Source organism: Bubalus bubalis, chromosome 11 (assembly GCF_019923935.1).
Source record: "Bubalus bubalis isolate 160015118507 breed Murrah chromosome 11, NDDB_SH_1, whole genome shotgun sequence".
Classification (NCBI taxonomy): Eukaryota; Metazoa; Chordata; class Mammalia; order Artiodactyla; family Bovidae; genus Bubalus; species Bubalus bubalis.
In genome coordinates, this window is record NC_059167.1 from 75,720,393 (window position 1) to 75,792,481 (window position 72,089).

The following is a 72,089-nucleotide window of genomic DNA, read 5'->3' on the forward strand; positions in this document are numbered from 1 at the left end:
TAATAGCAAATGAAGCAACTGACAAACAACTAATCTCGAGAATTGTATGTCTTTTAAAGTCAATTATATTCTCACTAGTAGTGTTTTAACTTACTGGCATAAAGATTGATATGTCACGATTAAGTTGATAGTTATTGGTATAGGGATCTGACTGAAGAAATCAACTTTTTTCTTCAGTTCACAGGAATAAAGTAACAATGAATATACTGTAAAGATTTGTTAATATAATTTTATTAGCAAGTGACACATAACAACTAGGGCTATGAAGCATGCACTATTACACAGGCAGATTCATTTAAAAAGTCTATAAGATGCAGACATAACTAGCATACCTCAACTTACAGTAACACCAAACTGCATTCATTTTCCTGCCAGATATATTTTACTCTCTGAGTATGATACATGTGTCTAAGAACATATATATTTTGGGGGAAGTTATTAAGTGAAACCTTCCCTAGAAGGCTTCTTCCCTAGAAGGCCTTTTCCCTAGAATAACAGATATTGGTTAAGTATACAGCCCAGAACCACATGGATTTTTTGAAAGCTGCAGTGAATGAATGAGCAATTGTATTCTGGGTGTGTGTGTGTGTGTGTGTGTGTGTGTGTGTTTGTAGAAGGCCCAAGAGAAAGCCTTTTGTTTATTGTTTCCTTAACTTTGCATTATACAATATTTTAATTGTAACAACCCAAATAAATATGTCATGAAGAACAGTGCACAAATGAAGATGGTATAATGGTAAATAGAATGTTACCAATCAACATTCAAGTTGTCTGATCTTCTTCTGGAGTCCGTCCATCTCCTGGCTGGAGCATTGTCTCTGCTCTTCTCAACTTGTGGCATCCATTACTGACTACAAGGTATCTTTGCCAGGTGTTTTGTGTCATTAGAACAGGGAAAGGAATCCTGAGCTGATGTCTTTATGGTTTGAAAGATGCACAAATCACTTCTCACATCTTATTGCCAGAACTTGGTCATTCAGATACAACTGTCTATGCTGCTACTGCTGCTAAGTCACTTCAGTTGTGTCCGACTCTGTGCGACCCTGTAGACGGCAGCCCATCAGGCTCCCCTGTCCCTGGTATTCTCCAGGCAAGAACACTGGAGTGGGTTGCCATTTCCTTCTTCAATGCATGAAAGTGAAAAGTGAAAGTGAAGTCGCTCAGTCGTGTCCGACTCTTAACGACCCCATGGACTGCAGCCTACCAGGCTCCTCCGCCCATGGGATTTTCCAGGCAAGAGTACTGGAGTGGGGTGCCGTTGTCTTCTCCGACAACTGTCTATAGGGATTAGGAAATCTACTGTATAGCTGGGGAGTCCTGTATCCAGCTAAAATTTGAGAGATTTACTATTAGTAAGAATAGGCACTTGGCCACAGGGAACAATTAGCATACGATTATTGAGATGTAGTTTATACACATGTTCAGCTTTACAATATGAATTATTATTCAGAGTACTTAAATCAATTTACACCCACTCACAAGGCATAGCATTTCTTTGAATACACATTCTGAACAATAATTGTTTTTGTTTGGTGTCTTTTCTAATAAACCCATTTCACAGATGTATAATACCATTTTATCATCATCTTAAATTGCATTTCCCTGATTAATTATGAAATAGTCTTCAGTGAAATAAATACCTGTACATGTTTTGCCCATTATCTCCCCTGTTGAGATGTTTATCTTTTTCATTCATGTGTAGGAGGTATTATGATTCCTGTATAATGTTGTTTCTTTGTTCCCTTTTACTTTCCTCTCATTACTAAATTTCTTTTGTTTTGAAGCAACATATCCTTATTATTTCCTGAATGTAAGTAAAAAAATAATGTTTCAAGCAGTTTCAAATCCTTCTGCTTGTGTGTTTAAGAAAAAAAATTTCAAGGAAACTGTACCTTTAAATCAATAGTTAAGACTTGAAACCTTGAATTACAGAGATTATACTGTTAAGTACCAGTATTGTAGTTTGATGCATTTAGATTTTGTTTTTCAAGTAGAAGCAGAGCAGGGAAATATATCCCTTAAGGTCTCTAGCTAATTTGGAGTTATGATAGATAAATCATGTATTTCTAGAAGTGAGATTAATGATATTTAACTCAAAATGATTTATTAGGTAATACATAGATTAGGTAAAATACTCAGCATGAGATTTGGAATATAGGTAGTATTTATTAAATTAGGCATGCTTCAGTCATGTCCAAATCTTTGTGACCCTATGGACTGTAGGGAGAATCCCCATGGGATTCTCCAGGAAAGAACACTGGAGTGGGTTGACATGCCCTCCAGGGAATCTTCCTGACCCAGGGATTGAACCCTCACCTCTTGTCTCCTGCATTGGCAGGCAAGTTCTTAGCATTAGCACCACCCATATAAATAAATTGTTATTTTATAATTAAAGCAGAGACATTACTTTTCCAACAAGGGTCCATCTAGTCAAGGCTGTGGTTTTTCCAGTGGTCATGTATGGATGTGAGAGTTGGACTGTGAAGAAAGCTGAGCGCCAAAGAATTGATGCTTTTGAACTGTGGTGTTGGAGAAGACTCTTGAGAGTCCTTTGGACTGCAAGGAGATCCAACCAGTCCATTCTGAAGGAGATCAGCCCTGGGATTTCTTTGGAAGGACTGATGCTAAAGCTGAAACTCAGTACTTTGGTCACCTCATGCGAAGAGTTGACTCATTGGAAAAGACCCTGATGCTGGGAGGGATTGGGGGCAGGAGGAGAAGGGGACGACAGAGGATGAGATGGCTGTATGGCATCACTGACTCGATGGACGTGAGTCTTAGTGAACTCCGGGAGTTGGTGATGGACAGGGAGGCCTGGCGTGCTGCGATTCATGGGGTCGCAAAGAGTCAGACACGACTGAGTGACTGAACTGAACTGAATTCTTATTATAATCACCAGGCATTTTTTTTTTTTTACAATACACAAGAATACTTAGACAAATTTTTATTTTCTCCAAGTGGTAAGAATACATGTATTAGCTTTTTGAACATATTTTCTTAATGGAATAAACACAAATAATATATCTGAGATTACTGATAAATTACAGATATGAACATTTATAGTTTAGTTAGCATGTCAAACTATGTCCAAATTAGGGAGCAAACAGTAGAATTACTGAATACATGAAAGCTTTAAAAATTGCACTTTGTATTCTTACGCTGACTTATCAGTCGCTTTATTGCATTTTTAATTTCTTTATTTCTCAGTGTGTAAATGGCTGGATTCAAAAGAGGCGTGATTACTGTATAAAACACAGAAAGTACCTTGTCCACCCAAGTGATGCTAAGTGGCCAGAAATAGATGAAAATGCAGGGTCCAAAGAACAGCACCACCACTGTGATGTGGGAAGTGCAGGTAGAGAGTGCCTTTGATGATCCATCCTTGGAATGAAGGCGAATAGTCACCAGGATGTAGGTGTAAGAGATCAGCAAGAGAATGAAGCAAGTTACAGCCAAGACACCACTGTCAACATTTATCAATATTCTCAGAGTGTGAGTGTCCGTGCAAGCTAGTTTGATCACTTCGGGAATATCACAGAAAAAGCTGTCCACTATTCTGGGTCCACAGAAAGAAAGATCTAAAATCATAGCTAGTTGACTTATGGCATGTACAAAGCCAATGATCCATGATATCAGAGCTAGCCAGATGCACTTTTGTCTGTCCATAATTCTGGAGTAATGGAGTGGCTTGCAGATGGCTACACAACGGTCATAGGCCATTGTCACGAGCAGTACCATCTCATCCCCTGCAAGAAAATGTATAAAGAGGATCTGACTCATGCAGCCCCCAAAGGAGATGGTTTTATTATCCTTTAGGAAGTCTGTGGTCAGTTTAGGAGTGGTCACTGAGGAAAGGCAGAAGTCAACAAATGAGAGATTGGCTAAGAGGAAGTACATTGGGGAATGGAGATGGGAGTCAGTGATGATTAAGAGCACAACAAGAAGGTTGCCCAGGACGGTCATCAGGTAGAGTGCAGAAAATGGCAGTAAGAGGAATTTCTGGAGATCCTTTGAATCACAGAGTCCACGAAAAACGAACTCAGATGCCACGGACTGGTTTGCTTCTTCCATTTAGTACATTTCTAATGTGACCAGAAGAGGTGAACTAAGAAGTTCTAGAATGGAAAGAAGAACTAAATGTTTGGGTGCTTGAGAGCAGACAAACACTTCTCCTGTGCAAAATTTAAATCCTAGGAAATGTGCTAAATTCCAAACTGAAAATAAAGATTTATTGAATCAATCTCAGCTCTCAGGAGCTAATAATGTGTAGAAAGGAAGTTTAAAAACGTCACCCAACAGAGAGAGTGCTTTGCTTATGCAAAATGAATATTCTCATAAAAATAACAATATTAATGTATTTTATAAACAATTTCTCCACTGCTTGAATCTTCCTTTTTGGCATTAAAAGTGCATAGGTCTATAATATATTTGGAGGTTCTTTATTTTTAACTCTTATCTAGGGCAACAATCTAATGCTACATTTCTCACACAAAACTTGACTCTTAGAAACTAATTTATCGCTAAAGTTGATATGTGTGAGCAAACTGAATTGAATCAAATTCTTTTACAAACTGTGAGAAAACTTTGTTTATCAAATGACTTGAGGAAAGCCCATCTTCATCCAAAGGAGCCCCCAGATGCTGATGGCACGTTTCTAATGCTGAATATTTTTACTAATTTTGAATCTCTGTATAAAATTATATATTTCATAGGCAGAGTAACTCCACTTATTAACATTATAGACCAGTTCTATTCCCTCACTTGTAACAGATTTCTTTTTTGAGAGTAGTTTAAATGATAAAGAAATGAAAACTACATTTATTCCTGACTGTTCTCAGAAAAGAATGTATAAAATTTACCTTCATTTGTCCTTAAACTGTTCACATATACTATATAAATTGAGCTCTGCAAAAATATATATATTTTCTATATTTTGTAAACCAAACAGCAAGTTCTTTTTTCCTTATTTCTTTTCTTCCATTTGCCCTCATTTTTGATTTATATTTTTTCTTTAGTTTCCCTTCTTGTCTGTATTTGTTTATTATCCTAGTCTTTTAGAAAATATAGTTTAGATTATCAAGTACAATAACTGGCACTTATGACCTACCAAGTCCTTGATAAGCATTTTTAAAACGTACATTTTGTTAGGTTTTCCCACTGTAGGACTCAAAGCATTTTGCATTTCCAACTACAATGTACAAATCCCCTTTCTTAAAAATATAGCCTTGTCAATACAATGTGTTGTCTTTATGATGATGAGAGATGAGAGATGGTACTGGGATGTAATTTTTTAATTACAAAATTAATTATTTTTTCCATTTATTAGTATTATTTGCCTTTTTTTCTTTGAATATCTGCTCCCTTTTTGTTGTACTTTTTTTCCTACTGAGTTTTGCTCTTCATTCTGTTCAGCAAACATAAGACTTTTTAAAAGGAATATCAGCATCATTTATGTCTTGTGACTATTTTCTTACTACTGAATTTTAATTTCATTATCCTTAAATTTTTGTAAAAATACTCCATGAGATCTAATCATGTGTATATATATATATATATATACATATACATATTACCTATTTGAAGAATCACAGTTCTTGCAGTTTTGCAGAAGAGAATTTGATTTTTCCCAAGTCTTAAGTTCAAAAATACTAGAACAACAAAATACATGGAAATTTGTCTGACTTTAAAACTTCCAGACTAGCTTCCCTACTAAAAATGACTTCTAAGCACCTTGATTTTGAGATGTCTTTAAAAGTAAAAAAAAAAGAAAATTCTGAAATAAGACATTTTGTTCTGTAAAGAGGTGACAGATGCAAACTATGTAAATAGCTAAAGCAATAGTAAAGAGGTACAGGTTTATATTAAAATCTATTCAGTTTCATTGTTTGTCTTTAAAGTGTATGGTACTTTTTCGTATTAATATGTGACTGAGGCTTTTTTCCATTTACTTACTTTTGTCAGTGAGAGAACTGACTAAGAGTTACCGTATGATCTTGCAATTCCACTTCTGGGTCTATATTTGGAGAAAACTCTAATTTGAAAACATACATGCACCCTAATGTTCACAGTGGCACTTTCTACAATAGCCAAGACATGGAAGCAGCCTACGTGTCCATTAATGGAATGGATAAAGAAGATGTGGTGTATATGTATATATATATATATATATATATATATATATATATGGAATACTATTACTTAGCCATAAAGGAAGAATAAAATAATGTCATTTTCAGCATCATGAATGTACCTAAAGATTATCATAGTAAGTGAAGTTAGTCAACAGAGAAAGACAAATATCATACAATATCACTTATATGTGGAAAATTAAAAAAATGGTGATATAAATGAGCTTATTTACAGAGCAGAAACAAACTAGCAGATACAAAGAGCAATCTTATAGTTACGAAATGGGGTGGAGGGGAGGGAAATAAATTATTAGTTTGGAATTAACATATCGACACTACTACATATAATAGATAAACAACAAAAAACTACTTTGTAGCACAGAGAGCTATATTCAGTGTCTGATAATAACCCATAATGAAAAAGAATATATATAATTATATATATGTGTAAGTATATATAAGACCAAATCACTTGCTGTATATCTAATGTACACAACATTGTAAATTAACCTATATTTCAATTAAAAATGAAATTTGAGCCATGTTTTATGACTATTACTGTCACTACAAGCGTTCAGCACAAGTATTATAAACAGTGGGGGAAAACACAGAGGGAAACGGAGCCAGTCCGCCTTACAAGGGAGAGGTCACCTTCCTTCCCCAAGTCACCATATCGCTCTCAGATTGAACAGATTTCAAACAGATCGTTTTCTGGCCAGTGGCTGAGGCAGAGAGTGCCCCTCTCAAAACCTGGTTTTCTTCCCAAACGGTGTCCAAACAGGATTCTGAGATTCCTTTTTTAGGTACTGCCTCACTTAACAAATGGGGGGATTAAAGTTGAAAAAGAAAAAAAAAACAACAAAAAAACAGCATGACAATTTGCCAAGATAACTTTGGTCCAGTTTAGCTTTGCATTAACCCACAGTCATTGTGCTGCTATCTTAAAATTCCCATGATTTTTTAAAGGTTAAGGAAGGTGAACAAGAGAATTAGAGGTATCAGTATAGAAAGAAATATTTTATGATAATAGTGTTATTTTAGAGAAGAGGGTAAATGATCATTTCTTCTTTTTCTATGTTCTAGAATTGTATCAGCAAAGCACAGAATCCCCTAGGACATTAAAGCAGTTATCAAAGCTATATAATTAAGGCTCTTCATATTTGTCACTTTAATATAATATTATTTTAAAATACATAAATTGCAAGTTTAAAAATGTCTCAAAAGCCTGAACAGTTACATTAAAAAGTTCCTTTGAATATCCATAAATACCATGTTTTCTTCCCCCAGAATTTGGCATGTATCCTTCCTAAATTTTATTGATAATTCATATTTATAAACATATTCTTAAAAAATATTAATTTTTTTTCTGTAAGTTTGAACCTATGTGTTTTGCCATTTTATTTCATATCTATAAATATGATTTGATAATGTCTCTATTAGTATGTGTGTGTGTGTGTTAGTTGCTCAGTTGTGTCTGACTCTTTGCAACCCCATGGACTGTAGTCCAACAGGCTCCTCTGTCCATGGCATTCTCCAGGCAAGGATAGTAGAGTGGGTTGCCATTCCCTTCTCCAGGGGATCTTCCTGACTGAGTGATCAAACCCAGGCCTCTTACACTGCAGACAGGTTCTTTACCAACTGAGCCACCAGGGAAGCCCCTATTATATATAGATCAATGTAATTTCTTTAAACTATGTAATATTCAAAATATGAATAAAACACAATTTATTAACCCTCCTAAAAATGGTAGAACAAATAAAATCCAAAAGGAATTGGAGATATCAGGATAAATGAGAGGGTCTGTGAGAACTGATCTCACCCAACGTGGGCAGCTGAAAACTTCTTAGATTGTGGAAAGGCAGTGTTGGTGAACACATCCAGTAACCTAGAGAGGGGTACACCCTGATACCTGATACACCCTGACTCCAGAGGCACGGAAGCTGCTGTACTTGAGACCATCTCAGTACTTGCCTGTGTATTTCTTCATCTGGATATTTATGTGGCTCCTTTATCATATTTTTAATTAAACAAGTAAATGTAGGTAAATATTTCCTAAGATCTGTGAACCACTCTAACAAATTAATAGAAGCTGAGGAGGAGAGCCTGGGAACCTCTGATTTGTAGCCAAATCGGACAAAAATTGTGTATACTCTGGGGACCTATTACTGAGATGGGCAACTTAAATAACAGAAAGAGTCTAGTGGGACTGAGCCCTTAACCCATGAGCTCTAACACTAGCTTCAAATGCATAGTGTTGTAAGGATTAAGTTAGATTGTGGGCTACCCAGCTGGTGGTGCTAGTGGTAAGGAACTTGCCTGCCAATGCAGGAGATGCAAGTTTGATCCCTGGGTAGGAAAGATCCCCTGGAGGAGGGCATGGTAACCCACTCCAGTACTGTTGCCTGGAGAGTCCCATAGACAGAGGCGCATGGTGGTTACAGTCCATAGGTTTGCAAAGAATTGAATATGACTGAAGCAACTTAGGACCTAGGACACCCAGCATTGAGTTAAGTTGTTGTAGATAATGGCTTGGTATGCGGAGAAACCTCTACATCTGGTGATCAGACGTGTCAGAGGTGGAGTGTTTTATGTGAATAAAAAAGGACACTTATAGGAAAGAAACACACATGAGGTACACTGAACTGAGTTTCCCCTTTCCAATGTTATATGATTTTTTTTCTAAACCAGTTAGTATAATCTCATTTTCCTTAGTTATGGAGTGTTGTAAGGGAGGCATATAGTCCAGAATTATTCAATGAGATATAAACCAAAGTCAGTTTCTGAGGTCTGCCTTTCTCAAACCAAAGGACACGTCTTCACGTGCAGATGGACTTTCCTGATCCTTTTTCCATGCATTTGATGCTAACATCATGCCAAAGTTAAAAACGTTTCAAGTCTATATACAATGAGAGCAAAAGGTTAGAAAGAACCTAGGATCCAAACCATTTGTTGAATACTTAATCAGCACCCACAGTGGTCTCCCTTCTTGTGCCTTCTAGTACAGCACGGTCACATCCTTGTCTGTAGCTTTATCACCGGTCTTCAGAGAAATCTATCCAGAGTTGTAGATGGCATACACAAATGAAAGTCTCACCTCCACCTTCAAGATAACACGTCAAAACTGAATTTAGAATATGATAATCCACCCGCCCTGATAAGTATCATTACCATTCCCCCAGACACCAAAAATAGATACCTATGTGGTTGTCTTGTCCATATTTTCACCTGCTATCTCTAGTTGTCCAGTTTTTAGTCTCAAACATGTCTCAATTCACTTCCCTCCTCTTTACTTCTGTTGTCATTATTCTTTGCTTCTAGGCTATATATTTTTCCATATTGGCAGTTTAAAAGGCTATTTTTATTGAAGAAGTTTTAAAAGACTATTAATGGATTTCTCTGCTCCATTCTTCCCCAATTCCAACTCATTCTCTAGTCTGATTCCAGCTATGTGTATAGAAAGTCAAATATGATCTACATGGTCTCCTAGCTAAATTTTTAATGTGTCTGTGAAGAGAAAATTTCTGAAATCCCACAGAATATCACATAATACTAAGAGAAATAATGAACAATATTTGGATTTAGACAAAGTTACATAAACATTTTAGAAAATGAACTTTAGAACTTTACCAGAAAGTTACTGAGTAAATTTCAAAATTGACTCTTCATTAAAAAAAACTCTTGGGAAAATAGGAAGTATTAAAAAAATAAATAAATAGGCTTCCCTGGTAGCTCAGACAGTAAAGAATCTGCCTATAATGTAGGAGATCCAGGTTCAATCCCTGGTTCGGAAAGATCCCCTGGAGAAGAGAATGGCAACCTACTCCAGTATTCTTGCCTGGAGAATTCTGTGGACAGAAGAGCCTGATGGGCTACAGTCTATGGGGTTGCAAAGAGTCTCAAATAGCTGGACTGAGTGACTAATACTTTCACTTTCAAATAAATAAGTAAACATGCATAATTAGTGAAAATCAGCTGATATAGAATGTTATATTATTGTGAGGTATACAACTTAGTTATCTGACAATCAGATACATTATGCAAGAATCACCCTTGAAATACAAATTCCCATTATCATTCAATACCATACAAAGGTGTTACAATATTATATAATATTGTATATTTTATTATATATATAATTATTATATATATTATATATATAATATACATATATTCTCTATGTATACGTTGTTGTTATTGTTGTTCAGTCATTCAGTCATGTCTGACTCTTTGTAACCCTGTGGGCTCATCAAATCCCATGAATTATTCCTTTCATAGCTGGAAGTTTGTTCCTCTAATCCCCTTTACTGATTTCATTCATCCCTCAGCACCCACCCTATCTGGCAACCACCAGTTTGTCCTAAGAGTCTGCTTTTATTTGTTTATTTTGCTTTTTAGATTCCATGTATAAATAAAATAATATGGTATTTGCCTTTCTGTGTCTGACATGTCACTTAGCATGATAGTGTCAAGTTCTTGCAATGGCAAACTTTCTTTTTTTATGGAAGGATGGTGTTCCTACATATATAATCACATCTTTTTTAATTCATTTTATCAATGGACACTTAGGCTGCTTCCGTAACTTGGCTATTGTAAATAGTCCTGCAATGTACATAAAGGTGCATGTATCTTTTCAAATTAGTGCTTTCAATTTTTTTTTTTTTTCAGATAAATTCTAGGTTTTTATTTCACTTGTGGAACTTGAAATTGCTAGGTCACGTGGTAGTCTTTTTTTTTTTGGAAGATCGAGTGTTTTCCACAGTGGTTTCACCAGTTACATCTTACTAATATTGCATGAAATTTCCCTTTTCTCTAATCTACACTGATGCTTGTTATTTGCTGTCTTTTTGATAGTAGTCATTCGACAGGTCTAAGGTGGATTTTGGTTTGCATTTCCCTGATGATTAGTGATGTTGAACATATTTTTGTGTTGTCCATCTGTATGTCTTCATTGGAAAAATGTCTATTCAGATTTGACCTTTTTTAACCCAATTGGTTTTTTTTTTTTTTTGCTATTGTGTTGTAGAGTGCTTTATTTGTTTTGAATTATAAGCCCTTATCAGATAGATTTACAAACATATTTGCCCATTCAGCAGGTTGTCTAAAACACTACTAAATCTATATTCATCTTTACTTTCCAACAATCCTATGCTCATCAAGCTTGCCATCTATTGAGGTAAACAAATGAAGCAGGGGATTTTTCAGGCAAGAATACTGGAGTGGGTTGCCATTTCCTTCTCCAGGAGATCTTCCCGACCCAGGGATTGAACCTGCGTCTCCCACATTGTAGGCAGACGCTTTACTGTCCGAGCCACCAGGGAAGTCATATTATGTGTTAAGCTATTATACTTAAATAGACTGCCATAGAGGGAAACTATAGAAATATATGTAATTTTTAAACAAAAATATTGTCTGTGATGAATAATAATTTATTTATATCTTTTTCTTCATTTTATTTAGTTTTATTCTCTTATAAATTCTCTTATAAAACCACACAATTGCACTCATCTCACACGCTAGTAAAGTAATGCTCAAAATTCTCCAAGCCAGGCTGCAGCAATATGTGAACTGTGAACTTCCTGATGTTCAAGCTCGTTTGAGAAAAGGCAGAGGAACCCGAGATCAAATTGCCAACATCCGCTGGATCATAGAAAAAGCAAGAGAGTTCCAGAAAAACATCTATTTCTGCTTTATTGACTATGCCAAAGCCTTTGATTGTGTGGATCACAATCAACTGTGGAAAATTCTGAAAGAGATGGGAATACCAGACCACCTGATCTGCCTCTTGAGAAATTTGTATGCAGGTCAGGAAGCAACAGTTAGAACTGTACTTGGAACAACAGACTGGTTCCAAATAGGAAAAGGAGTTCATCAAGGCTGTATATTGTCACCCTGTTTATTTAACTTCTATGCAGCATACATCATGAGAAACGCTGGACTGGAAGAAACACAAGCTGGAATCAAGATTGCTGGGAGAAATATCAATAACCTCAGATATGCAGATGACACCACCCTTATGGCAGAAAGTGAAGAGGAACTCAAAAGCCTCTTGATGAAAGTGAAAGTGGAGAGTGAAAAAGTTGCCTTAAAGCTCAACATTTAGAAAACGAAGATCATGGCATCCGGTCCCACCACTTCATGGGAAATAGATGGGGAAACAGTGGAAACAGTGTCAGACTTGATTTTTCTGGGCTCCAAAATCACTACAGATGGTGACTGCAGCCATGAAATTAAAAGATGCTTACTCCTTGGAAGGAAAGTTATGACCAACCTAGATAGCATATTCAAAAGCAGAGACATTACTTTGCCAACAAAGGTTCGTCTAGTCAAGGCTATGGTTTTTCCTGTGGTCATGTATGGATGTGAGAGTTGGACTGTGAAGAAAGTTGAGTGCTGAAGAAATGATGCTTTTGAACTGTGGTGTTGGAGAAGACTCGTGAGAGTCCCTTGGACTGCAAGGAGATCCAACCAGTCCATTCTGAAGGAGATCAGCCCTGGGATTTCTTTGGAAGGAATGATGCTAAAGCTGAAACTCCAGTACTTTGGCCACCTCATGTGAAGAGTTGACTCATTGGAAAAGACTCTGATGCTGGGAGGGATTGGGGGCAAGAGGAGAAGGGGATGACAGAAGATGAGATGGCTGGATGGCATCACTGACTCGATGGACGTGAGTCTGAGTGAACTCCGGGAGTTGGTGATGGACAGGGAGGCCTGGCGTGCTGTGACTCATGGGGTCACAAAGAGTTGGACACGACTGAGCAACTGATCTGATCTGATTCTCTTATTCAGCTGGACAAGAGTTCCAATAAAACACCAAACATTAGTGTTGACAAGAAGCAATTTTTGTCATTTCCAACCTTAGGGACATGGTAGAGGGATTTCCAATATTTCAGCATCAATTATATGCTATGCTGGAGCTGTTTTGCATTAACCACTTATCAGAACGAGTAATTTTATTTCTAAATCTACAGCTAGGAGTTTTATTATGAAAGTGTATTTGATTTATTGAAATGCTCTTTCCTTATTTATGGAGATATTTGTACGATTATTCCTTTTTAGGCCTGGTGATGATTTCCAATTGTTAAATCAAACCTTGCACTTCAGGTATAAAATTAATTTGTTGCCATATATTATTCATGTCAAATTTATATCTGACATAGATGAATTGGGAAATTCATCTATGAATTCATCTAACCCCTGGTCTGAAACCCTTACTCTGTACTTTGGGAACCTCTTGGAAGAAGAGAAAATACAGAAAGAAGTATAGAAATGACCTGATAAGTCATGAAAGCATGAAAGCATGCTAATTGGACCCCTTGATGATATTTTTATTGAAAAGATAATGAGGTGCTTCACCTATGGAATCTTTTTAGGCAAGATACACTTGACCTGTCTAGGTTGCTAGTGACAAATCAGCCTATAAATTTATTAGCTAGAATTGAGCTGGAAAATACCAATGAGCTATGCAATTATCAAATTAAAAGTTGAAGGTGCTTCAGGACCAAAATAAGCTCCCTTTGGAAATCATGTTATATATGTGTTATTGTTTGATTCTTCGTTTGTTATCTCTGTTTCAAGGTGTAACTTACAGTAGTATGAAAAACCCTGGGGACTTCTGGTCTCAGAATTCTCCATGCATGACCTTTGACTACAGCTGCCAGCATCCTTTGAATTATTACTAACTTGACAGTATTTTGACAGAATCAAAATTAATAATTTTGATAGCATTTCAGACAATCCAATTCTGTTATTTTATGGGGAAATAAGTGTTCCTTCTCTTTCTCATCTCCGGAGAAGTTTATGTAAAAAAAGTTTCCTTTTTCATACTTGCAGTGTTCATCAGGAAAGTCACTTAGGCTGCACATTTCTGTGTGGAAAGCTGTTTCAATCAGGGATCAGTTGGCAAAGAGGAAACACATTACTTGAACATAATTTAATATAAAAAGTAAGCAGGTATAATATTGCCAACTAGATGTCTGAGAGAGTTCAAAGAAAACTTTATTACCATGAAGAAAACAATTGTAGGCAGCAGCTACTGCTCACGGGGTGGGGAACAAAGTTTAAAAATTAAAATGATAGAAATGTAGTGATGTAGGAAAGGATTCCTATGGTGTGAAACTCCCTCTTTGGAGGGAGTGTACTTGCCTCCTACTTTTTCTCTGAACTCAGAAGTGTGGCATGATAGATTCTGAGACTCTGAAGATAGGGTGCCAGCTTGCTGGTGCTCTTACCTCTGATGGAACAGAATGAGACTAGTTCTGAACCTGTAGGAAAATCTGCACCCTGGGTTCAGCTCATGCTATAGGAAGGAACTATTGCTATAGCGACTATGGTAATGCTCACAAGCAGAGGGAAAGTCCAAAAGAGCAGACAGGAAGGAGTCCTTTTCTCCTTCTCTAACTTTGCTGTCTTTCTCTCCCATGCTCTGTCTTCAGAGGGTAAAATGGAGCCAGATGTGAAAATAGATGTGTCGTATGCAGAATCCCAGGAGCAGAAAGCAGAGTATAGAAGTAGAAAGCAGAGTTGGGAGGCAATAACAATGATCTTAACTTGCATTTCTCAGCTAACTAAAGAGGCTGAATGTGTAGTCAGTGAAATAAATACTTGTTCAAATTGTTTGCCTATTCTCTAAGCCCCATTGGCTTGTTTATCTTTTTTATTCATGGGTAAGAGGTTTTCATAGTTTTGTATAAATTTATTTTTTGGGCATTTTTCTCATCTTACATAATCTTTGCTTTGAAGCAAGGAATTATTAGTTCTTTAATGTAAGGAAAAACAATAGTCATAAAAGTCATTTATTAACATAAGAAATAATGTTTTGTGAATACTTTTCCATGTGTACTTTAAGAGGAAAATTTTGAGGGAAACTTCTACCTTTAAACCAAGAGTTAATACTTGAAGATTGAAACTTTAAGGATTATGCTATGGAATGCAAGTGCAATGTATTTTCTTTTTTTTTAGTCATTATTTTTTTTTAATTTTATTTTATTTTTAAACTTTACATAATTGTATTAGTTTTGCCAAATATCAAAATGAATCCGCCACAGGTAAACATGTGTTCCCCATCCTGAACCCGCCTCCCTCCTCCCTCCCCATACCATACCTCTGGGTCGTCCCAGTGCACCAGCCCCAAGCATCCAGTATTGTGCATCGAACCTGGACTGGCAACTCGTTTCATACATGATATTTTACATGTTTCAATGCCATTCTCCCAAATCTTCCCACCCTCTCCCTCTCCCACAGAGTCCATAAGACTGCTCTATACATCAGTGTCTCTTTTGCTGTCTCGTACACAGGGTTATTGTTACCATCTTTCTAAATTCCATATATATGTGTTAGTATACTGTATTGGTGTTTTTCTTTCTGGCTTACTTCACTCTGTATAATAGGCTCCAGTTTCATCCACCTCATTAGAACTGATTCAAATGTATTCTTTTTAATGGCTGAGTAATACTCCATTGTGTATATGTACCATAGCTTTCTTATCCATTCATCTGCTGATGGACATCTAGGTTGCTTCCATGTCCTGGCTATTATAAACAGTGCTGTGCAATGTATTATGTTTTGAATCATTTATTTATTTTTTTAACTGGAAGCAGACCACTCAAATATCTTTAGTATATTCTCTAGCCAAGTAAGAGAGGATAAATCATGTGTTTTTAGAAAAGAGAATGATAAACTACTGAAAGTGGTTTAGTAATATACAAAGTGCTTAGAATGGCTTGGGGAACATAGGTAATGTTTAGTAAATTCTGAAAATTATTATTATTTTAACACTGTCATTATTGTTATCACTGGGTAAGTTTTTATCCTATACAAAGAATTATTTATGAAAAATTTTATTTCCTCCAAATGTTAAGAATTTTAGTGTTGCATTTTAACATATTTTCTTAGTGGATTAAATCACAGCATACATTTGGGAATATTTACAGCTTATGGATACAACATATTTCCAGTTCATAGGTCAGAATATATCCAAATTGGGAAGCACACGGTGGAATTGCTGATTACATGAAAGATCTAAAAATTACACCTGGAATCCATATGCTAACTTATCAGTCTCTTTATGGCATTCTTAATCTCTTTATTTCTCAGTGTATAAATGGCTGGATTCAAGAGAGGTGTGATTACTGTGTAAAATACAGCAAGGAACTTATCCACCCAAGTGATGCTAGGTGGCCACAGATAGGTGAAGATGCAGGGTCCAAAGAACAGCACCACCACTGTGATGTGGGAAGTACAGGTAGAGAGTGCCTTTGATGCCCCATCCTTGGAACGAAGATGGACAGTCACCAGGATGTAGGTGTAAGAGATTAGCAAGAAAATGAAGCACGTTGTAGCCAAGACACCACTGTCAGCATTTATCAATATTCTCAGAGTGTGAGTATCCGTGCAGGCTAGTTTGATCACTTCGGGAATATCACAGAAAAAACTGCCCACTATTCTGGGTCCACAGAAGGGAAGATCTAAAATCATAGCAAGCTGACTTGCGGCATGCACAAAGCCAATGATCCATGATGTCAATACTAGCCAGATGCATTTCTGTCTGTTCATGATGCTGGAGTAATGGAGTGGCTTGCAGATGGCTACATAACGGTCATAGGCCATTCTCACGAGCAGTACCATCTCACCCCCTCCAAAGAAATGTACACAGAGGATTTGACTCATGCAACCCCCAAAGGAGATGGCTTTACTATCCTTTAGGAAGTCTGTGATCAGTTTAGGAGTGGTCACTGAGGAAAAGCAGAAGTCAACAAATGAGAGATTGGCTAAGAGGAAGTACATTGGGGAATGGAGATGAGAGTCAATGATGATTAAGAATGCAACGAAAAGGTTGCCCAGGATGGTCATCAGGTAGAGTGCAGAAAATGGCAGTAAGAGGAATTTCAGGAGCTCCCTTGAATCACAGAGTCCACGAAAAATGAACTCAGATACCATGGACTGGTTTGCTTCTTCCATTTAGTAAATTTCTAAAGTGTCCAGAAGAGATGAATTTAGAACTTCTAGAAAGAAGAACTTAAGGTTTAGGTGTCAGAGAGCAGATAAATTCTTCTCAGGTGCAGTGTTGAAATCTTAGCATTATACTGAGCTCAAAATTGAAAATAACATTTTATGAATTTATGGATGGGCATAATCCTCTGACTAAACAAAGAAGCTAATTAAATGTAGAAGGACAGGTCAAAAACTTTATCCATCAGAAGTACAGTTCTTAAGGGTTATTAAAAACAAATATTCTGATTAAAAAGTTTAGTAGTAATGTGTTTTATGAACAATTTCTCCAGGGCTTGAATATACCTTTTCTGCAGGGAGAATGCATCATTCTAAAATCTATTTAGAGGCTTTTCATTTTTCAGACTCTATCTAGGGCAATAATTAGTTATAGTATATACTTTTTAGTAACAAATCAATTTCTAAGTTGATATATATAGCAGATTGAATTAAACCAAGGTCTTCTACATACTCAGGGAGAAACTGTTCATCAAATGACTTCAGAAAAAAATGTTTGTGTTCCGAAAGAAACCCTAGATGCTGACTACACATTTATAGTGCAAAATATTTTCATGTATTTTGATCTCTCTATGAGAAGATATATCCATAATATTATCTACTCCTTAGCCTAATTCCACTTATTAATGCACATTGACTGGTCCTTTGCCTTCACTGGAAACAAAAATTTCTTATTTCAGAGTAGCCTAAAGGGCAGGCCAATTTAAACTACTTTTACTCCTGACTGCCCCTGTGGGAGAAAATATATTAATAAATTCTAACTTCATTTGTACTTACACTATTCCTTTGCATTATTTAAATTGACCTCTGTGAACTGTGGACACATATATTTTCTATTTTCTACAAGCCAGAAAGCAAAGCCTTTGTTTCCTTTCTTCTCTCCCTCTCTCTATCCATCTGTCCCTCCCCACTTCCTTCCTTCCCTCCTTCTTTATTTCTACTTTTCCCTCTTTAATGTCTCTATTTCTCTCTATATATTGTCCTGCTGTTATCTTCAGTCTAGCTACTAATGTTAAGTTGACTCACTAGCACTTACTATTTACCAAGTGAGCACTTTAAAAACCTATTTTGTTAGTTATTCCTTCTATAAGACTTCAAACATTTTATATTTCAACTAGCTGTGTACAAAATTGCCTGTTTTCACTCCTTACCAATAGAATGTTTTCTCAATGGTAACGAGAAATGACATCTAAATGTAGATTTCATTTCTTACTATGAGATTAAGCATCTCCCTCTCCCCATCAACACACACCATTTTAAAGGACTATTTGCCTTTCTTTTTGTTTGAACTGCCTGCTACTCTTCTGGGCACGTTTTTACTTTGGATTTTGCTTTTATTTTCTTTCCTCAAGTGTTTTCTTCTTTCCTCAGAAAAAGTATGACTATTTTTTTTTAAATGAAAATCAGCATATGGATTATGGACTGTCACCATCTCAGTATTGAGTTTAAAATTATTTTACTTTGTTATTTTGGTAAGAGCACAACATAAGATCTATGTTATTTTGGTGGGAACACAACATGAGGTCTAATAAACTCTGTATGTACATGCGTGCTCAGTTGCCCACTCATGTCGGATTCTTTGTGATCCCATGGACTGTAGCTACTAAGCTCCTCTGTCCAGAGGATTTTCCAGGCAAAAATACTGGAGTGGGTTGCCATTTCCTACTCCAAGGAATCTTCTGGACCTAGACATTGAAACCAGGTCTCTTGCATTTCCTGCATTGGCAGGCAGATTTTATACCACTGAGCCACCTGGGAAGCCCCAATAAACTATATACACACACATTATTTTAGCAATCGTGTTTCTTGTCCTTTTGTAGATGTGAAATTTGATTTTCCCACCTTAAGTTCGAAAGTTCTAAAACTGGAAAATAGAGAGGTTTGTCTGACTCCAAAGCTTCCAGGATAGCTTCCCTACCAAAAATGGTTTCTATAGGAATCTTGAATTTGAGAAGAACAAGTAAAAAAGATTTCTGGAATAAGATATTTAGTTTTTCAAAGAAGTGACTGAGACACCAGTAAATGTACATAGCCAATAACAATAGGAAAAGAAGTAAAGGTTTACATTAATATAAATTCAGTTCTGTTTGTCCTTAAATTGTAGAGTACTTTGCCCTATTGATATTTGACTGAGGCTTTTTTCCATTTACTACTTTGATCAATGGTAGAGCAAGTAAAATATAAAAGGAATTAGAAAATGTTAATATAAGTTGGGGGCTTCCCTGGTAGCTCAGATATTAAAGAACCTGCCTGTGATGCGGGAGACCTGGGTTCAATCCCTGGGTTGGGAAGTTGGAGAATCTGTGAGAACTGATCTTACTAACTTGGGCCTCTAGGAACTTTTAAGATTGTAGAAAGGCAGTGTTTTTTGTTAGTTTGTCAAAGAGTTGTTAGGAATCCCAAAGTCCCAGGGACTGACTGAGAGAGAAAGCCCATAGTCTTTCCAATAAGCACATTAACTAAATAACAGCTTTAGAACAGTAAGCTTCACAGATAGGTATGAAAAAATGCTAAAGGGGTGGGGGACATCAAATCAAAAGAGAGGAGAAACATTGAACGTGAAAGTTAAAAAATCAGATAGATTGGGATATACTTACCTTATACAGATCACCTCTGAAACCAGATCCTTTTCCTAACTGAGAAGGCTTACTCTAGATTTTCCTTTTAGTCTGAAATGAAATCCAAGTAATTTTCTGCCATTTCCCACAGTGTTGGTGAGAGTGCGTCCTCAATGTGGCAAATGTACACTCTAAAGAGTAGCCTCTGGGTTTGGAAACTTTCCATATCTGTGTTTTAATAAAGCCAAACATTTGAAAAGTCTCTCCCTGTCATGCTCCTTGGGGCTCCTTAGTCTTCAACTTTCCCTGAGGAAAAGTTGGGTTTTGCATGCATAATAAAATAATGCCCCCTTGTAAAAGCTAAAGTTAGTTCAGTTAATTACACCTAAAATTGTAAAAGAAGGAAGTTTAACAGATTCAAATATTCTGAATTTAGGAGGATATAACTTTTTTCCTTTTGTTCTGCATCTACCATGTCATGAAGAGAATTAAGATGCCAGAATCAGCCAGTGCCAGCAGAAGTTAGATGACATGTGAATGGGCAGGTGACAGGCAGCTCACCCTCACCTCATCACTTTGTAACTATGCTCACGACTTAGGGGCCTACTTAAATTTCTGCTTCCTGGGACTTGAGAGGAATAGTTGGTCTCAATGTTCTCAATGCTACCTTGAGCAAAGTTCTGAATGTTAATGGTTTGTGTTAACCATGTTATAAGCATTTCTGTATGTGATGAGAGCGTTACTGAATTTGCAAGCCCCTCTGCCTGCACACTGAGACCCATCAATACTAAACATTAGAATTCAGAACAGAGAAAGGTTTATTACAGAATTCATACAAAGAGATGGGTGGCTTATGCCCTAAGAACCCCAAAGTTACTCAAAGCTTTCAGCAAGCCCCTTTAAAAGCAAAAGGTGAGGGATGGGTGTGGTTAGTTGTTGCAGACTTCTTGGTGTCAGATCCTTTGTCCTTGAGGTCAGGTCATGGTCAGGTAACGATGTTCCTGTATATCTCTACCAGATGAATGTTATTCTCTGTCCTGACCAGAAAGGGCAAAGTCCTAAGGCACAACCTTCACCCTCCAAGGTCCAGGTCCTGGCTAAGAGGAGGGAGAGCTCAGTTGGCAGCTCCTTTAGGGCCAGGTTCCCATATCCTGCCTAGGTGTCATCCCTAAGGGAGCCAGGCACCCAACCCAGCTGGCCATCAGTCTCCTCAGGCTGCACAAATGGGGAGACCAGGTCTCATAGGCTGCAACTTACACAGATGGCCACTGCTGTAGGGTTGGAGAGACAGGGATGGGGGTGAGGTTCACTGCTGCCTCAAAGCCTGGGCCAAGCTAGTGGAGGGTCTTAGTGTGGGCTCTGGAGCCCCATGGGATGTAGTCCCTAGTCTATTTCTTGGGTCCTCCAGCTCACCTGCTGGCCCAAGGCTGGATAAGCTGGAGGGCCTTCCAGGAGAAGGCCTGAATCTGCCTCTTACCTCACTGTCCAGCTGATGATCACCACACCACTGACCCTTGACTCCATTATTTCCCCAATGGTCCCTCATTGACAGTTAGCTGTGAGCAGGGCCCACTGCAGTGCTGACCAATAGCTGAGCAGGACAACTAACAGGGGCTCATTGACAGTTGGTTGCTTGTGGGTGGGGCCATTGAGGCACCCAGCAAGGTCTAAGCAAGACCTGTTGCCTAGTAACAGGTGTAGAGTAAAGAGACACAGCAATGGCTGCTTACTAAGGGCTGTGCTCATCCAACTCTGTTACAAGAAGACTGTGGATGGATGCTTTTTAATTTACTACTTTATTAAAGATATAATACACAGATACAGCATTACTTATAAGAGTCAAGCTAATACTGATATATGTTCATGTATATCATTAAGCAGTTATTAAAGTCCCACTTCATCTGTCCCCTCCAAATCTCATCCACTCTCAGAGGTAACAAGTATCAGTCTTGTAGTGCATCCTTCTGTTCCTATTTCTATTGGTAGTGGTAGATGTACATATCAATGTATGCCATTGGAGATTTTTTTTTTATCTTTTTTTGTTGGAAGTTTTGATTTTAAATAAAAGTAAAAGACTATTCTACTAAATCTCAATTTATTCCCTTTCCCTTATTGTCCCTGCTTCTCTCCTCCTTATTTACTGTCTCAATTTCTCCCTCTCAAAGCTTTGTTTATCTCTTTCATTTCTAGATCTCAAAACATTTAAATGAATATATTTGGCTTACCACCCATTTTGTGCCCTGAGGACTAGAATCCATAACCATCCCAGTTTTTGAGAACACATAGAGTCAACACTAATTCAGTTACTTAGGTACTACCACACACTTTTTAGGTATCATCTCACTAACTATGATGATATATAGAGCTGTTTACAAAGGAGAAAACAGGCAAAAGAGGCTAAGTGATGTTCCTAAATCTTATAGTTATTAAGTGAAAGACCAATGAGAGTTTTGTAGTTACATGTATATACTTGGGTAACCATTGCACCATGATACATTACAGTCTCATTTCACATCACATCCTCCTGTGGCCCTTTTACTCAACCACACACAAAACCCTTGTCCTATGAAACTATTGGTTTCTTTTCTGTCTCTGTATTTTCGTTTTTCCAAAATAGCATAAAAATGGAATTGTGCAATTTGTTGTCTTTTGCGTTTGGCTTTTCTTACTCTGTACTTGAGATTCATCCATTTGATGCATATATTAGTCATTTATTTTCATTGATATATAGTATTGCATTGTATGGATATCCCCAGTTTAGGATATTTGAGTTGTCTCCAATTTTTCATGATTAAGAGTAAAGCTGTGTGAATATTCTTTCATAGATTTATGTATTTAACTATTCTATTTCACTTCAGTAAATACCAAATAGTGGGATTTTGGGGTCATCTTGTTAATTGTTCATTTAATAATGCAACTCTTCATAAGAATCCTACTTAAAAAGGTGAAATGGCCAGTATCCATATGAAAAAATATTATATAACTGTGTTTATCACTACAACCTGTTTAAAAGTTTTTTCTAATTTAGTCTTTGTTCACTCTCATAGTATGTAACAAAAAAGTAGCTTTCTGCCTTCAATATTTCCAGCAGATGGCAAAGTTTGAAAAGTGACACTGGAATTAGAAAATATTGGAAGTAAAATATTCTAATTTTCTCTTGTGAAGTCAAAAGGATATATTGGATGTTTTCATAGATCATAGTCTACTCACTCCTGGACACTTCAGATGAAAGAGATCCTGAGTGCTGTGGATTACACCAAAGCCCATGCCTGCTTTATTTTCTCAACACTTTCCGTGAAAGGTGTTATGTGACTTACAAATAGTACTATAAAATTAATTCATATTAGTAGCCAGATAAAGATTACTTCAACACTTTCAAAGAATACTGTAGCAATTAATTTTTTAAAGGATAGGATATTTCATGTTGGAGAAATAAAGCTTCCAAGAGTTTATATTTATATCTTCAAATACACAGGACAGAACTCTCCTTAAAGAGGTGTAAAATATGTGGAGAGCAAAAGAAAAATCAGGCAAAGAGAACCTGACTGTATTTCACATGCCAAGAGCTCCCTTTCAAATTGCATGATCTAGTCTTCATAATAACCTCATTAAAATGGATCTTATGTCAAATGTTTATGTCTCAACATGTCTTGCAAGAAGTCACAGGGTTGAGAAACCATGTGGCTGGGGTGGGCATCTAAGCTCCTCTGATTCCTCCTTCAGTGATGCCATTCTGGTATTGTCAATTCTAAAAGCTTAATTCTGTTTCCATGGCAAATAACTGGTTTTCATAACTTCTGAGGCTTCCCTTTATATAGTTCATTCAAGTTCTTCCTGAAAAAACTATTAGCAAACAATACCATTGGCAATCAATTCCCAGTTTGGAAATTTCTGGTAATTAATATTTTATATCTCTGTCCAGGATCATCTCCTGTTACAGAATTGTGGACCATGAACTGGGATCAGGCCTTCCTGAATCTCAGTATCCAGCTCTTGAACTGTAGAGAAGGCATCCCTTTTGGTGAAGGAAGGACCTTTGCTCTAGAGAGTCAAAAAGTTCCAGGAAGTTGCTGAGAAGAACCCCTTAATGTTTCTGGAAACTTGAAAAAACTTCCAGAAAATGCCAGTTAGTATATATGGAAAATTGATATTGAAATACTAAGAAAGCTGGTTTAAATGTGAGGGAGGAAGAAAAGCAAGGAGGAGGTTAAGAGATTGTTGTAGAGCACAAGATATATAACATTTGGACACATCATTATTTGGGATCAGATTCTTCATGGATAAAACTGATTTAAAATTCTATTTAGGACCTGAAATACAGTCAGCTTGCAGGAATACAAACAATATATTGTCTTTTTTGAGAATTATTTATGGGACAGTGTTACCCTTAATGTGAATTATACTTATGGTGGAGAATAGCTTCCAGAGCTCTGTGAGTAGGTAGAACAAGGGGATTTTAAGTTTCTGTGTTTCTCTAAATTGAAAGCATTATCTGATAGCTTACCTTTTTCATCAAATTCAGAGTCAAAATTTCAAAGTGAATTTAATCGTAACAATTCTAGTGATGGAAGTAAAGTAGAATTTTACAATGTTCTTTAGTTCATTTGAATTTTCTGTAGGTATGATAAAATTCTTACTTTGGTCTATAGCTATAGTTTTTGTATTGAAACTATTTCACTTCCTTTCTTGAAGAAATAAGTTGGCTTTTGTGGGTTTCAGGTGGTTGTCATCTCTAGGGACTGATCTCAGAATCTGGTCATGGCTTTCAGAACCATGCCCAAAGCTGAATGGTCCACCTCTAACTCTGTTTATGGGAATTATAGAAAGCAGAGAAATATCGTATATCACGGATTCTCTGTGCTCAATTACTAGTTTGGGGTCTATTGGAATAAACACTTTAATTAGCACTTATCTAAGTAACAAAGCATTAATGGGAGGCTGCTTTTAAGTTTGCTTTTATTGGAGATAGTTCTTTACTGTCGGTACCAGAAAGCCTATTTCACATCTTTTCTCTGGTTACCCAGATACACAATATTTGCTATAGGATATTCTGGGGATGCCAACAAATTAATGCATCCTATAATCATGAACAAATACTCCAAAAACGTTGTCCTTCAGCCGGGAGAATTCTAAGTCATAGAACCTATAAGGTCTCCTGGAGGACCACAATAAGCTTGCACAGTTATGTTAACATACAAGCATCCTTCCCTTTTCTTCATTCCTTCACTGGTGCTTCCAAAAATCAGATCCCAAATAAACTACTGTGATTAAATTTTGTCTTTGAGTCTTCTGAGGGAAATCAGCATAAGTAACTAAGTAGAGTTAGTATGTCCTACACAAAATATATAACCATTCAATGTGATGGTTCCTGACATTTCCCAAACCAAGCTAATTTACTTACAAATTTTATAAGAAGATGAAGTGATTTTATTATGTTTGTTATTGTCAAAATAGCCACATTTTCAATCCAAAATGTTATTTAGTAGATATTCATGTTATTTCGGAGAAGGTGATGGCACCCCACTCCAGTACTCTTGCCTGGAAAATCCCATGGGCAGAGGAGCCTGGTAGGCTGCAGTCCATAGGGTCGCTAAGAATAGAACAGGACTGAGAGACTTCACTTTCACTTTCATGCATTGGAGAAGGAAATGGCAACCCACTCCAGTGTTTTGCCTGGAGAATCCCAGGGATGGGGGAGCCTGGTGGGCTGCCCTCTATGGGGTCGCACAGAGTCGGATATGACTGAGGCGACTTAGCAGCAGCAGCAGCAGCATGCTATTTTAAAAATAATAAAAGAATCACCTTATGTGGTAGATTGATGTCTTCCATGGTAGCAAATGTAATGAATAAATACTACACAGATGTAGCAGAATTTTGTTCAGTGAGGTATATGATACATCTGCTGCTGCTAGTTTTGTCTATTTTAGGTCTTAGGTACCTAAGTAGAGGTGGCACAAGTGGCAAAGAACCTGCTTGCCAGTGCAGACATAAGAGATACGGGTTCAATTCCTGGGTGAGGAAGATCCCCTGGAGGAGGGCATGGCAACCCCCTCCAATATTCTTGCCTGGAGAATCCTCATGGACAGAGGAGCCTGGAGGGCTACAGTCCATAATGTTGCAGAATCAGACATGACTGGAACGACTTAGCTCGACTCACTTGCCTGAGTAGAGAAGTCCAAAAGACAGATGGATTATAGTCTTAAAGCTCCAAAGTCTTATCTGATCAGCAAAATTTGACATAATGTCTTTTGATCAATCTTTTTATGGCTACCTTTATCTCTTTGTTCCTTAATGTATATATAATGGGATTTAAGACAGGGGTGAGAGCAAAGTCAGCAATGAAGAGATATTTATCAATTGATGATCTGGGGAAAGGCCAAACATAAAGAAACATGCATGGAGTGAAAAAAAGAACCACCACAGTGATGTGAGCTGACAAAGTGACAAATGCCTTGGATAAGTCTCCTGAAGAACGTTTCCAGACAGTGACCAAAATGAAGATGTAGGAGAGGATTAGCAGGAAGAAGGTGCCCATGCTCATGAAGCCACTGTTGGCAGCAACAATAAACTCAAATTTGGCTCCATCCGTGCATGCAAGTTTTATGATTCTGGGAAAGTCACAATAAAAGCTATCTACTTTGTTAGGACCACAAAAGGGCAAGTTTATAATGAAAGCAAATTGAGACATAGCATGAATCACCCCAATTACCCAGCCAGTGATTACAAATGAAACACATATTTTAGGGTTCATGATGTTCAAATAGTATAGAGGCTTGCAGATTGTCAAATGCCATGGCTATGAGTAACACCATCTCCACTCCTCCCATTATGTGGATGAAGCATATTTGTACCATACAACCTTGGAAAGAAATTATCTTGTATTCATTTAAAAGGTCTGTAATCATCTTGGGGACTGTGGTAGAAGCAACCCCCACATCAATGAAGGACAAGTTTGCTAATAAGAAGTACATAGGAGAATGTAAGTGAGAATCAAAAATTACTAAAAGCAAAATGAAGAGATTTCCCAGGATGATCCCTAAATAAATCCAGGAGAATATCAACGTGAGAAAAACTTTCGTTTCATAAGATCCAGAGAGTCCAAGCAACACAAACTCAGAAACCACAGAATCATTTGGTCCATCCATTGACTTGGGCAGAAGAGCCGATTATCAAATCACCTGAGGATAGAAAATGAAAAGTCATAATTAGTAGTACAAAAGTAGACTTTCTATTCATCCTACTCATTTGTATTTTGGTAAATAATTTAACTAGAAGAAAAATAATATGGAAACATTATAAGAAGAATGATTACATTAAAATTTATGAAAATTTGAATGAAAGTAAGTGTGGTTACTTCTCTTCTTATTCCATTTTCAGATGTATAAAATTTCTTTTGTTTCTCAAGTTTTGGACATTTTCCTTGATCATCTACCTAGGTGTGCTCTCATGTGAATAAACTTAGTCATTTCTGTCACTTTTATATCAATGTTCTCACACAAAATTGCAAAGTACCCTTAGCTGAATTTATTTCATTGGTTAAATAGAAATCTTCAGATTGAAACTGTTTAATGTGTGTTACGTTGCTTCACCTGTGTGTGTGTGTTTTGTTTTTGTTTTTTTCTTTTTGGCACAATTTATCAAGGAAGTAAGGTGTCCAGATATTGATTTTTCATAATATTTGATTCATGAAACATTATCATAGTGCATATAGACCTCTATATTCAATAAAATATTGATTACAAAATACCTATTAGTAGAAAATGTTAAATTAACAGATGACATTTATCAATATATCCTCTATACAAAGCTTTGTACTAAGCTCGTTATCTCATTTAAACTTCATAGAATTCCATATAGAAATGCAGTTTTATTAGACTAATTTTATTAATGAAGAAACTGAGTCTGCAATGGACCAAGTGTCAGAGCCAGGACTTTTATCCAGAGCTATGGGATACCATAATCCATGCTTCTAACCATAGAAGTATGCACTTCAAGGCCAAAACCTTCCCTGGATCTTCCCCATCATTCATTGTCATTGTCATTGTCATTGCTCTGTTGCTAAGTCATGTCTGACTCTTTGTAGCCTGCCAGGCTCCTCTGTTCATGGAATTTTCCAGGTAAGAATACCGGAATGGTTTCCATTTCTTTCTCCAGGGGATCTTCCTGACCTAGGGATGAAATTCACATCTTCTGTGTCTCCTGCATTGGCAGGTGAATTCTTTACCACTGAACAACCTGGGATGACCCAAGGATCCATCAATTAAACTTAATTAAAATTTTTGTTTCCTTCTACCTACTAACGTAGTTCACAACTTACAAAAAAAAAATCAGATCAAATCTCTAATCTAGTGTCCCTTTCTAATTTTCCTTTATTTCCCTAACTCTTCTTTGGCTCTTTTGTTCATCAGTAAGTTGAAACAACTCAGTTTCCAAGATTCCTTATCTATAGAAAAACCCCTGGAATATGAATGCATTGTCTATTAATCAATTTTCAGTCACCGTTTTCCTTGATCTCCTTGCAGGATGTGATGCTGTTTATCACAACCTTGTTTATGTAACTCCCTCTGCTGTTGGCTTCTTGGCTTTTGTAAAGCTAACCCTCTTGCCATTTATTGCCAACAGAAATTCCATTTGCTTAAGTAGTGGACTGAAGTCTAAATTTTAGAAGAGAATAGCCCTATTCCAAATTGTGAGCATGATATATGATTTGTCTAAACTAGTCACTATATTTTTCTAAACCAGTTACTGTGGCCATGAATTGGACTAAGATGGCACACGTGATCTAGAGCTAACTGTTCAATGAGATATAAATAAATGGGTGTTTGGAGGGCTTTCTTTCCCCAATGAAATGAAAAATGTTCATGTAGAAAAAGTCCTTTGTATGGTCTATTTTTTCCCCTCTGCATTTAACTCAAAGGACATGACTAAAGGTGCAACAACTGCAAAGTTCTAAAGCCTGTAAAATACAAATAATATAGTAAAAATTTAGGGAGAATCTGCAACCAAAGGGCATATTGAATCAGTTAAAGCCAGCAACAGTCTCCCTTCAGATTTATTTTTGTAATGTGATAAGAAATGAATTCCAACTTGTTTGATCCTCTGTAAATCAGATTTTCTGTTAATTTATTGAATGCAACCACGCTGTGTCCATGACAGTCCTCCCATAATTATTCACTTAATTTTCTGATTTCTCTATGCCTCTCACTAACTCAGTGATCACTTCTCCTCTGCTCATTCTTAATTTCTGATATGACTCAAAGTTTTTTAATAAGCATTTTTTTTAATTCAATATCAGTTTACTCAGTTTAACAAGTACCTGTATTTTGAATTCTGAGTCTGTAGCTTCAATTGTACTCCAGAGTAATTTACCCAAAACTGTATACACAAATGAAAGCCACACCTCCATCTTTGAGTTGACATGTCAAAACTGAATTAATAATGTTGTTGTCTACTCCAACACCTTTATAATATTGTTACTGTTCTTCCAGGTGCCTAATTGAAATGCCTGTGTGTCACTCTCCTCTGTCCTTTTATTTCCATCTCCATTTGCACAATTTTCATTCTCAAGTATTTTTAAATTTCTTTCTCATTTCTGTTGTCATTTTCCCTTTTGTTTCTAGTCTACATATTTTCCCATCTTGATATTTGAAAAGGCTACTGAATGATCTCTCTGATTCATTGTCCCCAAGACTATCTCTTTCTATAGTCTATTTTCAGAGCTCATTTATCTAGAGATCAAGTATTATCACATAGATTTTCTACTTAAAGCCTTTGGTGAGACTATCAAGAAAAAAAAATTCTTCATCCCACAACATAACACCTAAGGCCCTGAGAGAAATTTTATTTGAGAGTATTTTTATTGAAATTTTAGGAAATGAATGTACTACTCACTGAATAAATTTCAAAACTGATTTACATAAAAACTCAGTAAATTAGGAAGAATTAAGAATGGGGTCGCAAAGAGTCAGACACGACTGAGCAACTGAACTGAACTCAACTGAAGAATTATTTTGAACAAACTGCTTTTAATATAATTTTTAAACCAACAGTCAGCATAGACATGAAACATTAAAATCAGGAACACAAAGGCTGCAGTAACATGTTTCATGTACCATAGATGAGATTAAATCAAATAATACTATTGAAAGAAAGGTATCAAAATTGCAATTATTTGCAAGTCACAAAATTATCCATCTCAAAAACCTAAGACAATTGAACAGAAACTATTAAATGTAGTAAAATATTTGAATAAAAGTGATGCTAATAACTTGATAAAATATGATAAAAGGAGACATCATTTATGAGGGAAACAAATAAGCAATTTATGCATTTTATTGAGAAACAAACCGTTCTGGAATATTTGAAGCCTTGACTTAAATGGAAGCTGAAAATTATGCTAACTTATAAAAAGACTCAAAATTATAAAAATATCAATTATCACTAAATTATTCTGAGCAATAATTGCAGTGCTCATTAAAAGTTTAATGGAAATCTGGAACATGACAAAATGCACCAAACTCCATTTAAAAAGCCCAGGGAAATGTTGAAGAGGGAACAGAATGGGAGTTAGAGGAGAAAAAAGAATGCTATCTGGAAAAGATATTGGAACACATTATAAACCTCTACTAATTAGACGATGATCAGTTTGAGTAAAGTTGAACAGATAAATTAACAAAACACAGTTGATAATGAGATACAAATTAGGGAATTTAGTATATAAGGAAGAAGATGTTACAATTATGCAGGAGAATAAAAGTTTACTCAATAAATTCAGAGTACTCAATGGTTGTTAAACATGTAGCTCAACATTGGAAATATAAAAGTGTATTTTACTATATATCTTACATAAAAGTAAGTTGTGAATGAAGAACTTAAATTAAGGCTTAAACGCAGTAGTAAAAGGATTATATTTTAATAAAATATGTCATAGTTAATTTTTAAACTTGAGGTTGAAGAAATTTTTATATGTTTCCTACAAATTCAGAAAGCAGATTCCAATTTTGTACTTTTTTTCCTCAACAGAATAAATAAACTTGTTGCTATGGGATTCAGAAAGCAGTGTTTTATTCTCAGCTGTTAGGAATGTGAAGTGGTATAAGCAATCTAGAGAGCAATTGAGGAATAGGCTAAAAAAAAATATATGTATTTGTACTGACTCAGTAATCCTATGTCTTTGAATGAATTGAAATAAACGAACAAATGGTCTTCCCAGGTGATGCTAGTGGTAAAGAACCTGCCTGCCAATGCAGAAGGGTGTAAAAGACATGGGTTCGATCCCTTGGTCAGGAAGATCCCCTGGAGGAGGGCATGGCAACCCACTCCAGTATTGTTAGCTGGAGAATCCCATGCTCAGAGGATCCTAGCAGCTATAGTCCAAGGGTCGCAAAGTCACACAAGACTAAAGCGACTTAGCATCAGTTCAGTTCAGCCGCTCAGTCGTGTCTGACTCTTTGCGACCCCATGAATTGCAGCGTGCCAGGCCTCCCTGTCCATCACCAACTCCCGGAGTTCACTCAAACTCACGTCCATCGAGTCAGTGATGCCATTCAGCCATCTCATCCTCTGTCGTCCCCTTCTCCTCCTGCCCCCAGTCCCTCCAAGCATCAGAGTCTTTTCCAATGAGTCACCTCTTTGCATGAGGTGGCCAAAGTACTGGAGTTTCAGCTTTAGCATCATTCCTTCCAAAGAACACCCATGCACACATGCAAACATACAAATAGCTGAGATGTATATTTTACTTAACAGCATTTCTTACAATACAAACTTTTTTAGAACAAGGGATTAAGTGGATACATTTACACAATAGAGGTTTTTTAAAAAGATTACTGTACACTAAGTTAGGTGTACATTAACTAACATATAAAGATATATTGATAAGTCAAGAAAGCATTTATATAGAAAACAAATCTTTTTATTTTGTACTCATTCAGTCATTTCCTACTCCTTGAGGCCTCATGGACTGTGGCCCACCAGGCTCCTCTGTTCATGGAATTTTCAGGCAAGAATACTGGAGCAGGTAGCCATTTCCTTCTCCAGGGGATCGTCTCAACCCTGGGATCAAACCCACGTCTCTTGCATCTCCTGCTTTTGCAGGTGGATCCTTTACCATTGTGCCACCTGGGAAGCCCATTTTTATTTTGGGGGATATGCAGATGGCATTTTACATTAGTATCTGCTCCCCAAATTCTAAAGGTGGTGGTATTTTAAATCAATTTAGGCTTGTTTCCTTATCCTCAACTTGTTTGGTATATTTTTAGAGATTATATATATATATATTTTTTTTTTTGTTTGTTTGTTTGTTTGTTTTCCTAATATAAAAGCCAGTGTATCAAAATTAATTGAGGGATAGAAATATTTATATTGGAGTCATTTCCAACACACAGTATAATGTGGATTTAGGAGCAAAACTGTCTGTATCCCCAGATCCTCCATTTACTAGCTGTTCTAGGGTGAGATACTGAACTTTCTAGTGTGTTATTTTTTCCTGTTACAGACAGATACTGAAAGTCAGCAGCAGCTAAGTCGCTTCAGTTGTCTGACTCTTTGTGACCCTATGGACTGGAGCCCACCAGGCTTCTCTGTCCATGGGATTCTACAGGTATGAATACTGGAGTGGGTTGCCATGCCCTCCTCCAGGGGATCTTCTTGGCCCAGGAATTGAACCTGTGTCTCTTTTGTCTCCTGCATTGGCAAGTGGGTTATTTACCTCTAGCGCCACCTGGGAAGCCCGTTATAGTGTATAGCAAGTGCTAGATAATTGGCACCCCACTCCAGTACTCTTACCTGAAAAAACCCCATGGATGGAGGAGCCTGGTAGGCTGCAGTCCATGGGGTCGCTAAGAGTCGGATACGACTTCACTTTCACTTTCACTTTTCCCTTTCATGCATTGGAGAAGGAAATGGCAACCCACTCCAGTGTTCTTGCCTGGAGAATCCCGGGGACGGGGGAGCCTGGTGGGCTGCCGTCTATGGGGTCGCACAGAGTCGGACATGACTGAAGCGACTTAGCAGCAGCAGCAGTAGCAGATAATTTAGATAATTCTCAGGAAACCATGGGAATAATGATTGAATTCCTCTGGTAAAAATAAAGGTAGTATCCTTTTTTATATTGTGTCAGTAGAAATAGGATAGCCATTTTATTTTTCTTATCCTAATGTTCAGAGAGAAAAAGGATGAAAAAGTCAAGAGATTTCACATACCACTCCAATAAAGAACCTTAGCATTTTGAATAGTATTTTACATTCATCTCATAATGTATTTTTAACTATGAGAATAATACCAAAAGGATACAAACAAAATGAGTAAAAATCACTCAGATAAAATGAGTCAACAAAGAAAAAAAGGACAGAGGGAGAAATCGATTGTGGCGAGTAAAGAAAAAGATATATAATTATGAAATCAGATTTTGCAGTTATAAAAATTAGGTCCACAGACCTGCCCAAGCTCACATTTCACCCACAGCAGATTCAAGGAATTGAGAAACACTTAGAGATTGTCTCCTTTTCAGATTCATCATCATTGCTTAAGATAAATAGCTATAAGTGATTCTTACCATCAATACTGAATCTGTTAGCAAGACTGGGAATTAATTACCAATTTCTGCTTCATGTATTACTGCCCTTTGCCTTTCAGGGGCAAAGGGGTTTCTTTTTTGTGACTGTCTTATACAATAGACATGTGAAAGCTCCTTCCACTCTTGATTGTCCTTGATGGGAGAAAATGTAAACTCAAAGTTCGCTTGGTCATAAACCATTAATCTGTATTATTTTTAATGATTTCTGTGGAAAATATTTTTTTCTCTATGCCAGAGAGTTAAGTACTTTCTTCCTACTTTTCTTCCTTCCTTCTTTCCCTCCATCCTTCTTTCGTCCTGCCTCCTTAACCCTCTTTCTTTTCCTTCTTTTCTTCATTCCCTTTCCGTCCTTCTTTTCTTTCTTCATCTCTCTTAATACCTTCATCTCTCTCTTTTTCCTTTACCTTTCTCAAGCTTGGAACTGGATGATTAAGATGTTGACTAGTGCTTACTATGTACTGCTCACTGTGCTTAATACCAATATTATTCTTTTCAATAAGCGCAGCACTTACTGCAATTTTATAGATGAGAAAGCTTGATTTTTCCATTTCATAATCTAGAAAGTAACAGAACTGGAATATAAATGGAGGTCTGTCTAACTCCAAAGTAACTTCTTTATTAGAAATGGCTTCCAATTTCTAAAGACTAAGAAAATAACGATTTCTGAAATAAGACATTTTGCCCTATGAATAAGTAACCCAGACACAGACATATGTAAAGGCCAATAACAGTAAGAAAAGTTGTTCACATTTATAGTAAAATAATTTTAACTTCATCATTTATCTTCACTGGACTGTACCTAGGCCCCTATTAGTGGTAAGGATTGAGGTTTTTCTGTATTTATCACACTGATCAAATGGTTGAGTAGGAAAATGCAAAAACAATCAGAAGACATCAGGATAATTTGGAGAGTCTATGAGAACACATGTTTCTCAACCAGGGTAGCTGGGAACTGCTAAGACTGTAAAAAGCAGAGCTGTTTTTCAGTATGTGTTAACCACTGTTGGTAATCCAGAAGTCCCAGGGATTAGTTAGGAGAAAATGCAAAATTCCCCTAAGCACATTAACTGCATCACACATTTAAAACTAAGATCTATAAGGATGTGTGAAAACATACTAAAGAAAAAACAAAGAATTTAGTCTTAAAATAAGGGAGAGGCATTAGTGAAAGTTCAAAAATCAGTTAACTGGGATATACTTACTCTGTAGAGATCACATCAGAAACCAGAATCTTGTTTCTGTCTGAGAAGGTTTTCTCTATATTCTAACATGAGTCTGAAATGAAGTCCAATTAATTTTCTGTCATGACCAGTGCTGGTGGGAGAGCTTCCTTCTCAGTGTGGCAAGTTTATACTATAAAGTGTAGCCTCTGGGCTTAGAAACTTCCCATATCTGTTTAACTAGAGCCAAGTATTTGGAAAGACTTTTCCTACATGCTCCTTGGGGATCTTTTGCTGCCTGCTTTCTCTGAATTTAGTGCATCATGTAGTAATGCACTCTTTTTCAAGTTACACCAGTTAAACTATTGCTAAAAGGTTATTGTATGTAAAAAAAGGAAGTTTAAAATGTCTGTTCAGTTTTTTCTTTTGCTCTGTATCTGCCACGTCATGAAGTAGAATAAGATACAAGCTCCGGCTCCAGCCCAAATTAGATGAGTTATGTACATGGGCAGGTGACAGGGAGCTCATCACTGAAATGTTGCCACTGTGCTCATGACTTAAGGACTGCTATGGACCTCGACTTCCTGGTCCTTCAGAGGAATAAGTCTCAACAGTCTCAGTGCTTCCTTGACACTGAAAATGTCCATTACTGGCCCTTTGTTTCTTCTCCATCTTTACTGTCTGGCTTTTCCCCCTCTCCAAGTTTTATCTCCTTAATTTCTAGAGCTCATGAAATATGAGAACACTTATTTTGCTTACCAGACATTTTGTGCCTTGACCATCTCAGTCTGAGAACATTAAGACTTAACACTTATTCACTTGCTTGGGTGTTAAACACAATTTTCAGGCATCATCTAATTATATAAAGACACTTAGATACATGAACAGAGGAGAATACAGGCAAAAAGAGGATAAATGATTTTCCCTAGTCTTAGACAGCTTAATAATGAAAGACTAGTGAGTGCTAGTTTCTTGCCTGGAGAATCCCAGGGACAGGGGAGCCTGGTGGGCTGCTGTCTATGGGGTCGCACAGAGTCGGACACAACTGAAGCGACTTAGCAGCAGTGAGTGCTAGTACTGGGGATAGGATGCTGGTTTAGAGCAGAGTTTGGAGTATGATTTGTCTGGAACTTGAAAAACCTTTGTAATGCAATACAGTATTTCTGAAAATCTGGTAATTTTTATTTATTTTCTTGGGTGTTAGTTGCTTGACCATTTTCATTTATGAAAATTCACATTGTACCTTTACGATTTCCTTGCTTCCTACTTTTCCAGCTTATTGTTGTCTACTATTTCTGCCAGTCTGTCTCAGAAGTAACAAGCTTATTCTAGCATGAATAGCAATCTGAAATGAGCCAGTTTGAGACTGTGTAAGAACTATAGGTTCATAAAGCAAAAGGAAGTGAAACCTTATAATTTGTTACCATACAATTTTGAAATTACAGCAAAAACATGCTATAGGAGACTTCTGATTTCTCTCTGACAGATAAAGAGCTTGTAATATGTCACTCATATTTTTAAATTATGAAAAATACTGGACACTGAAAAACAATGACTTTTTTGTTTCTATAACTGCTACAAAAAAGGTCCTAAGACAAACTGGCCCCTGATGCCTGAAGAGAGAGACATATTCAGGGAAACACAGCTGAGGACAACCTAACTAGAGGAGAAGCCACAGGGACCATAAACTGATAGAGAGACTTGAATGATGATTTTCATGATTTGTTATAGGTTGAGTTTGGACTGGCATGAGAAACTCATGAGGGCCACGTTACTGGGGTGGGGCACATTTTTGTGAGCTTTACCTCCAGGAACCCCACCAGGTTCTCAGTGTAAAGATTTGAGAAAGATCTTTCCCCCATGGTTATGACTGGGGAAGGGAAAAGTTAAACATTGTGAAAAATACCCAGAGCCTTCTCCATAATGAAGGGCAGGTAAAAGGACTTTGTCTGAACACAATTTAAAATTTTTTCCAATCTGGGTAAGGAAATTATTCCCATGCCAACCCTCTGCAGTTTTCCTGTATCACCTAAGAAAACAAACTTCAACATAGTCAGAAACAGTCATCGAAAAAGCAAGAGTGTTCCAGAAAAACATCTATTTCTGCTTTATTGACTATGCCAAAGCCTTTGACTGTGTGCATCACAATAAACTATGGAAATTCTGAAAGAGATGGGAATACCAGAACACCTGATGTGCCTCTTGAGAAATTTGTGTGCAGGTCAGGAAGCAACAGTTAGAACTGGACATGCAACAACAGACTTGTTCCAAATAGGAAAAGGAGTACATCGAGGCTGCATATTGTCACCCTGCTTATTTAACTTATATGCAGAGTACATCATGAGAAATGCTGGGCTGGAAGAAGCACAAGCTGGAATCAAGATGGCCGGGAGAAATATCAATAACCTCAGATATGCAGATGACACCACCCATATGGCAGAAAGTGAAGAACAACTAAAGAGCCTCTTGATGAAAGTGAAAGAGGAGAGTGAAAAAGTTCGCTTAAAGCTTAACATTCAGAAAACTAAGATCATTGCATCCAGTCCTATCACTTCATGGGAAATAGATGGGGAAACAGTGGAAACAGTGGTTGACTTTATTTTTCTGGGCTCCAAAATCACTGCAGATGGTGATTGCAACCATGAAATTAAAAGACGCTTACTCATTGGAAGGAAAGTTATGGCCAACCTAGATAGCATATTAAAAAGCAGACACATTACTTTGTCAACAATGGTCCGTCTAGTCAAGGCTATGGTTTTTTCCAGTGGTCATGTATGGATGTGAGAGTTGGACTATAAAGAAAGCTGAGCACTGAAGAATTGATGCTTTTGAACTGTGGTGTTGGAGAAGACTCTTGAGAGTCCCTTGGACTGCAAGGAGATCCAACCAGTCCATCCTAAAGGAGATCAGTCCTGGGTGTTCTTTGGAAGGACTGATGTTGAAACTGAAACTCCAGTACTTTGGCCACCTGATGCGAAGAGCTGACTCGTTTGAAAAGACCGTGATGCTGGGAAAGATTGAGGGTAGGAGAAGAAGGCGACGACAGAGGATTAGATAGTTGGATGGCATCACCGACTCAGTGGACATGGGTTTGGGTAAACTCCGGGAGTTGGTGATGGACAGGGAGGCCTGGCATGCTGCAGTTCATGGGGTTGCAAAGAGTCAGACACGACTGAGCGACTGAACTGAATTGAACTGAGGCCTCAAGAAAATAGATTGGGAATGTTGTTTCCAGGGAAGGAAGCAGAGACAGACAGAAGAGTTAAACACATTGCAGAAACATTTATAAAACTTCATCTCTAAACCACAGACCCCTATAAGATAGATATCTAATCTTAGAAAATATACAGTGCTTCTGTTCCTTCACAAATTACCACCATAACAACAGGGATCCAGTATAGTAATAGTAGACTACAGCTGAAAGGACTGAATATCACGGATTCTTACTGAGGAGGAATACTTAGGGAAACTCAAAGTCAAGGGAGGGGAGTAAAACAAGGACACTAGAGATATTTGGTCTCAATGAGTTTAAGGGAAAAAACAATATGCTTGATGATTTCCAAACTGATGCAAAGAGAAAGAAAAAGAAATCAGAAGAGAACAACTAAAATTGTGGGGCAATGAAAAGAGACATAGTCAAAGCTATGGTTTTTCCAGTGGTCATGTATGGATGTGAGAGTTGGACCATAAAGAAAGCTGAGTGCTGAAGAATTGATGCTTTTCAAGTGTGGTGTTGGAGAAGACTCTTGAGAGTCCCTTGGATTGCAAGGAGATCAAACTAGTCAATCCTAAAGGAAATCAATCCTGAATATTCATTAGAGGAACTGATGCTGAAACTGAAGCTCCAACACTTTGGCCACCTGATGCAAAGAGCTGACTCATTAGAAAAGACCCTGATGCTGGGAAAAATTGCAGACAGGAGATGAAGGGGACGGCAGAGGATGAGATGGTTTGATGGCATCACCAACTCAATGGACATGAGTGTGAGTAAGCTCCAGGAGATGGTGAAGGACAGGAAAGCCTGGTGTGCTGCAGTCCTTAGGGTCACAAAGAGTCAGACATGACTGACTGAACAACAACAAAAGAGACATAATGTGTGTATAAGTGGCATACCAGAGGGAGAAGAAAAAGAATAGAGCATAAGAAATGTTTGAAATAATGTTGGTGGAGAACTACCAAATAGTCATGAAATCCCTACTAGATTTCTCCTAGATCCTGGGACGTCAGAGAAGACCAACACTAATAAATATAAAACAAAAAAAACCCTCACACCTAGGCATAGCAAATGCAAACTGCAGAAATCAAAAGAGAAAGATAAAAATTTGAAAGGAACCAAAGGTTGGGGAGACATCTTGCCTACGAAGGAACATGATAAGAATTATATTGGCCTTTTTGTTAGAGAGCATGCAAGCAAAATGAATGGAGTAAAATATTCAATGGATTGAAAGAAAAGAAAATCAACCTAGAATTCTCAATCCAGTGAAATTATCTTTTGAAAGTGAAGAAGATATAACATCTCCACAGACAAACAAAAACTGGAGGACTGCATCACTGGGAACATTATGCTACAATAAATGTTAAATAAGTTCTTTGGGCAGAAAGCAAGAAAAGTATGTAGGTCAGAAACTTGGATCTATGTAAGGAAATGAAGAACTCTAAAGAACGAATACATGACCCCAAAAAAATGTTTTTCTTTATTCCTAATTAATTTAAAAGATAACTCTTTTTTTATAGTAATAACAGTAATAATGTGTTGGTTGTTGTATCATAAATAAATGAAGGAATAATAACAATGTCAGAGGGACAGAGGGAGGGTTGGGAACATTGTTTTAAGGAACATGTGCTACATGAGAAGCAGAAGTGTTTGAAAGTGAATTTAGATTAGTCAAAAATATATATTTTAACTCTAAGGAAACTACTAAAATTTTTTAAAAGCATAATTGACATAGAGAGATAAAATGAAATCAATAATATAAGCAAAATACTTTTTTACAATTTTTAGTCAAGTAAAATGCAATTTAAAATTTTAAGTTATTGAGGTTATAATAATGATAATAGTAGTTATTAGACCCTTTAGATTGTGGCTAAGACATTGCACAAAGAAAATTTTTTAGCCTTTAAACTTTTAACTAAATAAGAATGAACATGATATTATAACTGTCGTTTCAACTTTAGAGCTAATGTTATAATTAACTTATGTTATATAAGTTATAATATGTTATAACTTATTATAATTATGTTATAATTACCTTAATGAATATTATGGTAAACCCAAACAAACTGGCATAGAATTATATATAGGAAAGCAAATATTAACAATTAAAAAACAGATTTATAGTAGAATAAAATAACTCCAAGATAATCTGAGGCAAATATGGTAATTAAAATATTAGTTAATATCTTTAAATAAAGAAAATACAATGTATTAATATAAAGTGAAAAAGTTATCACAAAACGGAATACATTTTTACAGAATTTTATATGGATTTTTTAAAATAAATTGAAATTCAAAATAAAGTTGATAGATTTCAATGAAAATATATATCACCAAAATTGGCTCTAGAAATTATTTTTTTTTAATTAAGCAGACCAATTACCCTAGGAAAAAAACATTAAAAACCAGTTCTCAAATAAACCCCTAAGTCAAGCATTCCTGGAGTGTGGGAAGACTATCCATTCAAGTCAAATTGTGGATAGTTGATTGGGGGACAGATAAATATTTGCAAATCTCATAAGAAGATATAGTATAACTCTGTTTGTCTTCTTTGATATTTAAGATTCTTGTCTTTCAGATTTTACAACTGGATTATAAGCAACTTTTCACTGATGCTTTCTAATTCTATTATTGTATGGCTACTTAGAACGATGCTTGCTTGGGCTTGAATCTTTCCTCCTTGGACTTTCCATTTGACTTCCATAGAGAGTATTATTTGAAAGTCAGGTATGAGATTTTAACATTTAAAAATGTTTATTCTTATTAACAAGCAGAAGGTAATAAACATTAGTGATTGCAAGAATGAACTCATGCTGCCCAATCCCTAGAGCAGTCATGTCTGCTTGTACACACCACTTTAACATTTCTCACTTTAAAAGTCATGTCATAATCCCGTACATAACTAATTCAATTGGTCCAAAAATTTGTTTAATGTCATGGAAATAGAATAATTGGTTTATGATTAGTTTTCTGTTTCTTCTTTGTTTCTTAATTTTGGGTGGATTATAAAACAGTTCCAATTAAATTTTACAATTAAAAATATTTAAATAGTGATTATGAAATGTGTTTTGCAGCTCAAAAATAGAGGATGAATAAATTATTTTACTTTCCAAGTACTGATCTACCATTAAATGTACATTCCAAATTAAACTTCAAAAGGAGAAGTTACATTCAGTTTAGTTCAGTCGCTCAGTCGTGTCTGACTCTTTGCGACCCCATGAACCACAGCATGCCTGGCCTCCCTGTCCATCACCAATTCCCAGAGTTCACCCAAACTCATGTGCATCCAGTCGGTGATGCCATCCAACCATCTCATACTCTGTCGTCCCCTTCTCCTTCTGCCCCCAATCCCTCCCAGCATCAGAGTCTTTTCCAATGAGTCAACTCTTCGCATGAGGTGGCCAGAGTACTGGAGTTTCAGCTTTAGCATCATTCCTTCCAAAGAAATCCCAGGACTGATCTCCTTTAGAATGGACTGGTTGGATCTCCTTGCAGTCCAAGGGACCCTCAAGAGTCTTCTCCAACACCACAGTTCAAAAGCATCAATTCTCCGGCGCTCTGCTTTCTTTATAGTCCAACTCTCACATCCATACATGACCACTGGAAAAACCATAGCCTTGACTAGATGGGCCTTTTAAACCCTTCTGAAATTTAGAAATCATCTAATATAATTTTATCCTATGGCAATTATGTGTGTATGCTCAGTTGCTTCACTTGTGTCCAACTCTTTGTGACCCTATGGACTGTAGCCCACTAGGTTCCTCAGTCCATGGGATTCTCCAGGCAAGAACACTGGAGTGGGTTGCCCTGCCCTTCTCCAGGGACTCTTGCTGACCCAGGTATTGAACTGGTGCTTCCTGTGTTGCTGATGGATTCTATACTGACTGAGTCACCAGGAATGTCCTATGGCAATTTTGTCAGATCGTTATTCATTTCTGCTTTATTCTTCTAGTGACAGAAAGCTCACTCCTTAACCATAATAATTTTTTGAAAGCTTATATATGTATAATTTGTTCTCATCAAATTAAATTGTTTAATTAATTGATATTTTAGACTTCTATCATATTTAGGGACTAATTTCTATTATTAATTACTCATTGGATTATCACTTTGAATAAGCATGATTTAAAAAATAGCACAACTTTGTGTCCTTTCTCTTCCTGTGAAACTTTTAAACAATTATCTCACAAAATTTCTCAGCTACTTTTAACTCTCCAGATTAGGCTTTATGAAGACAATGGCATAATATTTAGTATCAGGAAATTAATTGTAAATTCATTAACAACAATTAGTTTTTCATATTTACTTCAGTTGAACCTATGTGTTTAAAGGGAATTCTTTTTATAGCTTTGAATACCTATGATTAAGATGTGTGTGATTGAAATTGGTATTTGCTAAATTTCTTTTCTGAGAAGAATTTCAGGTATTTAGTGTGTCTGGCATCAGTGCAGAATCTCAGGGTTAGATTATGAGTTCTTTTCTGCCTGCTGCCAAACTTATGTGAATCATGTATTATAAGTTCTCATTCTTAATTTAGTAAAGCAGGAGAATATTTCTCTTTTACTTCATTGGAGACTAGCCTTGCTATAAATGTGACATATTTTTCATATTTATTACAAAATTTAAAAACTGCACAAGCCTGCAAACCTTTGTTAATATGCTATCACCATGATATACAGGGACGCACATGGCCTCAGACAGATCTCGATTTGAGTCTTGGCTCCTCAATAAGCAGGGTGATGTAAATCAAGTTATTTACTTCACCTGAGGCTTAACTTCTTTCAAAGGAGAACACACGCACAGAGTTTCTCAGTTAAGCTCTTTCAATGTAAATATCCTTCACAATAGAACTTTAAATTATGCTTAGTTAATATGTTCATCGCTATTCTCTGTTCACTGATATTAGTTTCAAGGGTAATTGATAGACAAAGTATTATCTGGAAATATTGACTCTAAAGGATTCCTCAGGTATGCTTGGTTGCACAAACATTTTTTGTTTTCCTTTAATTTAATTTAACTCTGTAGCAAACTTCTAACATTCCATCTTTCTTCAGGCCATGGGGATTTTAAGGCAGAATTCCCGTGTTGAATGGACTGAGGACTATTAGGTCACCAAAGTATCAAGTGGTCACTGAGAGCTGATGTTTGTAATGAAGCAGCTATTGCTTACTCTGGTTGTTGGTGGTTTAGTCACTAAGTCATATTCAACTCCTGAGACTGCATGGACTGTAGCCTGCTAAGCTCCTGTGTCCATGGGATTTCCCAGGCAAGAATATTGAAGCGGGTTGTCATTTCCTTCTCCAGGGGATCTTTCCAACCTAGGGACTGAACCCAGCTCTCCTGCATTGCAGGTGGATTCTTTACCAACTGAGCCACCAGGAAAGCCCCATAACTTACTCTAGATGTCCCAATAAGAACCACAGGGGCATCAAAATTGAAAAAAAAATTTTAAATGATACTGGCATATCTGAGGTTATTGCTTTCTAGTAACCCTTTTTCTTCTTCATATTTTTTGTTTGTTTGTTTTGATCTGGTAAGTAAACAAGCAAGATAAGGTTGGTAGTCTGCTAAAATTCAGAATTTTATATTTTCTCTATTTCTCAATTCAATAAATATTTACTGAACACCTCTTGGATGATAACATTTAGCAGGGAAAACTGAAACTTGTTTCAAGCTATGTGGGTTGTTCTATACATCTGAATTATACTCTTGAGTTATGGGAAGATTTTTTGTGTCTAGGTTGTAGCATATTCCAAGAGAGACTTGAACAACTTGTACAGTTTATTATTACATGCACTGCTTTGGACTGGGCCATGAAGTTTTTTGAAAACTCATTAAGATTAGAGCTGTTTTTTTTTTTTTCTTCCATATCACATACTTTTAGATCAGATGGATTCTGCTGGTTGTATTTTTTCAAGTGTATTTCATAAAGTACTGGATAAAGTACCAGGCTTAATATTATACTGTTCTGGAAACCCTAAGAAAATCTGTGTGACCCTTAAGGTATTACACGTATTATGCATGTGGGTGAGCAGTGTAGGAGTGGGAAAGGAGTGAAATGGGCAGTATTCTACCAGCTACATCAGGTTTAGTGAATACTCCTCTGGAAATAAAAATGTATTATGGGCATGAACCTCATTTGATAGAAATATATGTTTTACAAAAGTTAGCTATACTTCAGTACCTTAGAAATTTCATTATTTAGGCACAGAAAAAGTTGTTTGAGGTTCACAAATCAGTGGATTCAAAATTTTTGGGGAAATGTTCATACTTTCCCAGAGGGTTGACTTGTAGAAGGCAACAAAACTCTGGTCATAGACTCTTACTGGACACAAGTCAAGGAGAGTGTGATTCAGCTCAGTAAGGTAATGAAAACAGAAATGAAGGAGGCTTTCAGTAATTCTGCTTCCTCATTGCCAGGATCACATTGTGTTCCTTCATATTGTATTTTATTACTCTTTTCCTCATAGAATAAATTGAAGAAGTAAGCAGAAGCTTTCATTCCTCTGATTAAAAACATAATTTCAACATGTAAATACATTATAGGATTTTCATAGTGATCTTTTTGCATTGCATAGGCATTAGAAATGTTTATAAACATGTACTCCATGCTTGTAACATTTCTTCAGTGGTATGGACAATATATATTTGGATATTATTGGGTAGATCACAGACTTTTTAGTGAAAGGGATTTATTCAGAAGGAATGTCTTACTAAGACTTCTACAAATATTTTTCAGATAAAAATTTCCAAGATTATCTACAATGACTTCATAGTTTTTGGATAAATGAGTCAGTAAACCAATATTAAAAAAATATTTCCTGAAGATTGTTTCAATTGTCATGACTATCAATTTTTTTTAATTTTATTTTATTTTTAAACTTTACAAAATTGTATTAGTTTTGCCAAATATCAAAATGACTATCAATTAATATAAGCATACCAAAGTTAGTTTTAGAAGTTTAGGGAAGAGTTGAGAGTAGAGAAATACCAAATTGTTTATATCGAACCTGTATTAAAAAGATAAAGAAGTAATAATAAAGGGAAGACACATCCAAGAAATTAAAGACAAAAAGTTGTGTACATTTTCATAAATGTTTTGATCTTTTTAAAATTGAAGTATAATCGATTTACAATGCTATGTTAGTTTCTGTTGTACAGCAAAATGATTCTGATCATTTTGAAATAATCAAGATTAGTAGAATAAAGTAATGAATAGTGTAAAACTGCAGGATAGCAACACTTTTCAGTTTACTTTTTGAACATTTCAATTATTATTGGGGAAAGGCAATTTTCTCATGTAGCAATAACCAACTTTGTATACAATTTACAAGAGAAGTATGCATTGAGATAATTGTGGGCATCAGTAGGAGGATGTGGTAGATAAACCCACCATTCAGGTTAGAGATAGTTTTAGGAAATCAAGGAAAGCACTTAGTATGATAATGACTGATTCACCAGGTCATTACTTGTGTATGATCCACAACATTCATTGCTTCTGTATCAGGAGTTTCTGGCTCCTGCTTCATTTAATGAGAATCAAAAATTGATTAGAAGCAATCAATGTAGCTCTAAGCTGCAGTGAGGAGTGCTTTAGGATGTGAGGTCTAGAAGTTCCCTGAATTGACAGGATTCAGAGATGGGTAGATAAATTGAAATTAAAGTTGTGTGGAGGACTCTGAAACCTATTGTAATGTGCTTCCTAAGGAAAAAAAAAAAAAAAAAAAAAAGGACATAGACAGCTAGATAAATATTTAGCTAATAAATAGTAAAGTAAAACTCACCTGGACAGTGCAGTTCCTAGAGGGAATGTCATCTCCATGTTCAGGACCCAGCCCCACTGTCTGTGTATCCCAACTTCTAAAAGACACGGTTTTTGACAATAGGCCCTGAGGACAGTTTCTTTAGTACAGCATGTTTCAACAGGGCTGTATACTTGTTAGGTCTCTCTCTTTTCTGACTTGCTGCTACTTGTTGGTCTGTGGGATATGATGCTATTTGAATTCCCTGTTATCAATTCTTTTGTGTTAAAATTAATTTGAACAAGAATGTATGCTTCAAAAGTCAATTTGGATTTATATTATTCTTTGAATGAATTGCTCTTAAACTTGTTGGATTCAATTTCTTGGCTTATGATAAAGTGACAGGCAAGCTGTGAGGAAGTAATTTACACTGATGGTTGCTTAAAACAATGTTTTGATTAACAAAAACAAAATCCTTCTATGGACAGGGTCAAAAATATGATAAAATATTAAACCAAAAATCTATTATTATCAAATTATACATCCGTTCATCCATCTATCCATGCATTCATAAACATTTATTGAACACTTACACTGGGCCAGGGTTTGTTAATATATTATCTGTCCTTAGGAAACTCATATGTGTGATAGATGTCATACAAGATAGCCCAGGTGGCACTAGAAGTAAAGAACCCACCTGACAATGCAGAAGATTAACAGACATAGATTCGATCCCTGGGTCAGGAATATCCCATGGAAGAGGGCATGACAACCCAGTCCAGTATTGCCTGGAGAATCCCATGGGCATAGGAGCCTGGTGGGCTACAGTCCATGGAGTCGCAAAGAGTCAGACACGACTAAAGCAACTTAGCACACACGCACCCATCCTAAACATTATGCTTGCACAACACATTGTTGTCGTTCAGTTGCTAAGTCATGTCCAACTCTTTGCAACCCCATAAACTGCAGGATGTCAGGCTTTCATGTCCTTCACCATCTCCTGGAGTTTGTTCAAACTCATGTCCATTGAGTGGATGATGCCATCCAACCATCTCATCCTCTGTTGTCCCTTTCTCCGCCTCCCCTCAATCTTTCCCAGCACCAGGATCTTTTCCAGTGAGTCAGTTCTTCATTTCAATGAATATTCAGTGTTGATTATTGTCTGGTTTGATCTCCTTGCAGCCAAAGTTACTCTCAAGAGCCTTCTCCAACACTGCAGTTTGAAAGCATCATTTCCTTGACACTCAGCCTTCTTTATGGTCCAACTCTCACATCTGTACACGACTACTGGAAAAACCATAGATTTGACTATATGGACCTTTGTAAGCAAAATTATGTCTCTGCTTTTTAACATGCTGTCTAGGTTTATCATAGCTTTTTTCCCAATGAGCAAGGGTCTTTTAGTTTCATCACTGCAGTCACCATCCACAGTGATTTTGGAGCTGAGGAAAATAAAATCTGTCACTGTTTCCATTGCTTCCCTATCTATTTGCCATGAAGTGATGGAACTGGATGCCATGATCTTTGTTTTTTGAATGTAGAATTTTAAACCAGCTTTTTCACTCTCCTCGTTCACATTCATCAAGAAGCTCTTTAGGATGGTGTCATCTGCATATCTGAGGCTGTTCATATTTCTCCTGGCAATCTTCATTCCAACTGTGATTCATCCAGCCCAGCATTTAACATGATGTACTCTGCATAAAGAAAGCTAAGCACTGAAGAATTGATGCTTTTGAACTGTGGTGTTGGAGAAGACTCTCGAGAGTCCTTGGACTGCAAGGAGATCCAACCAGTCCATACTAAAAGAAATCAATCCTGAATATTCTTTGAAAGGACTGATGCTGAAGCTGAAACTCCAATACTTTGGCCACCTGATGCAAAGAATTGACTCATTGGAAAAGACCATGATGCTGGGAAAGATTGGAGACAGAAGGAGAAGGAGACAACAGCAGATGAGATGGTTGGAAGGCATCACTGACTCGATGGACCTGCATTTGAGCAAGCTCTGGGAGTTGGTGATGGAGAGGGAAACCTGCCGTGCTGCAGTCCATGGGGTCACAAAGAGTTGGACACGACTGAGTGACTGAACTGAACTGACTCTGCATATAAGTTAAATAAGCAGGGTGACAATATACAGCCTTGATGTACTCCTTTCCCAATTTTGAATCAGTCCATTGTTGCATGTCTGGTTCTAACTGTTGTTTCTTGACCTGCATACAGGTTTCTCAGGAGGCAGGTAAGGTGGTCTGGTATTCCCATCTCTTTAATAATTTTTCAGTTTGTTATAATCCACACAGTCAAGGCTTTAGCATAGTCAGTGAAGCAGAAGTAATGTTTTTCTGGAATTCCTTTGCTTTCTCTATGATCCATCAGATGTTGGCAATTTGATCTCTGGCTCCTCTGCCCTTTCTAAATCCAACTTGTACACCTAGACGTTCTCAGTTCACATACGGTTAAACCCTAACTTGTAGGATGTTGAGCATTACCTTGGGAGCCTGTGAAATGAGCGCAATTGTATGGTAGTTTGAACATTCTTGGGCATTGCTCTTCTTTGGGACTGGGTTGAAAACTGACCTTTTCCAGTCCTGTGGGCAGTGCTTTGTTTTCCAAATTTGCCGGCATATTGAATGTAACCCTTTAACAGCATCAACTTTTAGTATTTTAAATAGCTTATCCAGACCTGCTTATGAGAGTTTGGGGGTCTCCTGGAGAGGCATGGGTTGACAGTGGCCTGCTGTGGGGTCTCCGTTGACCTACTGGCAGCAGCTGTCCTGGGAGACATGGATTGTTGGCATAAGTCCTCTTGGAAGAGGTTGCCATTAGCCCTACCATAGAGCCTCTAACTCTATCACAGAGATTTCAGACTCCAGGACTGGGCTGCCTTAGGCCAAACAACTAACAGGGAGGGAGCACAGCCCCACTCATCAGCAAAAAAATTGGATTAAAGATTTACTTAGCATGGCCCTGCTCACTAGAGCAAGGCCCAATTTTCCCCATAGCACAGCATGACATGACCGCATAAAAGAAAAAGGTCAGTTTCAGCTGGAAGAAAGAGGGAGTTTTGCATGCACTGTACTTACAGGTGAGAAGCAGTCCACAGAACTAAGAGCATGCACTTGTCAATTCAGTCTTAAGCAAGCAAGAGTACTAACCTTAACAAAATGCGCTTATCCAAGTAGTTCCAGAAAGTTGGAGTGTACTCTCTAGGGGTAAAGGAGAATGAGCTGTGAGACTGGAGATAGAGGATGTGTGTGTGTGTGAATCACTTCAGTCATGTCTGACTCTTTGTGACTGTATGGACTGTAGGCTCTTCTGTCCATGGGATTTTCCAGGCAAGAATACTGGAGTGGGTTGCTATTTCCTGCTCCAGGGGATCTTCCTGACCCAGGGATTGAACCCACATCTCTTATGTCTCCTGCACTGGCAGATGGGTTCTTTACCTCTAGTGCCTTCTGGGAAGATAGAGGATAGATCAGCTATATGAAGGAATCTGAACTTTTGTAAAGGAGTAAAGTTATTGAAAGAGTTTAAGCAGGACTATAAGCAATCAGATAACTCTTAGATTGCTTTCTATTTTTTCTTTTACTCTCAATAGTTTACCTATTTTTTCCTGTTTATTCTCCTTTAAAAAACCCCATCTCAATTCTTAATCAATCAAGAAATACACCAATACACATGCACACACATGCCTCCAGAAAAGATGGTGTTTCAAACATAAAAATGCAAAGGTTACAGCTCAAGATGGACCCCTTGCTTAGAATTTTTGTTATACTGATAGTTTTGATTCAGAAAAGAGTTGATCATCTCTCTGTAAATTTTCATCTAATTTTTTTCAATATTCGTGTTATATTTTTTCATTTAATATGCTCAGCATCTTGAATTTTTATTTCTATTTTACAAAATTTATGGTTTTTATTACAAATGTTAATTCTTTGTAAACGTTATCTGAAATGCAGATGTAAGGATTTTAGGACGTTCAAGTCACATATACTCATTCACAGTTTACTATAGTAATATTTCTTAAAGGCTAAACATTTATTCTTTAAGGTGTTTTTACATGCATACAAATAGAATCATGCTATTGATTTTGTTCTACAAGATTTTTCACTTTAGGCCTCTGTCATATAGAATTATATCACTGCTTTTACTATACTATATCAATATCAGTAACCTCAGTGATTGTCCCATTTCTTCTGTTCAATTCTACTCTGATTTATCCAGTTATTGTCTATAAAATTCTAAATCTAGTGCCCTTTTGTCAGGGTCTCCTAGTATCACCCCTGTCATATTTTATTTTGGCTACAATACCTGCTCCGTCTCCATAACCCTCAGGAAGCTCATTTCTGCCTGGCCTGCTGCTAAGTCGTTTCAGTCGTGTCCGACTCTGTGCGACCCCATAGATGGCAGCCCACCAGGCTTCCCCGTCCCTGAGATTCTCCAGGCAAAAACACTGGAGTGGGTTGCCATTTCCTTCTCCAATGCATGAAAGTGAAAAGTCAAAGGGAAGTCGCTCAGTCGTGTCCGACTCTTAGCGACCTCGTGGACTGCAGCCCACCCGGCTCCTCCATCCATGGGATTTTCCAGGCAAGAGTACTGGAGTGGGGTGCCGTTGCCTTCTCTGCCTGGCCTGGCTGCCCTCAAATCTGTTATTGGCTATAGTGTTTCCTTGGCGGTGCTCCTATATGCCTATGAGGTGCAGGCTGTGCCCAAACTGGAAACTGGGCATGATGCACAGTGGCATAAGGAGAAGTGATGACCTGGGAAAGAATATGTGTTAGTGGTGAAGACCTGGAAGAAAGCTTGATGGTGGTAGTACAAGTGGGGGACACATGGTATTCAATTCAGATGTGGACTAAGCATTAATAATGTTTGGTTATAAAAAGGGAAGGTAGTTTAGAAAAACTTATAAGGTAAAAAAGAAATTATTAGAACCCTTTAAAATTGATATTTTACTTTTTTAATCTAGTGAAACACCAATTTGATATGATTCAAACTGATATTTATACACACACACATTCTGAGATCAACATTCTTTTGCTTATCCTTTATGTCTATTTTCCAGGCTTAAGTTTTTGAAATTGTGTTTTCTATAATTTTATTTTGTATGTTGCTTTTTAAAATTTAAATTTCATTATAAATTTTTTCATGATGTTTTTCTACTTATTAGGTTGAGTGGTTTTCCCATTTGAATGCACTATTATACTTAAATTTAGTTTCTTATTGTTTTGAATTTAGGTTATATACAATTTTTATTTTTTTCATAGTTGTGTAACATTTGCCACAAGAGCTAAGTATTTTATCTCATCTGTTGTTATTAGCTTAAGAAAAATTTCTTGTAATGGGAGTCTTAACTATAAGGCAATTTTTAAATATTTGATACAGATATTGAAATTGTGTTCTGGAGAAGGTATATGAATTTGTACTCTTGAATTACATAGTATGAAAGAGTCTGTGTCCTCACAGCCTCAGAATTTTTTTTAACTTTGACAGTTTTCTGCAAACATAAAACTCCATAGTGTTTTGGTTTGTAATTATATTTAAAAAACTATTTCCCCACATTTATTTTTTAACTTATATAGATACTTTAGATTTTGAATCTTAAACTGTAATTTTTTTTTCTGCATGATTTGCACATGTGGGCATATGCTTAGAAAGAGATTTATTACATAAAGGATTATCTAAAAATAAGCCTCCATTTTCATGTATGTTTCTTTTATTTTTTTAAATTATCAATTTTAGTTGCAGTTGTAAGATAAGATATTCAGTTTATTATTGACAAGTTTGGTAAGCTGTATCAACACCCATTTATGGGCAAATTTATTATTTCTATACTGATTTGATAATGGCCCTTAGACTTCTAATCTGTCACTCTCCATTTCCTCTAATGCATTCTACTACATTCTTTTTTGTAAATATTGATTTTTACTGGAATATAGTTGTTTTACAATGTTGTTTTAGTTTCTACTGTATGGCAAAATGAATCAGTCATATGTATATATATAAGCGTATATATATATATATATATCCCCTCTTATTTGGACTTCCTTTCAATTCAGATCTTCACATTGCATTAAGTAGAATTCTCTGTACTATGAAGTATGTTCTCATTCATTATCTCTTTTGTACATAGTACCATATATATGTGTCAATCCCAATCTCCCAATTCCTCCCACCTCTCTATTTCCCCCTTGATATCCACATATTTCTTCTCTATGTCTATGTCCCTATTTCAGCTTTTCAAGTAAAACCATCTATAGTGTTTTTCTAGAATCAACATATATGCATTAATATATGGTACTTGTTTTTCTCTGACTTACTTCATACTGTGTGACAGACTCTAGGTCCATCCACATCTCTGCAAATGACCCATGTTCCTTCCTTTTTATGACTGAGTAACACTCCACTGTATATATGTACCATGTCTTTATCCATTCCTCTGTTGGTGGGCATTTAGGTTGCTTCCATATTCTGGCTATTGAAAATAGTGCTGCTGTGAATATCAGGGTGCATGTATTTTTCTGAATTATGGTTTTCTTTGGGTGTATATCCATTAGTGGGATTGCTGGGTCATACTGTAGTTCTATTTTTAGTTTTCTAAGAGTCTCCATACTGTTTTCCATAGTGTCTATATCAATTTACACTCCCACCAACAGTGCATGAGGGTTCCCTTTTCTCCACACCCTTTCCAGTATTTATTATTTGTAGATTTTTTGATGATGGCCATTCTGATTGGTGTAAGGTGATACCTCATTGTAGTTTTGATTTTCATATCTGATAATTATTGATGTTCATGAGTTTGTTGGCAATTTGTTTGTCTTCATTGGATAAATGTCTAGATTTTCTGCCAAGTTTTTGATTGATTGTTTTTTTTGATGTTACCAGGAGTTCTGCATGAGCTACCTTGTGTATTTTGGAGATTAATCCTTTGTCTGTTGCTTCCTCTGCAAATATTTTCTCCTATTCTGAAGGTTGTGTTTTTATCTTGTTTATGATTTCCTTTGCTGTGCGAAAATATTTAAAGTTTAATTAGTTTATTAAATTCTTTACTTTGCAGCTTCTGTAAATTTCTTAAAGCACAAATATGATATGTCACTATTCTGGCTCAGTGGGTTTCTATCACTTCTAAAATATGGATTAAAATTCTTAACACACCTATGGAATTTTACGTAGATCAGACCTGTACTGGTTATCTTTTATTTATTGCAAACTGTTCTGTTTCTTTATGCTTCACAACAGTTTTCATACCTTTCCTATTTTTCCTCATTTACTTAACTCCATTCCTCACATAGATCTTACCATGAACATCTTCCAGGTCAGGGTAGATGACATGACTATGAGCTCTTATAATCCTCTAAGCACTTCATTTTTTTTCTTTTTTTTTCAAATATCATAGCACCTTTTTATTCATCTGGCTATGTAAGTAGTTACTTAATGCCTAACTTCACAAGTAGGTTAATGACAGACTGCGTTTTACCCCAGAAAGTGGCACAGTGCCAGGAAAATGTGAGGTCTTCTTGGTAGTTTCTCCATGAGTATTTGATAATGAATAAACTCTTGTATGAATTTTTAAAAGACATTTTGTGATCCAGAGTGAAGAGTTTCTTTAATATCAGAATTTGAAGCACAGTGATGTCTACTTCTTTCAGTGTTTCTGGCGTGTTCCTTTGTAACTAATTTTATTTGTTCCTTTCAGGTAAACGTCGTTCACAAAGTCAATGAGTAAAGCAAATTACTCTTCAGTATCTGAATTTGTGTTCCTGGGGCTTTCTACTTCTAGACCAGTGCAGCATTTCCTCCTTGCCTTCTCTACAGTGTTTTATGTAATGATTGTTCTAGGGAACTTTCTTGTTGTGTTAACAGTGACCTTTGACCCTCATCTACATTCCCCCATGTACTTCCTTTTAGCCAACCTCTCATCTATTGATTTGTGTTTTTCTACCTTAACAGTGCCTAAGATGATCTCTGACCTGTACTCTGGGCACAAAACCATATCCTTCCAGGGGTGTGTCATCCAGATATTTGTCCTTCACACCCTAGGTGGATCTGAGATGGTGCTGCTCACTGCCATGGCCTTTGACCGCTATGTGGCCATATGTAAGCCCCTGCACTACCTGACCATCATGAGCCCACGGGTGTGCCTTTTGCTTCTGTGTAGTGCTTGGGCTATTGGCCTCATTCACTCAGTGGTCCAGTTAGCTTTTGTGATCCATTTGCCTTTCTGTGGTCCTAATGAAATCGACAGCTTTTACTGTGACCTTCCTTGGTTTATCAAACTTGCGTGCATAGATTCCTACAGAATGGAATTCATGGTCACTGCCAACAGTGGGTTCATATCCATGGGCACTTTCTTCTTGTTGATCATCTCCTATGTTTTCATTCTGGTCACTGTGTGGAAACGCTCTTCAGGTGGTTTGCGCAAGGCCCTCTCTACTCTGTCAGCGCACATCACTGTGGTGGTTTTGTTCTTTGGACCCTGCATCTTTGTTTACATGTGGCCATTTCCCACGGTGCCAGTGGATAAGTTTCTCGCCATTTTAGACTTTCTGGTTACACCCATCCTGAATCCTGCCATTTACACACTGAGAAATAAGGATATGAAGACAGCAATGAGCAGACTAAGTAATCAGCTCCTAAGTTGGAGGAAGGTCTCCTAAGTAACTCATGAGAGCACAAATTACTTCAAACAACTTCATGTAATACAAATGTTGAAATAAATATGTAAAAATTGGGGCTTTTTTTTTTTTTTTAAGACAGTCACCATTTTATAGTATTCAGACTAGACCATTGATTATGAGGTTACATTGAATTCTCTGGGTAACAAGTTGTTTGTCAGCCAAATTAAAACCTGGGAAATGTTTGGTGGAAGATTTTGAAAAAGCATCAGTTGCAGACTTTGAATCTTCTGAGTGTACAGCCTTACACATTAGACTACCTGAATTCAGTTATTCAATTAAATTTGAGCAATTGATTAACATAACTAATATTATCAAACTTTGGGGGAACTATGAAACATCTAATTGTCCTTTGATTTTAACCTAGGATAAGAAAAATTTATATTTTTTCTGAAAGACAAAAAATTAGGTAAGGGAGGATTTAAAACCTGTGGCAATAAAATGGTGTAAAAAAAGTAGCACACAGAAGTGATAAGGTAGTATAATAAGGGGAGATTGACAGATGTCAGGAGGAAAAGCATCAGAGAGAGACTCAGAAATATTATGTTTCATGAATTTGAAACTATGCTCCAATTGTTTGCTTCAATTTCAATGGACTCAACTCATCTCCATTTGGCCTAGGGCAGGAAAATTCATGCATACATTGCTGTTTCATACTGTTTGAAGTTGTGACTTAATCCATCAATGAATATTCCTCAAACATCGGAACATATTGACTTGATCATATCCTGGCTGGTATTATTATTATCCAACAACTGCTCTATCCAAATTGTTTGCTGACTATTTTTCTCTGGTAACTTATACTCCTTTTTTCCTCAAAACATGGTATCAAATATGTGTTAGTGTGTATAATCTGTATAAATTACAAAACTGATTTAATTTATAGTTTGCTTTGTTAACTAGAAGACTGAGCCAAATTCCCTGCAAAACTATGTTTGAGTGTTTGTGATCTGAGATTCTTTTAGGATTATACAATCAGTTGTATATTTTATATTTTTCCTGTTTGTTGCTTTTATTTGTATTTTTAGTGGATTCTTGTTAGGTACATTAATTAAAAAGAACAGTGTAAAGCCAGATTTCTATTTGAACAATTTATCTTACTTTTGAAACTAGCAAGAGAAGGGAAAAGACTAAAGTTCTAAGCACAAAAGTTCTGAGGGCAAAACTGAATCACCCGAACTCTTCAGAGTGAGGAGACAAAGATCTTTTAAAATCATAATCCAAACTTGGGAAGAGTATATTCAAGGAACAAGAACAAACTTGAGTGTACCAAGTCTTATAAAAACTGCATTCAGATTCAAATAGGCTCAGTACTTGATTGGATTGAAGTGATCATACTTTAACCTTTTATGCCTCATAGAGGAGAGAGTAGATAGGTTGTGGAGGAATATTATGTCAGAACTACATGATCTTTTATGTACAATGTGTAAAATAAAAAAATAATTATTTTTATAATGATTATGGGATATGCAAGAAGAAGGGATATATGACTGAAAATTAAGAGGAAAATAGTTAATAGAAACAGACCACAGATACACAATTGTTGAAATTAGCAAAGAGTGTAAAAATTACTCATAAAATCAAGAGCGACATTAGGAAGTTGAAAAACTGAATGTTAAATTACAGACAGAAACAGTATCTAACAAAGAATCAAGTTATATTTTAGAAGTGAAAAAGAAATATTCCTAACAAGATGGTGGAGGAGTAAGTGGAGGTGGAGTACATGTCTCTCCATGGATACATCAGGAATACACCTTCAGACACAGAAGTGCATGCAGAACACCAGCTGAGAGTGGGCAGGAGTACCTGACCAGTGAAAAAGACCCACACAAAACTCGGTAGGATGAAGGAACTGGGGGGAAAACAGGAGTGTTAGTAGGACTGGACCTGCCCTCAGAGGGTGGGGGAACTGAAGCAGGGGTCCAATCCCCACATCGGGACAATTGTCTAAGAGGAGCAACATTTAAAGCTGAGAGTGAAACAGCTGATCTGTGACAGCCTAAGTTGAATCAGACAGTCCTTGCCACAGCCATACATACCCCGGACAGGGACGCAGGTCCTCTGGAAGGTGCAGTGGCTGGGAGCTGGGGTTTAGGGATTGTGGAGCAATCTCAGGGCAAGGGCTGCTGTTGACTGAGGAGAGATGGATCAAGGGGATGTGAGGGAGGAGATTGGGGTGGAAAATGCCTGTGGAGGAAAGCCAGGCAGCCATGGAAGCAAGGCGATACTGCTGAGTCATGCGTTAGGGGGTGGAGCCATCACCACAGCCTCTCTCTCCCCATACGCAGCATCAGCAGCTGAAAAACAGAGCAGCTGGCCTATCAAATCCCTGGCCACTGAACTAAAGAGCAGGATCCCACCAAGGGTGCACCTTTAAGTGCCTGACATGCTGATCTACAGAGTAGGACCCAGCCAGGGGGGCCCCTCTATGTGTCTGACCTTCCAAACAACGGAGAAGGACCTCAGGCAAGGGAATCCTCTAAGTGCCTGAATGGGGTTGAACGAGGGGAAGCTACGGAGAAAGACTGGCCAAAGAGGCCTTCTGATCCCTAGCTACAAGGGGCTCAAAAAAAGACTCTGATAGGGGCCATAGCTCCTGCGGCAGAGGCTGCCCACGTCCCTGCACACCTGGTGCCACCAGGGTCCCTACAAACCAAGCAACTGCACCACCTTCACGCTCAACTCTCCCTGGGGCAGAGCTGTAACCAGCAAAAAGAGCCTTGTGTCTATGTGTGCAGAGTTGCTTCAGTAGTGTCCAACTCTGCGACCCTGTAGACTGTGGCCTGTCAATATTCTTCCCCTTCAGGGAAGGGGGTTCTCCAGGCGAGAATACTGGAGTGTATTGGCCACTACTGGTTGCCATACCCTTTTAGAACATTATATTTCCTGCTGCCCTAGCCACAAACTCCCCTGAGTACCTGGTGCTGCTCAAACCCTTGCAACCCAAGAAGCTGCACCATCTCCACACCTGGCCCTCACAGGGGGAAACCCAAGTCCTCCAGAGCAGCCTCAGGAGCAAACCCCAGTGAACAATCCACATACAGAAGTGGAAATAAAACCACAGTTGAAACGCTGGGTTAGTGTGGCTAAGGAAGAAGGCCCCAAACCTTCCCACCAGCTGTATAAGCTGCAGATTAAATCCACACGATCAACTAGGCAGACTCTGCCTATGGAATATATAAAAGGTAATTGAGAGCTCCCACAAAAGAAAAAGCACTAGTTCTGATACCTATGGACATTGGAGGCAAGAACACAGAGAAATATGACCTGATTAGAATCTGAGCTACCCCCATAGCATGTCCAGAGATCAGCATAGTGTTGGAGGGCATCCTAGGAAGATGAGATGGACTGTGACTTCCCAGCAAGGGAAAGGACTCTGACAGCAGTGACTCAAGAAAAAAATTTACTATTCTTATGTTTTGACTTCATATATGCAGAGTACATCATGAGAAACGCTGGACTGGAAGAAACACAAGCTGGAATCAAGATTGCCGGGAGAAATATCAATAACCTCAGATATGCAGATGACACCACCCTTATGGCAGAAAGTGAAGAGGAACTCAAAAGCCTCTTGATGAAAGTGAAAGTGGAGAGTGAAAAAGTTGGCTTAAAGCTCAACATTCAGAAAACGAAGATCATGGCATCCGGTCCCATAACTTCATGGGAAATAGATGGGGAAACAGTGGAAACAGTGTCAGACTTTATTTTTTTGGGTTCCAAAATCACTGCAGATGCTGACTGCAGCCATGAAATTAAAAGACTCTTACTCCTTGGAAAGAAAGTTATGTCCAATCTAGATAGCATATTCAAAAGCAGAGACATTACTTTGCCAACAAAGGTCCATCTAGTCAGAGCTATGGTTTTTCCTGTGGTCATGTATGGATGTGAGAGTTGGACTGTGAAGAAGGCTGAGCGCCGAAGAATTGATGCTTTTGAACTGCGGTGTTGGAGAAGACTCTTGAGAGTCCCTTGGACTGCAAGGAGATCCAACCAGTCCATTCTGAAGGAGATCAGCCCTGGGATTTCTTTGGAAGGAAGGATGCTAACCTTATGATCCAGCAATCCCACTGCTGGGCATACACACTGAGGAAACCAGAAGGGAAAGAGACACGTGTACCCCAATGTTCATCGCAGCACTGTTTATAATAGCCAGGACATGGAAGCAACCTAGATGTCCATCAGCAGATGAATGGATAAGAAAGCTATGGTACATATACACAATGGAGTATTACTCAGCCATTAAAAAGAATACATTTGAATCAGTTCTAATGAGGTGGATGAAACTGGAGCCTATTATACAGGGTGAAGTAAGCCAGAAAGAAAAACACCAATACAGTATACTGACGCATATATATGGAATTTAGAAAGATGGTAACAATAACCCTGTGTACAAGACAGCACAAGAGACACTGATGTATAGAACAGTCTTATGGACTCTGTGGGAGAGGGAGAGGGTGGGAAGATTTGGGAGAATGGCATTGAAACATGTAAAATATCATGTATGAAACGAGTTGCCAGTCCAGGTTCAATGCACGATACTGGATGCTTGGGGCTAGTGCACTGGGACGACCCAGAGGGATGGTATGGGGAGGGAGGAGGGAGGAGGGTTCAGGATGGGGAACACATGTGTACCTGTGGCAGATTCATTTTGATATTTGGCAAAACTAATACAATTATGTAAAGTTTAAAAATAAAATAAAATTAAAAAAAAAATAAAAGAAAGATGAACCATATAAGAGCAATTAAAAAATAAATAAATAAAGCTGAAATTCCAGTACTTTGGCCACCGCATGCTAAGAATTGACTCATTGGAAAAGACTCTGATGCTGGGAGGGATTGGGGGCAGGAGGAGAAGGGAACGACAGAAGATGAGATGGCTGGATGGCATCATCGACCCAATGGATGTGAGTCTGCGTGAACTCCGGGAGTTGGTGATGGACAGGGAGGCCTGGCCTGCTGCAATTCATGGGGTCGCAAGAGTCGGACACGACTGAGCAATGAACTGAACTGTAGATTCTTTTGGATTTTTTTCTTTTTCTTTTTCCTTTCTATCCCCCTCTGTTATAGTTGTCGATTCTATTTGCATTATAAAATCTAATTACGCTTTTGAGCTTTTTTTTTTCTCAAATTTTTTTATTGTTGATATAAACCTCTGCTTCTACTTGGGCTTTTCCAGTTCTGTGGAGTTTTCCTTTCTCTCTCTCTCTGTCTTTTTAATTTTAATTTTTAAGCTTAATATTTTTCCTAAATTTATTCTTTTGTTTGCTTTTCCTACTGTTCCTTTCCCCTTGCAGTTAATCTTTAATGAGTATAAATCTTCATCTACCTGTATTTAACTTTGCATATCTAGTCTTTCTTTCTTTGCTTTCTTTGCTTTCTCTCAACATATTTATTAGTTTTATTTTCATTGCTTTAGTCCCAACTTGGCACCTTGCTTTAGTTTTATTTTCCAGTTAGTTTTGTTCTGGTAGATATAATTTTTGGTTTCCTTTGTTCACTGGGTCAATCTATTGTACTTTATTTTTGTTGGACTGTTTTGATTTTGTTTATGGGTGTATATGTATATGTGTATATTCAGTCACACTTTTTATTTTTGTTATAAACCTTTGCCTCTGTGTTGGGCTTTTGCAGATCTGAGGAGTTTTCCTTTTTTGTTTCTTCTTCCATTTTTTTCTCTTTTTTTATAAATTTAATTTTTAAAAACCTATTTTTGGGGGGCATTTATTCCTTTGTTTGCCTTTCCTACTGTTCTTTTCCCCTTGTGTTAATCTTTAATGTATACAAATCTTCTTCATCTACCTGTATTTAACTTTGCATATCTATTCTTTCTTTTATTTCTTTCTTTCCTTTCCTCTCAACATATTTGTTAGTTTTGTTTTCATTGCTTTATTCACCACTTGGCACCTTGTTTTAGTTTTGTTTTTCGGTTTGTGCTTTAGTTAGTTTTGTTCTTAACTGGTAAGTATAAATATTGATTTGCTTTGTTCACCTGGTCAATCTACTGTACTTTATTTTTTTGGACTGTTTTGACTTTTCTCATGGGTGCATATGTATATGTGTATATTCCATTATTTTAATTATTATTTGCCTAATTTTCTTACTGCCATTTGTCTGAAGTTCATCTTTGGTTTCTCATTTTTGGATATTTGTTTTAATCTCACTAAATGCCATAACAAAACACTTGTGGAATCTTCATTTCTGACCAGAGATAAAGCCCTGAGTCTTTGGAGTGGGAGCACTGACTCCAAGACCCTAGACTTCCAGAGAACTGACCCTGAAAGTGAAAGTAAAGTCACTCAGTTGTGTCCAAGTCTTTGCAGCCCCGTGGACTGCAGCCTACCAGGCTCCTCAGTCCATGGGATTTTCCAGGCAAGAGTAGTAGAATGGGTTGCCATTTCCTTCTCCAGGAGATCTTCCCAACCCAGGGATTGAACCTGGGTCTCCCGCATTGTAGGCAGATGCTTTACTGTCAGAGCCACCAAAAGTGAGAACTCACACAAAGGAAACCACTTGGAAAGAAGACCTGGTATCACCCAACCACCAGTAGCACCCTGTGCAGGACACCTCATCTAAACAACAAAACAAAAATAAAAACCCAGTCATTGGCAGACAGGATTACCAGCTCACTCAGCCTTGCCCATCAGAGGAAAAACAAACAAACAAAACTCAGCACAAATCTCACCCTATAGGAAGCTTACACAAACCACTGGACCAACCTTAGGAGGACAGACACCAAAAGGAAGAAAGAATTCAACCCTGAAGCCTGAGAAAAGGAGACCTCAAGCACAGAAGTTAAAAAAAAAATAATGAAAAGACAGAGAAATACTACACAAGTGAAGGGACAAACTAGAAATACAGAAGTCCAAATAAATGAAAATGAAATAGGCAATCTACCTGAAAAAGAATTCAGAATAATGATAGTAAAGATGATCAAAAACCTTGAAAACAAAATGTAGAAAATGTAAGAATCAATTAACAAAGACCTAGAAGAATTAAAGAATAAAAATACAGAGACAAACAACACAATGACTGAAATTAAAAATACTCTAGAAAGAATCAATAGCAAAATATCTGAAGTAGAAGAACAAATCAGTGAGCTGGAAGATAAAATGGGGGATATAACTTATGAAGAGCAGAATAAAGTAAAAAGACTGAAAAGAACTGAGGATAGTCTCAGAGACCTCTGGGACAATATCAAATGCACCAATATTTGAATTACAGGGGTCCCAGAACAAGAAGAGAAAAAGAAAGGTTATGAGAAAATTTTTGAAGAGATTATAGTTGAAAATTTCCCCAACATGGAAAAAGAAATAGTCAATCACGTCCAAGAGGCACAAAGTGTTCCATACAGGACAAACCCAAGGCAAAACACGCCAAGACACATACTAATCAAACTAACAAAGACTAAACACAAAGAAAGAATATTAATAGCAGCAAGGGAGAAGCAACAAGTACCACACAAGGGAAACCCTATATGCTTAACAGCTGATCTTTCAGCAGAAACTCTGCAGGCCAGAAGGGAATGATAGGATATATTTAAAGTACTGAAAGGGAAAAATCTACAGCCAAGATTACTGTACCTGGCAAGGATCTCATTCAAATTGGTGGAGGAAAAAAAGGCTTTCCAGACAAGTAAAAGTTAGGAGAATTCAGTACCACCAAACCAGGTTCACAACAAATGTTAAACAGACTTGAATAGTCAAGAAATACAAGAGAAGGAAAAAAAAAAATCTGCAAAATCAACCCCAAGCAATTAAGAAAGTGGCAATAGGAACATAAATATCAACAATTAAATGTAAATGGATTAAATGCTCCAACAAAAAGACACAAACTGGCTGAATGGATTCAAAAACAAGTCCCATATATATGCTGTCTACAAGAAACTCACTTCAGACCTCAAGACACATGTAGACTGAAAGTGAGAGGATGGACAAATATATTCCATGCAAATAGGAAGCAAAAGAAAGCTGGAGTAGCAATCCTCCTATCAGACAAAATAGACCTTAAAATAAAGAAGATTACAAGAAATAAGAAGGACACTACACATTGATCAAGGAATCAATCCAAGAAGAAGACATAACAATTGTAAATATCTATGCACCCAACATAGGAGCATCTCAATATATAAGACAAACACTAACAGGCATAAAAGGAGAAATTGACAGTAACACAATAATAGCAGGAGACTTTAACAGCCCACTCACACCAGTGGACAGATCATCAAAACAAAAAATTAATAAGAAACACAAATCTTAAATGATACATTAGATGAGATGGATCTCATTGATATCTTCAGGACATTCCATCCAAATGCAGAAGAATGCACCTTCTTCTCAAGTGCACATGGAACATTCTCCAGGATAGACTACATCTTGGGTCACAAATCAAACCTCAGTAAATTTGAGAAAATTGAAATTGCATCAAGCATCTTCTCCAAACACAATGCTATGAGACTAGATATCAATTACAAGAAAAAAAAAAAAAACTGTAAGAAACACAAACACATGGAGATCAAGCAACACATTTCTAAATAACCACAAGTTAGTCAAGAAATCAAAAAATTTCTAGAAAAAAATGGAAATGAAAACATGACAACTCAAAACCTATGGGATGCAGTGAAAGCAGTCCTAAAAGGGAAGTTTATAGCAATACAATCCTACCTTAAGAAACAAGAAAAACATCGAATAGACGACCTAATGTTGCATGTAAAACAACTGGAAAAACAAGAACAAAAAACCCCCAAAATTAGTAAAAGGAAAGAAATCATAAAGATCTGAGCAGAAATACATAAAAAATAAATGAAAGAAACAATGGTAAAGATTAATAAAACTAAAAGCTGGTTCTTTGAGAAGATAAACAAATTGACAAGTCTTTAGCCAGACTCATCAAGAAAAAGAAAGAATCATTTCAACAAAATTAGAAATGAAAAAGGAGAGTTTACAATAGACAATGCAGAATACAAAGGATTATAAGAGACTCTTATGAACAACTATATGGCAATACAATGGATAACCCGGAAGAAATGGACAGATTATTAGAAAAGTTCAATCTACAAATACTAAACCAGGAAAAAATACAAATTATGAACAACCCGATTACAAGCACTGAAATTGAAGCTGTGATCAAAAATCTCCCAAAAACTAAAGCCCAGGACCAGATGGCTTCACAGGATAATTCTATCAAATATTTAGAGAAGAGCTAACTCCTATCCTTCTAAAACTCTTTCAAAAAATTGCAGAGGAAAGAACACTTCCAAACTCATTCTTCAAGACCACTATCACCCTGATACCAAAACCAGACAAAGACAACACAAAAAAAGAAAACTACAGGCCAGTATCACTGATGAACATAGATTCAATAATCCTCAAAAAAAAATTTTAGCAAACAGAATTCAGCAGCATATCAAAAATTTCATACACCATGATTAAGTTGGGTTTATTCCAGTAATGCAAGGAGTCTTCAATAGGCACAAATTAATCAATGTGATACTCCATATTCACAAATTGAAAGATAAAAACCATATGATAATCTCAATAGATGCAGAAAAAGCCTTTGACAAAATTCAGTACCTATTTATGATTAAAACTCTTCAAAAAAATGGGCATACCTCCACATGCTGCTGCTGCTAAGTCGCTTCAGTAGTGTCCAGCTCTGTGCGACCCTATAGACAGCATCCCACCAGGCTCCCCACTCCCTGAGATTCTCCAGGCAAGAACACTGGAGTGGGTTGCCATTGCCTTCTCCAATCCGTGAAAGGGCAAATGAAAGTGGTCGCTCAGTCGTGTCTGACTCATAGTGACCCCATGGACTGCAGCCCACCAGGCTCCTCCATCCATGAGATTTTCCAGGCAAGAGTACAGGAATGGGGTGCCATTGCCTTCTCTGATACTTTAACATAGTAAAGGCCATATTTGAAAAGCCTACAGCAAACATTATTCTCAATGGTGAAAAACTGAAAACATTCCCCCTAAGATCAGGAACAAAATAAATATTTCACCAGTGTTATTCAACATAGTTCTGGAAGTCCTAGCTACAGCAGAGAAGAAAAAGAAATAAAAGTAATCCAGATCGGAAAAGAAGAAGTAAAGCTCTCACTGACTGCAGATGACATGATACTGTACATAGAAAACCCTAAAGAGAGTATGGAAAAATTTCTAGAGCTAATCAGTGAATTTAGCAAAGTTGCAGGATACAAAATCAATACACAGTCACATTTCTATATATTAACAATGGACAATCAGAAAAAGAAATTAAGGAATCAATCCCATTCACCACTGCAACAAAAAAAATTAAATATCTAGGAATAAATTACCTAAGGAGACAAAAGAACTATACACAAACAATTATAAGACACTGATGAAAGAAATCAAAGAGGACATAAACAGATGGAGAGATATTCCATGTTCCTGGATAGGAACAATCAATATTGTGAAAATGACTACTACCAAATGCAATGTACAGATTCAATGCAATCTCTATCAAATTACCAATGGCATTTTTCACAGAACTAGAACAAAAAATTTCACAATTCATATGGAAACACAAAAGACCCTGAATAGCAAAAGCAGTCTTGAGAAAGAAGAATGGAGCTGGAGGAATCAACCTTCCTGACTTCAAGTTATACTACAAAGCTACAATCATCAAAACAGTATGGCACTGGCACAAAAACAGAAATATAGACCAGTGGAACAAGATAGGAAGCCAAGAAATAAACCCATGCACCTATAGGTACCTTATTTTTGACAAAGGAGACAAGAATATACAATGGGGCAAAGACAGCATCTTCAATAAATTGTGCTGGGAAAACTGGACAGCTACATGTAAAAGAATGAAATTAGAACACTTCCTAACACCATACACATAGATAAACTCAAAATGGATTAGCGACCTAAATGTAAGACCAGAAACTATAAAACTCTTGGAGGAAAACATAGGTAGAACCCTTGATGACATAAATCAAAGCAAGATCCGCTATGACCCACCTCTTAGAGTGATGGAAATAAAAAAAAAGTTAATAAGTGGGACCTGATTGAACTTCAAAGCTTTTGCACAGCCAAGGAAACTAAAAGCAAGGTGAAAAGACATCCCTCAGAATGGGAGAAAATAATAGCAAATGAAACAACTGACAAAGGATTAATTTCCGAAATATACAAGCAGCTCATACAACTCAATGCCAGAAAAACAAACAACCCAATCAAAAAGTGGGAAAGAGACCTAAACAGACATTTCTCCAAAGAAGACATATGGATGGCTAACAAACATGAAAAGATGCTCAACATCGCTCATTATTAGGGAAATGCAAATCAAAACTACAATGAGATATCACTTCACACCAGTCAGAATGGCCATAATCAAAAAGTCTACAAACAATAAATGCTGGAGAGGGTGTGGAGAAAAGGGAGCACTCTTGCACTTTTGATGGGAATGTAAACTGATGCAGCCACTGTGGAAGACAGTATGGAGGTTCCTTAAAAAACTAGGAATAAAACCACCATATGCCCCAGCAATCCCACTCCTAGGCATATACCCTGAAGAAACCAAAGTTGAAAAAGACACATGTAACTCATCGTTCATTGCAGCTATTCACAATACCTAGAACATGGAAGTCATCTAGATGTCCATCGACAGATGAATGGATAAAGAAGTTGTGGTACATATACACAATGGAATATTACTAACCCATAAGAGGAATGCATTTGAGTCAGTTCTGATGAGGTGGATGAACCTAGAACCTATTGTACAGAGTAAAGTTGAGTCAGAAAGAGAAAGATAAATACTGTATTCTAACACATATAAACAGAATCTAGAAAAATGGTACTGAAGCAATTATTTACAAGGCAGCAGTGGAGAAACAGATATAGAGAATAGACTTATGGACATGGGGAGAGAGGAGGAGAGGGTGAGATGTATGGAAAGAGTAACATGGAAACTTACATTACCATATGTAAAATAGATAGCCAATGGGAATTTTTTGTATGCCTCAGGAAACTCAAACAGGGGCTCTGTATCAATCTAGAGGGGTGAGATGGGGCAGGAGATGGGAGGGAGGTTCAAAAGGGAGAGGATATATATATAGACCTATGGCTGATTCATGTTGAGGTTTGACAGAAAACAACAAAATTCTCTAAAGTAATTATCCTTCAATAAAAAGAAAATTAAAAGAAATGTGAAATTATGAATTTTTTGTTTTTGTTTTTTTTAGTCACACAGTCGTGTCTGACTCTTTGTGATCCCATGGACTGTAGCCCGCCAGGCAACTCTGTCCATGGGATTTCTCAGGCAAAAATACTGGAGTGGCTTTAAAACAGAATGTTCAAAGATAAGAAAAAAAATCAATGTTATCAAAGACAAGTTAATAAATAGTATACAAACTGAGTATGCAGAGGTAGAAAAATTAAAAAAAAAATCAGAATACATATCATATCATATACACATACACATATGAAAATGGCAATTATTTTATTTAAGGGTTTATTCCTGAGATTTTCTATTGTAAATGTTACAAAATGCACAAGACTATGTCATCTTTAAAAAGTAATGTGAAATTTGAAGTATATCTAGATCCATTGATTTCAGATAAATGGATATAAATTTATATAAAATTTTGAGGCCCAGAGTAGGAAAATTTCTGAAGAAAGTTTTGTTTTGTTATAGGTACTAATGAACAATTCACAAACTCTGTACATAATTTCATTCTTAAAGATTATGTGAATACTTCAGTGAATTAAATGAATAGTTTATTCCAAAACTAGATCTTTTGACTCACCTGTATAATGAACTGCCTAACCCATTTATGAATAGGAAGGGAAAAAGCAAAATCTCCAAAAGTTGTTAATATAGCCATCTTTGTATTGAATATGTATCTCTTAAAGACACTGTTTCAGAAATGACTGAGACATGATGTTGGGGGCACAACACTCTCTCCAGATTATGATTATGACTCAGATTTCTTTCTGAATATGATTAGGAATACTTAATGATTCTCTCTTAGCTATCTCTCCAGAAGGTAACTAGAATGTTAACTAATCAATAGACTAATTTATCAATTTGTAAAATAAAGATAGCAGTATTCAGTGCACTGGCTCAGTGGTACAGAATCTGCTTGCCAATGCAGGAGATGTGGGTTTGATCCCTGAGTAAGGAAAATCTTCTGTTGTAGGAAACGGCAACCCACTCCAGTATCCTTGCGTGGAAAATTCCATAGACAGAGGAGCCTGGTGGGCTACAGTCTGTGGCATCACAGAGTCAGATATGACTGAGCATGCACAAACCCCTGCATTCAGTGTATAAACTTATTAAAAAAAAAAGAGAGAGAAGATCCACATGAAATGCTTTGCTGAAAGAAATGCATAACAGATTAGAAAATTTCCAGATGTGGTAGTCTGTGTTGAAGTAGCAGTACAGATAGTAATAATTAACATTAACATTGTTGTTAATTCCAAATCATTCTTGAGAACAACCAAAATCATTGCTCTAAAGACTGGCCACATTTCCCAAACAGGGACTCATTTTGATAATTCTGGAATGCTATAGAATTGACACAAAACTTTCACCAAGAGATACACATGGTTTCCATATGTGAATTGGGAATTATCACATTCTTATAATGTGAGATCATGAAATGCCAACAGAAATCCATAAGCTATCATCATAGTCTCTTAATGGCAATTTTAATCTCTTTGTTTCTTAAAGTGTAAATGACTGGATTTAGTAGTGGTGTGATGGCTGCATAAAATACAGCAAGAAACTTGTCCACCCAAGTGATGTTGAGTGGAAACAGGTAGATGAAGATACAGGGCCCAAAGAATAACATGACCACTGTGATGTGGGCAGTGCAAGTGGAGAAAGCCTTGGATGCCCCATCTTTCGACTGATGGCAGAGAATAAGCAGAATATAAGAGTAAGAGATCAGCAATAGAATGAAGCAGACAGTGGCAAGTACCCCACTGTCCGCATTTATCAACATTTCTAAAACATAAGTGTCCATGCAAGCTAGCTTCATCACCAGCGGAATATCACAGAAAAAGCTATCCAATTCTCTGGGTCCACAGAAGGGCAATTGTATAATTATAGCTAGTTGGCTTATTGAATGCACAAAGCCAATGATCCATGATATCATCACTAGCCGAATGCACATTTGTGTGTTCATAATGCTAGAGTAATGGAGTGGCTTGCAGATGGCCACGTAACGGTCATAGGCCATTGACACAAGCAGCACCATCTCACCCCCTCCAAAAAAATGTCCAAAAAAAATCTGACACATGCAGCTTCCAAAAGAGATGGTCTTGTTTGCCTTGAGAAAGTCTGTGATCATTTTAGGAGTGGTTACTGATGAAAGGCATAAGTCAATGAACGAAAGATTGGCTAACAGGAAGTACATAGGGCAGTGGAGATGAAGGTCAGCAGTAATTAGGAGAACAATGAAGATGTTGCCTAAAATGGTGATTAAATAAAGAGAAGAAAATATCACTAGGAGGAAGGCCTGGAGCTCCCATGAATCACACAGCCCAAGAAAAGTAAATTCAGACACTACAGACTGGTTACTTCTTCCATTTAGTTCAGTTTCTTCTAATTTTATCTGAAGGAAAGAAATGAAAATATATTTTCTGAATAAAGCAGGTTTCTTATTTATTGCTGATGAAAGCGTATCCTTACATAGGCACTTTGGAAAAAAATTTGTGATTTTCTTATAAAGCTCAATACTTACACATCCTATGGTCCAGCAATTTCAGTCTCATTTGCACGCTCGAGATAAATTCTTACAGCTGTATATATGGAGATATTTATAATTATGCACATAAACAGGACAATGGAATATTCAGAAACATAGCAAATAAAGTACAACTATATACAATGACAGAGATGTAGCTTTTTGAGACATGGTAATGAAGAAAAAAGAGATTAGCATAATTTTTGCTAAATAAAATAATTCATTTTATTAGCAAATAAAATAATTCATTTTATTAGCAAATAAAATAATTCATTTTATTAACTAATAAAATGAATAGCAATAGAAAATGCTGCATTTTGTAGAAACTTCTATATATTACTATGTATTAAAATATGATGTAAGTAACTCCAACTCTGGGCAGCTAAGGATCAGGATGAAGATGCACATATTATCAGCTATATGATATTATAACTATTTAAGTCTTGTATTAGTTATGTTTTACAGTTATAGTTTTATTATTAAACAAACAAGCAAATCCAAAATTGCCAGTAGAAATGGTGTGAATATACTATGAATCAAGAATTATGATCAATTCAATGCTGTGGACCTGAGGTTTAGTCTGGGTTTACCCTCCTGTTGTCTGTAACTGAAGCTATTGATGAGACTGTTTTTGCTTGAATCCAGAGAGTTATCAGGTACCAAGGATGAAAATAAAAATAGAATTAGAAAGCTATAGATGTAGGAGGGGCTTTTACTTTTTTCCAGTGTGGTAAACGGGAATTCATTGAATATTTTCTTACTATAAACTGTGATCACTTTTGAGCACTTCAGTGAAAAAGAAATAAATTGTAGGTGGTGTATGTTATATCAAAAAATAAAAGCTTATGCCAGCTTTTTCACCTAATACTAACTTAGTAGGTTTTTAATATTACTTTAGTTAAATTAGAAAGGGCAAAATATTGCTACTAGGATAATTATTGGGCTTCCCTGGTGGGTCAGAGGTTAAAGTGTCTGCCTGCAATGTGGGAGACCTGGGTTCAATCCCTGAGTTGGGAAGATCCCCTGGAGAAGGAAATGGCAACCCACTCCAGTATTCTTGCCTGGAGAATCCCATGGGCAGAGGAACCTGGTGGGCTATACAGTCCATGGGGTCGCAAAGAGTCGGACACTACTGAACTACTTCACTTTCACTTTCAGGATAATTATATTAAAACTATATTAACAACACATTAAAATTACTTATATAAATCAGCATATAATTTTCAACTTTACCTTAAGTAGAACTAACCATAAAGATTCTAAGAGTATAATTATAAAATCAAATGAGTTACAGCAGAATTCACAAAAAAACTCAAGAAAAATTAAAAAGTAAAAATTTAAAAAATGGGACAACTTTAATTTTCATTTTTGAGCTGGTAATTTCAGGGTCAAGGGAAAAGTAAACCTCTCTGTTTCTTTGTATCTCCCTGTCACTCTCTCTGAATACCTCTCATTATGCTAGAGATTTTCACCCACACTGTCTATAAAGTAATCTTCACATTAACGAAATAAAATAAAATGAATGAAATATATCGTACTATTCTGAGTTTGGCTCTTAGTGTAACCTGTTAGAGTCTCAGAGCTGGGAAATAGCATGACTGGAGTGCAATCCCGATGCTCTCTGATGCCAGTCCTGCATCTATGCTGTCATTCTGCAATCTCCTGTTCAGTTCCAAGAGCATAATTTCATTTCCATGGTAACTATTGACTATCGTAGGCTTTGAGAGATTTCTTTCCATAATCTCTATCAGGTTCCTTCCTGAGTTAAATTAGTAACCATCACTTTTCTCAATATTTGGAAATTTCTGTTAATTATAGTTATGTATCTGTGCCTAGAATATAGTTTTCCTTAAGTCAGGAAAACTGTAGACCCTATGACTGTGGATCTGATGATTGTGAAGACCTGAATTCTACCTCAAAGAGGGCGCCTACGGAGCTGTAAGACTGTGTAGAAGTTACTCGTTTTGATGATGTAGACAGTCCAGAAGTTCCAAGATGTACCTTGGAGAAGAAACCCTTGATATTTCTGAAAGCTATGCACAATTTCAAACCATTCTAATTAGTGTGCATGGAAGTATGGCATTAAAATATTTTCTTAAATATGACAGAGGAAGGGAACTAAGGGAGAAGTTAAGAAATTGACAGAGTGTAGAGTGTATCTTCTTACCAGAGAGACACCGTATTTGACCACATTTTTTCCCCAGGATAAAACATTCTCCATATTCTAAATAGAATCTGAAATAGAATTATATTGCATCAAAGCAAAGTATCCACTTTTTGTTGTGACCAGCATTTATGGGGGAGTGTGAGGCATATATTTAGTGTAGAGAGTGGCCTCCGGAGTAGGAAACTCTCAAATTACCCATGCTATGCTCCCTTGAGACCACTTTATTCTTGTCTCTCTGAATTGAGAATGTCATCTGGAAAGTGTGCCTTTTGTCAAGGTCAGGGTGAGGATAATAATACAGTTCTAATGGTGGAGTTAAGCACAGTTTTAAAACATTTTTGGATTAACTTTAAAAAAAACAAAAACAGTATTCCAGAACTAAGTTACCATTTCTAGTCCCAGATGACTTGGGTGAGTGGACATGGTCTGACTAGCAGAGGGAGAAGAAGTGGTTAGTGTGTGCATGCTCAGTTGCTCACTCAATAATGTACACCAAGTATGCCCATTGTAGAGCAGTCAGGCTTGGACTGCTTGTTTTATGGGGTTTTAATGAAGAATAGAGCACACACACAATGAAGAACAGAGAGACAATTTAAAGTGTCAAAATTTCTTTGATTATTTGAGCAATGATCCTGATTTAAGATTGAGTACCAGACAATATTGGGACTTCCCAGGTGGCTCAGCTTCCCTGATAGCTCAGCTGGTCAAGAATCCGCCTGCAATGCGGGAGACCTGGGTTTGATCCCTGGGTTGGAAAGATCCGCTGGAGAAGGGAAAGGTTACCCACTCCAGTATTCTGGCCTGGAGAATTCCAAGGACTGTATAGTCTACAGGGTTGCAAAGAGTCGGACATGACCAAGCGACTTTCACTCACTCACTCACTCACTCGCTTAGGTGGCTCAGCAGTAAAGACTTCGCTGGCCAATGTAGCAGACACAAAAGACACAGGTACAATCCCTGGATGGAGAAGATCCCCTAGAATAGGAAACGACAACCTACTCCAGTATTCTTGCTGGCACAGTCTCTTGGCAGAGGAACCTGGTGGGGTATGGTCCGTCGGGTAACAAAAAGTCGGACACACCTGAGCACACACTTATGCAAAAGGCAATATTATCAATATTCTTCAAAATAACAAAACAGTAAGGGAAGCCTATCTTTTAT

At 37.0% G+C, this 72,089-nt stretch overlaps 4 protein-coding genes and 1 pseudogene across 4 annotated transcripts; 1 reads left to right on the forward strand and 4 right to left on the reverse strand.

Annotated features, from left to right (window-relative positions):
* Window positions 1-3,132: 3,132 nt before the first annotated feature.
* On the reverse strand, window positions 3,133-4,071 carry LOC102391458 (olfactory receptor 4K3-like). Its single transcript, XM_006062408.4, has one exon. The coding sequence runs from the start codon at window positions 4,069-4,071 to the stop codon at window positions 3,133-3,135; it is 939 nt and encodes a 312-aa protein (XP_006062470.4).
* Window positions 4,072-16,172: 12,101 nt separating this feature from the next.
* Window positions 16,173-17,084, reverse strand: LOC102391114 (olfactory receptor 4K3-like). The gene has a single exon (XM_025296528.3). It carries the CDS (start codon window positions 17,082-17,084, stop codon window positions 16,173-16,175), a length of 912 nt encoding a protein of 303 aa, XP_025152313.3.
* An 8,829-nt stretch (window positions 17,085-25,913) lies between these two features.
* LOC102416568 lies at window positions 25,914-26,863 on the reverse strand (annotated as a pseudogene).
* A 26,222-nt stretch (window positions 26,864-53,085) lies between these two features.
* LOC102416244 (olfactory receptor 4F6-like) lies at window positions 53,086-54,033 on the forward strand. Its single transcript, XM_006062400.4, has one exon. It carries the CDS (start codon window positions 53,095-53,097, stop codon window positions 54,031-54,033), a length of 939 nt encoding a protein of 312 aa, XP_006062462.4. The 5' UTR covers window positions 53,086-53,094.
* Window positions 54,034-67,699: 13,666 nt separating this feature from the next.
* LOC102390787 (olfactory receptor 4F4-like) lies at window positions 67,700-71,127 on the reverse strand. The gene is made up of 3 exons (XM_045162161.1): window positions 71,124-71,127; window positions 70,676-70,794; window positions 67,700-68,629 (listed from the first exon to the last, which is right to left on the reverse strand). Exons 1-3 carry the CDS (start codon window positions 71,125-71,127, stop codon window positions 67,700-67,702), a joined length of 1,053 nt encoding a protein of 350 aa, XP_045018096.1.
* Window positions 71,128-72,089: the final 962 nt, after the last annotated feature.

Excerpts from the sequence above, each read along its gene's own strand:
- LOC102391458 (XM_006062408.4), bottom strand. The coding sequence starts at position 4,071 with ATGGAAGAAGCAAACCAGTCCGTGGCATCTGAGTTCGTTTTTCGTGGA.
- LOC102390787 (XM_045162161.1), bottom strand. Across the intron at positions 68,630-70,675 it reads CCGTAGGCGCCCTCTTTGAG|ATAAAATTAGAAGAAACTGA; the intron begins GTAGAATTCAGG and ends TCTTTCCTTCAG.
- LOC102416244 (XM_006062400.4), top strand. The coding sequence starts at position 53,095 with ATGAGTAAAGCAAATTACTCTTCAGTATCTGAATTTGTGTTCCTGGGG.
- LOC102391114 (XM_025296528.3), bottom strand. The coding sequence starts at position 17,084 with ATGGAAGAAGCAAACCAGTCCATGGTATCTGAGTTCATTTTTCGTGGA.